This window comes from Pongo abelii, chromosome 11 (assembly GCF_028885655.2).
Source record: "Pongo abelii isolate AG06213 chromosome 11, NHGRI_mPonAbe1-v2.0_pri, whole genome shotgun sequence".
NCBI classification, from domain to species: Eukaryota; Metazoa; Chordata; class Mammalia; order Primates; family Hominidae; genus Pongo; species Pongo abelii.
Genome location: NC_071996.2, coordinates 102977507 through 103049595, shown reverse-complemented (window position 1 = coordinate 103049595; position 72089 = coordinate 102977507). Strand labels below are relative to the sequence as shown.

The following is a 72089-nucleotide window of genomic DNA, read 5'->3' as shown; positions in this document are numbered from 1 at the left end:
AGAATACTATGTGTCAGCAGAATAAACATTTAATATTAACTATCTGTGACTTATGTATTATCTAAGTGTTAAGCCCTTTTCTAATGTATCTTATATTTTGTCACAGGAACTCATATAAGACAATGGACTGTGAACTACTCCCAGGCAGTAGAACCATATCCTAATCAAGAACATTTGCTGCCTTCTGACAAGGGGGTCTTGGCAACATGTGCCTAGTTAAATCTCAGAATTGCTATGACCCAGTGACTTCTCTTTGCCTCCTCTCTATAAATGAGAGTGTTGGTTTGGCTCTTCCTTTCCCTGTATCACATCGAAGGAAGGTATTTATAAGTAGGGAGAGGGGATGGCAATAACTTGTCTTTTTAGTTTATAGGTTTCCAGATCAAGAGGAGTTGCTCTTGAAGAGTGAAACCTCATCTGCAGTTGGACCTGATTTGGAGAATAAAATCATGGCCATCAAGTCTGCTGCCGTAATAAGATGAGATTTTTGATGGACCTGAAAAGACTGTAGTAGATTTGCAAGGGGGAAAAAAAAAGAAAAGAAAAGCCACAATTTCTTTGAATTTCCTCCCATTGCCATTTGGTCCTGTGACCTGCATTTGTCAATCGGACATTAGCAAATGTGATGCAAAGAGACATTTGAAACACATGCATATCGGGGTTCAGAACTGTTGCTTGGAAACTATGCAAGCAAGCTTGAAGTAGCCTCTTAGAGAAAAAGAAGATGTGGAAGCAGGCCACGGCCACCCATCCTGCCCACAAGCGGACTGCAACCACATGAGTAAGCCTGGGTCAGACCAGCAGAACTGCCCGTATGAGTACAGCCCAAAGGGCCAACTTACAGAATCATGAGCCAATCAATGATTGTTTTAATCAGTACATTTTGGGGATTGGTTTGTTATACAGCATAAATTAACTGCTACCATAACTCTACAGCACTTTAGGGATAGGAACCTCAGCACCATGAATAGTCAGAGGGAAGTTCCTGGTGAGTCCTACAAAGACTTCATTATCTGACTCACTGGAGATATCAAAGATACCAGCTTATGAGAAGGAACACTGGCAACTCTGATTACTGACTTATTTTATACATCCAACATTTGCACATAAAGTTTCCAATCTTGCTAAGTTATCAGTTTCTGAAACTGCCTGAGAAAAAAGTAACTGCATGGTCCACTACACCTACCTGACATTTTTAGGCAGTTTCTCTCACTTTAATTTTACTTTTGCCTTATGAAATCTTATATAATGGATCAGTTGTGCTCCATAAAAGCCTTGGAATTTTATCAAATTGCATGTTGTTAGTTGACCCCTGTGCATCTCTCTCCATTATCCTGGCCCACTGCAAGGAAAGTGTGATTAAATGTCATTAACCAACCAGAACTAAAGAAGCTTCATAAATAGACATGCTAACCTTTGACCAAATGCAGTTCATAAACTCTTTCAGGAAAGAAATGCTAGAGATTTCTTACAGCATTTCTGTTTCTGAGTTAAATTGGGACTATGTGGAGTGGAAAGGGTACTAAACTCGGAGTTAAAAGGCCTAGCTTCTTGTTTAGATCCTTCTTTCTCTTTAGTGGGAGATCTTGGAGTTATTTAACCTCACTAAGCCTTGGTTTTCTCATCTACTAATGGAAATGATGAAGCCTTCCCTGCCTACCCTCACAGGGTAGATGTGATGAATACATAAAATAAATCCTTTGTTTGCACATGTCAGCATCAGGTGCTGACTGGCCCACAGAGACCTTGCTTTTAAATATATATATATATATATAGATATATAGATTTTTTTTTTTTGCTCCTGGTCAACTTTTTTATTTTTATTTTTTATTTTATTTTATTTTATTATTATTATACTTTAAGTTTTAGGGTACATGTGCACAATGTGCAGGTTAGTTACATGTGTATACATGTGCCATGCTGGTGTGCTGCACCCATTAACTCGTCATTTAGCATTAGGTATATCTCCTAAAGTTATCCCTCCCCCCCGCCACCCCACAACAGTCCCCAGAGTGTGATGTTCCCCTTCCTGTGTCCATGTGTTCTCATTGTTCAATTCCCACCTATGAGTGAGAATACGGGGTGTTTAGTTTTTTGTTTTTGCGATAGTTTACTGGGAATGATGATTTCCAGTTTCATCCATGTCTCTACAAAGGACATGAGCTCATCATTTTTTATGGCTGCATAGTATTCCATGGTGTATATGTGCCACATTTTCTTAATCCAGTCTATCATTGTTGGACATTTGGCTTGGTTCCAAGTCTTTGCTATTGTGAATAGTGCCGCAATAAACATATGTGTGCATGTGTCTTTATAGCAGCATGATCTATAGTCCTTTGGGTATATACCCAGTAATGGAATGGCTGGGTCAAATGGTATTTCTAGTTCTAGATCCCTGAGGAATCGCCACACTGACTTCCACAATGGTTGAACTAGTTTACAGTCCCACCAACAGTGTAAAAGTGTTCCTATTTCTCCACATCCTCTTCAGCACCTGTTGTTTCCTGACTTTTTAATGATTGCCATTCTAACTGGTGTGAGATGGTATCTCATTGTGATTTTGATTTGCATTTCTCTGATAGCCAATGATGGTGAGCATTTTTTCATGTGTTTTTTGGCTGCATAAATGTCTTCTTTTGAGAAGTGTCTGTTCATGTCCTTCACCCACTTTTGGTGGAGTTGTTTGTTTTTTTCTTGTAAATTTGTTTGAGTTCATTGTAGATTCTGTATATTAGCCCTTTGTCAGATGAGTAGGTTGCAAAAATTTTCTCCCATTTTGTAGGTTGCCTGTTCACTCTGATGGTAGTTTCTTTTGCTGTGCAGAAGCTCTTTAGTTTAATTAGAATGAGGCCAGTATCATCCTGATACCAAAGCCGGGCAGAGACACAACCAAAAAAGAGAATTTTAGACCAATATCTTTGATGAACATTGATGCAAAAATCCTCAATAAAATACTGGCAAACTGAATCCAGCAGCACATCAAAAAGCTTATCCACCATGATCAAGTGGACTTCATCCCTGGGATGCAAGGCTGGTTCAATATATGCAAATCAATAAATGTAATCCAGCATATAAACAGAACGAAAGACAAAAACCACATGATTATCTCAATAGATGCAGAAAAGGCCTTTGACAAAATTCAACAACCGTTCATGCTAAAAACTCTCAATAAATTAGGTATTGATGGGACGTATCTCAAAATAATAAGAGCTATCTATGACAAACCCACAGCCAATATCATACTGAATGGGCAAAAACTGGAAGCATTCCCTTTGAAAACTGGCACAAGACAGGGATGCCCTCTCTCACCACTCCTATTCAACATAGTGTTGGAAGTTCTGGCCAGGGCAATTAGGCAGGAGAAGGAAATAAAGGGTATTCAGTTAGGAAAAGAGGAATTCAAATTGTTCCTGTTTGCAGATGACATGATTGTATATCTAGAAAACCCCATTGTCTCAGCCCAAAATCTTCTTAAGCTGATAAGCAACTTCAGCAAAGTCTCAGGATACAAAATCAATGTACAAAAATCACAAGCATTCTTATACACCAATAACAGACAGAGAGCCAAATCATAAGTGAACTCCCATTCACAATTGCTTCAAAGAGAATAAAATACCTAGGAATCCAACTTACAAGGGACATGAAGGACCTCTTCAAGGAGAACTACAAACCACTGCTCAATGAAATAAAAGAGGATACAAACAAATGGAAGAGCATTCCATGCTCTTGGGTAGGAAGAATCAATATCGTGAAAATGGCCATACTGCCCAAGGTAATTTATAGATTCAATGCCATCCCCATCAAGCTACCAATGACTTTCTTCACAGAATTGGAAAAAACTACTATAAAGTTCATATGGAACCAAAAAAGAGCCTGCATCGCCAAGTCAATCTTAAGCCAAAAGAACAAAGCTAGAGGCATCACGCTACCTGACTTCAAACTATACTACAAGGCTACAGTAACCAAAACAGCATGGTACTGGTACCAAAACAGAGATATAGATCAATGGAACAGAACAGAGCCCGCAGAAATAACGCCGCATATCTACAACTATCAGATCTTTGACAAACCTGAGAAAAACAAGCAATGGGGAAAGGATTCCCTATTTAATAAATGGTGCTGGGAAAATTGGCTAGCCATATGTAGAAAGCTGAAACTGGATCCCTTCCTTACACCTTATACAAAAATTAATTCAAGATGGATTAAAGACTTAAACGTTAGACCTGAAACCATAAAAACCCTAGAAGAAAACCTAGGCATTACCATTCAGGACATAGGCATGGGCAAGGACTTCATGTCTAAAACACCAAAAGCAATGGCAACAAAAGCCAAAATTGACAAATAAATATTTTTAATGATACTATTTCACCTATACACAGTACCGTAGGAGTAAAGTCACAGTGGCAGTGCTTACTGGAGAGAAGAGAACCCAGTGTGAAATGCTGTCGATGCAAAGCCCTCCAGTTCTTTGTGCTGACTGTTAAGAAGAGGCCTGGACCCTCCTGGTGTCTGGCCTCTGACCGTGCTGTGGAAGCCCTTTCTAGCATGTGTGGCATTGACTCATTAAATCAGGACTGAAATCCCCATTGCTATGTCTGCAAGATGCACCTCTGCCAGAACGATCCCTGTGCTTCTTGCATACACACCTCTAACATTTGTGGGAGCCACAGGACAAATGAAAATCCATATGCCTGATATCTAAATATTTAAAAGATCAAGGAATCTAACAGATCACTTAAATAAAATATATTATATCCTCATATCTTGACAAATACACTTCACACTGACCTTGAAGGCTAGTTTTGAATTTAGAACTCCTCAGACTTCTCAGAGTCCCTTTCCAGGATATGGCGGGCCTTTCTTTTCCATCCCACAGTATGAGGCCTTTAGATCTCACGTGTGGATACCCCTGTCTCCATGTCCAAGCTCCATCCACACTCCCCACAAGTGTCTGTTGTTTTGGCCACCGATTAAGGAGTACGTTGGGGGAGCCTGTCCACACTCAGAAGGACAGACCTGTGCAGAGGCTCATGCAAGCCCTGAAAATTGGCTCAGGACATTTGGGCAGAGACTTCCAGGGTCTTGGCTACTGGAGCATGGCCTGGAAGGGGAGGCGTCCAGTGGCCAGGTTCCCTTGGTCCTGCAGATTCCTCAGCTGTTACTGGAAATCCTGAGGCCTCTAGTTTTCAGGTCCACTACTCCTCTCTGTCCAACTTCAAAAGCAAGCCATGACCTGAGAAGAGAATGGGCTGGCAACCAAGGGTGACATTAAAAGATATTTTTAACCAGCATGGCATGAGTACCATCCAATCATCCAACCATTATACCAGCAAAAATAGACACGGATGATGAGAAATTGCTATGGCCATAGTTCTACTTAGAACTGGCATTGCTTTATATCTGACATTTATCCTTGGCCTTCTCCCTTTCCCTGCTACCTTGGCAAGGTCCACACAACTGATATTCTGCTTCGGTTGACTTCCTGGGCTGGAACCCTTTCCTGATCCGTAGTATATTTGACTGGGGCAGGCTCTGATACTCTTCCAAGTTCTTCCCATCTCCTTTCACCAGGATGCTAAATCAAGAAGATGATCTTGATGCATAGTATCATTACCTGCCTATGATAAAACTGCTGCCTGGATCCCACTGCTACCCCCTACCCACTAGCAGGGGGACCATAGAATGCTGGGGTTATTCCTCCCCTTCACCCTATGGGCACTGGACAGCTGTTGAGCCATACAGATTGAGTTTGACAAGATGCAAACACAGAACAATAGGGAACAAGGGTGTGGCTTAAGCAGGATCCTATACTTCTGGTATCTGCCCTATTTCCAGCCTTGCTGATCCCTGGCTTCAGGTTCTGTGACCAGAGGCTCTTCTTCATCCCATGCCTCCAGCCTGGAATTTCTGCATCTGGCATCTCCTGCTCCACTCTCTTTCCACCCCAGTTGTCTCACCTGGTTTGCTCTTTCCACTCTTCACTTCTAGCAGAAGCTCTCTCCTGACTTCCTTTTGGCCTGTGCTCCAGCACTGTCTCTCTCGGAGTACCCGGCTAGTCGTCTCCCATCCCAAGCTTAGCTGGCATTCCTGATACCCTCCATGGGGCAAACAGGCCCTTTTGTCCCAGGAAGTGTCACATAGACACCCTGGCCCTGGGTAGAAGTACAAACAGAGGCCCACATACCATATGTCTAAATATTTTAAAGTTATACATTAAGCCAACCAACTGTTAAATAAAACATGTCCTATTCTCCTACTTTGACAAATATACCTTCACAGTGTCCTTGAGGTCCAGATGGAAATTTTAATTTCTGGGACTCCTCAGAGTTTTACGCCAGAACATAGAGACAGTGAGAACCAGCCCCCAGTCTTTGGCCCCACCCTGCTGCACAACTTCCTTTTCTTTCTGACCTGGCTTTGCCCCACATGGTGAGGGGCCTTGCAAGGACAAGTGTGCACTTCCCAGCCTTCACAGCCAAATTCCACCCACATTCCCTGAAGAGAGCTGCTCCTGGCCCACCCTGTCCTCAGAGTGACCAGCCCTAGAAGTGGGCCTGAGGCTATCAGGATAGGGAATTCTGGGGTCTTGGGTACCTGGAATATGGTTTCAAGAGGAGGATGTGGGCTTTGGGGTGGGGATGCTCCCTCAAGCTTCAGGCCCAGGGCAGGAGCTCCTCTTTCCCTGGCCTAAGGGCTGTTCTGAGAGAGAGAATGAAGAAATTTGGGTTTAGATGAGTCAAGTTGGAGGAGCTGGTGAGAAACCTGTGTGGAGATGTCCTGCAGGCCTTTGGAAATGTCCATGTAAAGTTTGACCAAAGAACTACACACAGTAGAAACCTGAACATCACTGAGCTGGAGAAATGGGATTGTGTGGGCTTTCCCACACCAGCTGATGATGGTATAGAGTTGTTTAAAGGCAGCACAGCTTCTCGGTGCCCCAAATCAGTGCTCCTCACAATGCAAAGGTTGTTGCCTCTCCCTGTCTTGCTAAGGATGTTTTAGTGAGACATGTGGCTTTCCAGGGGTCATTAGGGACATGTGGAGGTGCCTAAGATAGAGGTTGTATATAAGATAGATTAGAGTTGACAGTGAGTGCCAAAAGATATAAATGGCTTATAGTGGCAGTGCAGGCCACAATCATGATGGTATAATCTCTAAGGATCCAGGCTCCCTGTATCTGAATAGTATTTTCCATCTATTCTGAATAATAATTTCCACCTCACTGTTCAAGGTAGTTGCTGAAGCTCCAGTCATCACTTCCACATTCCAGCCAGCAGGAAAGAAGAGCGAAGTATACACCTTGTGAAAAGAAAAACTTTAGCCAAATTAAATTTAGAAGAATTTAATTGAGCAAAGAACAGTTCCTGAATTGGGCAGACTCCTGAGCCAGAGTAGGCTCAGAGACTCCAGTGCAGTGCAGCCACATGGTGGGAGAAGATTGATGGACAGAAAAAGGAAAGTGATTTACAGAAAATAGAAGTACAGAAACAGCCAGATTGGTTACAGCTCAGAGTTTGCCTTATTTGAACATGGTTTGAACAGCTGGCTACCTTTGATTGGCCAAAACTTGGTGATTGGCACAAGAGTAGGTTACGTTCTGTTTACAGCTTCATTTAGAGTACAGTTCACGATGTACAGAGAAACTTTTAGGCTGAACTTAAAATATGTAAGGAGGCACCTTTAGGCTAACCTTGATTTAATATCTCTTAAGGCTATTTCTCAGAAATTTTACATGGCAGTCCTATTTTCATCTCATTGTCTAGAACTTAGATACATGACCACATCCAACTGGAAGAGGCTGGGAAATACAGTTTATTTCAGCCAACGAGAATCCGCCCCCCCACCCACATTCCTAGCTAAAAATTAGGGTTTCTATTACTAAAGAAGTAGATAATGGGAACTTAGGGACAATTATCTGGCTTTGCCACAGGTTGGAAGAGCAGAGATGACAGAAAGAATTGCCTTAGCAACATGCTGTTTCGCTTCTGATGCTCTGAAATCCTTGGTGGTATGGCCATCTTTAGGTCCTGGTCCTTCTACTGCTATTAGGAGGGTGTGGTCGAAGCCTCCCAGCTCCCCTAGTCCCATTTCTTTTTGGGTAAAGTCTGGAACAGCAGGCTACCATCTAGATGCTGGGTGAGAGTCACGTCTTAATTTGTCCTTGCACAGCTCATCAAAGGCTATTTCTCTCTTTGAATAAGCTGTAGCTGTAGCCGTTATTATGCCCGGAAAGGCTGTGAAGTTTCCACGGATCAGCAGTTTTGGTAGTTGACTCTGCCTGATCAGATGTAGAGCAAATCATAAACTATTCAACATGTAAACACTGGAGGATGTGCTCTGCATGGGTAATGCACATGAAGTTTGGTTTGGCTCAGTGGCTCCTGTGAGGGCTTTAACCCAGCCCAGCTGGGTGGAAGTGTGGTTTTAAAGCCTCTCAGCCCAATATGGCAAAGTTGGGGAGGGAGAGGATGTTGAAATAATGGGGGAAAGCAGACAAATAAAGAGAAAGGGGTCTGTTTTTCATAGAGGAGTCTTCTCTATGAGATTCTGTTCTCTTCCTTCCTGAAGCCCCTCAAACTCAAGGACTTCTGTGGAGTCCATTGAGGAAAGTCTTTGGAATGCTGTTACACAACAGTCTAGGGAAGAAAAGGTGGCATTATGAATTCCTTGAAAAGGCAGCAAAGCCATCACTCCAGCCAAATCCTAGCACTAACTTGCCTCACCCACTATTTTACCAGAAGAACTTTCTAGTTGATCTGTCTTTTTGAACTGTTACCACTCACCAGAGGCCCAGGAAGGGAGAACACCATTCTGGCCAGTCCATGGGATTTGGAGTCAGGTAGATCCAGGCTAAAATTCTGCGTCTGCTATTTACTAGTTATGTAGTTTTAAACACATTAACTTTCTGAGCCTCAATTTGCCTACCTGTAAAATTAAAGGGGGAGAAAACTACCTCACAGGATTGCTGTGAGGCTTAAGTAAGATCATATGCATAAAATCCTAGTTCAGTTCCAGCCCTTCAGGCACACAAGCTATAATTTCCTTCCATCTCTGCTGGGAACACTGAATCACAAGTAGGATGTGCCATTAAAACCTTATATCTAAGAATCCTTGCCCACCCCCAGTCCCCTTCTCTACTTTCCCTTCTCTTGCTGTTCCTGACTCTGGTAGAACCCTACCCTTATCCAATTCTGTTCTCAGCAGTTACAGGATGTCCTTTAACAGCTGCCTGACCCTCGTCAATTTCCCCCTTCCCCAGAGAGACTTATGGAGGAAGTCTTTAATTTCTCTTACCACAAAAAAATTGCTTGCTAGCTAAATACTACCTCAGCCCAGACGACCTGGGCTTGGCCAGTCCAGGGTGTCAGTCTATCCACAGTTGTAGATACATGCTGTCCTCGAGCCTCATTGTCCTCTGAGCCTGAGGGCCCTCTGGACCACTCCATGAAAGTCTAAACTACTGAATTGAAAATGACCAAAATCTTCTGGATCAGAACAGGATGGGGGAGTTAAATGGAGAGACCTGAACTTTCCTTCTTGGCTGTGGCTTCTGTGTACAGCTCAAACCCTCTCATTCCCTTCTCATCAGTCTCTTGGCCAATAACATCAGCAGGGACAGAGTAGCCCAGCCACACTGAGTTCAGTTAACATTGGAAGCCTTGCAGTGGCAGAAAGAAATCTTGCTTCCTCAGTAAGACAAATGCGGTAAGACCTACATCTGCCTATCTTTTTCTTCCTCCCACCAGAGCAGGAGGTGCCCCCAAAGGCAACTCTGCTTGGGCTCAAGTCTCAGTCCTTCATGCTGTCTCCCTAGTTATACCTTCTCCTTTTTCATTGCTTCCCTCTGGGCTGAATCATTCCTGACATCATATGCAAACATACTTTATTATTTCCCATTTAGGAAAACACCAAAACAAAAATAAAGACCCTCTCCTGACCCCACATTACCCTCCAACCACTATCCCATTTCTCAAAACCTCTTAGAAGGATTGTGAGCACACTGTCTCCACCTTCTCACTCCTGTTCACTCCACAGCACAATCCAATCCGGCTTCCATTCCCTTTGCTCTGCTGAAACTATTCTAGCCAAGACCTCCAACCATCTCCATACTGACAATCCAGGGAATTCTTTCTGTCTTCATATTGCTTGACGTGGCACCGGCTCTCAGTGAAATTGGCTACCCTGTCCTTCTTTCAACCTTTCCCTCTCATAGCTTCCATGGCTTCACTGTCTCCTGGTTTTCTTCCTACTCACTATTACCCTCTCTCCAGCTCCTTTGACAGCAGACCCACTTCTATCCAGCCCCTAAAAATTGGAGCTGCTCACTGTTCAGCTCAGAGCCTTATTTTCTTCTTTTTCACACTCATTCAGGGGCCAGATATGTCTCATCCATTCTCTTGGGTTTAGAAATCTTAGAATATTATGTATATGTTGATTATTTCTCAATTCATAAGTAATCCTTAAACTCCTCGTCTGAGATTCAGACTCATCTGCCACTAGAATTCTCCACTGGATGGCTCACAGGTATTTTCAAATGGCCAAAATGGAACTTTAGATGTCCTTGAGCCATGCTTCTTCCTCACTCTTCCTCAACCAAGGAAAAGGCATCCCAATTCTACCCAGTTAGTTGCTCAAGCCAATAATCCCTGATGAATGCAAGTGCCACCGGGAAGAGATCTTTGTCAGTATTCACTGTTGATATATCCCCAACAACTAGAACAGCGACTAACACATAGCAGGCACTCAATATTTATTTGTTGAACAGATGATTCCCTTAATTTTCATCCAGTCCCACATCTATTCCATCAGCGAGTGATTGTACACTGCCAGCTACCCACACTCTTCATCTCCATGGCTGTCATGCTGATCATCTCACCTGAATGTCTGAAATAGCCTTTCTTTTTGTCCTGTTGCTTCCACTTTTGCTCCTTGCCAACCAGTTCTTTTTAGAGCATCGTTTTAAGCAAACGAATGACATCAGATGATGTCATTGGTTTGCTTAAAATTCTTTAGTCTTCCCATTGGGCTTAAAAGGACATCCAAACTTCATTTCTTGGCCTTCAGAGCCTTTACTGGCCATGGTCTAACCCTTAAACCTCATCTCATGACCCTTCCCAACCTTCTCATGAAGTTTTAGTCTTTAGTCATTGGCCTTCCATGGATTCCAGAGATTTTCCAGTCTCTTTCTGCCTCAGGGCCTTTGTGCCTGGTATGGCTTCTGCTCAGAGTGTTTTTCCCTTTGCTTGCTGTGTGGAGGATTCTTTTTAAGTCTTTAGGCCTTAAGAGTCACTTCCTCAAGAGACCTCAGTGACTACCTAAAATGACCCACCTTGGTATTTTTTATTACATCACCCCATTTTTAATATTGCATAAAATCTATCATTATTCTGACCATTTATGTATTTAAATGTTTATCATCTCTCCCCATTTTTCTCCCTACTCCCCCCTCACTAATGTAAACTCCATGAAGTCAGGGACTGTGGCCATCTTGTTTGCCATCATATCTTGCTAGGTCTGGTATGTAGAAGTGGCTTTAAACTTATTGAATAATGAATGAATGGCTCAAATGTTCTCCACATATGAAGTAGCATGTGGATTCTTGAGATGTCTGGGCCTACCTTCACAGTCATTTGAATGTTAAGCAACTCAGATTATCAGCAGAGGTACCCGTTCTTTGCTATTTACATATAGTTAAGAAGAACTCCCTTTCCTGCAAAAGTGCAATACCCTCAGGATGTTTGTGAATGCCTGGTGTCTTAAATTCTCATGAGCACTTGTGGTTTTAATTTGCTGCCCCTGTAAATTTTCAATCTCATTCACATCTCATCTCATGCAGCTGTTCTTAGCTTTCTGCTCCAACATGACCCAGATGAGTCTTTCTCTTTTTTATTGGCCCCAGATATCACCGATCAGACATTTGAGTATAGACCAGTCTTTCTTCAAGTGTTGGAGCATTGGTGGGGACAAAGAGGCAGCCAGGGGCCATAGTGTCTATACCACAACACTAGGAAATAAACAACTTTAAATTTTAATATCAAATATCTTAACAGTCCTTTTGGGCTGGGCTCAGTGGCTCACACCTGTAATCCCAACACTTTGGGACGCCAAGGCAGGGTAATCACTTGAGGCTGGAATCTGAAACCAGCCTGGGCAACAAAGTGAGACCCCATCTCTACAAAAAATTTTTTAAGAAATGAACTGGGCATGGTGTCATGAACCTGTGGTCCCAGCTACTTGGGAGGCTGAAGCAGGAGGATCTCTGGAACCCAGGAGTTTGAGGCTGCAGTGAGCCATGATCACAACACTGCACTCCAGCCTGGGTGACAGTGTGAGACCCTGTCTCAAAAAAAAAAAAAAAAAAAAAAATTCCTTTAGTTACCACCCCCACTGCCCTCCCACTGGTGACTTTTTGCTGGTGACATTTCTCAGCCCCTCTTCAGTCCTTTTCACTTGCTCTTCATTATTTCTTTTGGAGAGCAGTTTAATTCTCTGTTCCTGTTCTTTCAAATGAGAGGGGGTGATGAGATGGGAACAGGGAATAAGAGAAGAAAAGGAATATTCGCCTTTCAAATAACAGAAGGCAATCTACTCCTAGAGAAATAGTCCAGTCCCTTAGAAACAGAGCAGCTTCAGGCTGCTGTGATTTTAAAGAGCACTTTTTAAAACTCCACTTTACCAACACATTCTATGCCCCAAGTGAGGGAAGTACATTTATTGCTATACGTTGCTATATTTTCCTACGTTAACAGTCACACACACATACACACACACAGATGCACAATCATGTGTTGCTTAATGATGGGGATAGGATCTGAGGAATGTGTTGGTAGGTGATTTTGTCATCATGTGGACATCATAGAGTGTACTTATGCAAACCTAGATGATATAGCCTACTACATACCTGGGCTATATGGGACGACAGTCTATTGCTCCTAAGCCACACACCTGTACAGCATGTTACTGTACTGAATACTGTAGGCAGTTGTAGCACAATGGTGAGTATTTGTGTATCTAAACCTATCTAAACAGAAAAGGTATGTTAAAACAGTATTAGAATCCTACGGGACCGCCATCATATCTGTGGTCCATCTGAAATGACTGAAAGGTCATTATGCAGCACACGACTGTGTGTATGTATGTGTATGTGTGTTTATGTGTGTCTGTGTGTATGTGTGTGTCTATGTGTGTGTGTAATTTTGGTGGTTTTCCAAAAAAGCTCCTGTATAGGCCAGAACCTAGTGAACCCAATTCTCAGTCAGCCATACCTTCAGAGTCTGAGTCAAAATTCTTGATTGGGTCTGCCAGCCTCCCCACCCTCACCCCTTCATGCTGAGACCTGTTACACCTTGACTCAGGTAGACCAAATAAAAAGCCTAGTAGGGTGAACTGGGGAAGGGATTTAAAGACACCAACACATATTCCAGTTAAGATCAGCCACAGAAGGTAAGAACATTTTTGTTTGGATTTAACGTATGGAACACCAATAAGAATGGTCTGAATTGATTTCCAAAGAACAACTTTGAGCACCTAGAAAACCTCATACATCTTAGAAACGATAAAGACAATAATAAAAGGACTATGCTACTCTGGTGAAAGAGATTGAAACCACTCTCTCTAGATAAAAACATTTGGGAAAGTCATGTTTAGATTACCCAAGGGCCATAATAGCTGACTCCCCAGGGCTCAGAGCAAAGTACACTCTCGGACTCCAAGATTCTCTTTTGCTCTAAGTACAATTTGATATGTTCTAGACCTTTCAGACCAAAAAAACTTGGTCTCTGAATACCGATGAATTTATGCTTTAGAGAGAGCTCTGACCCATGCCAGCTTGCTTAAATTATGGAGAATGGAGTATAAATGGAAGCACCTAGCAGTCCCCAGCACCTAACTTAATGCCTGTTGTTAACAAACACTCACAAAATAAATGAATACATGAATTAAATATACACTGGCTGGCTCGACTCTTTCTTTTCTGGTCCAAAGAAGTAGGTTTAAGTAAATTAAGAAGGAAGCAAGGATTAATAGCAAATTTGAGCTCTGCACGTGCAAACTCAGCCATTCAGATGCATAATCCTAAGGAAACAGAGTTGAAAATATAGCTGTGTTCTCAAAGGATAATCTTTGATCATGCCCTGGACCCAGAGAAGAGATATCAGGGATCTGAGGGTATAGATGTATTCTTACTACATTTAAGTACATCTAGAATCATTTGATGGAGTACAAGGAGTTCTCAACTTTGGCGCTACTGAAATTTTGGGCTAAATTATTTTTTTGTTGTGAGAGACTGTCATGTGCATTGTAGAATGTTTAACAGCATCTCTGGCCTCTTCCTACTAAATGCCAGTAGCACCCCTCCCCCAGCTGTAAACAACCAAAAATGTCTCCAGAAATTGCCAAATTTCTCCTGGGGGCAAAATAGTCCCAGTTGAGAACCACTGGTCCATGTTCAGATGGATCATATGATCTGAAAAGTCTTAGGTGCCATGAAAGAAAGAAAACTACATTGGTAATAGGTTGCTTTATATTCCTGGCATGAGGAATAGCACAAAGTATTCAAAGGCCAGAATGTGTAATCAATCTAGCTTTAGCTTCAGAAATAGACAAAAGATCTACAGGATGAAGCCTGAAGCTCACTAGAGATTTCCAAAAGAAGAAGGAGGTGAATTAAATATGATTAGATAAAATAATTCATGCAACTGTGACAGGATTTAATTATGGGTGACTGCAGTCTATGAATGTGAATCCAAAAAGTGCCAAAGGCACATCGCGCAATGATGACTGAAATGATGCTCATCATAAATGACTGGCTCGTAAACTAGGGCTTGCTGGATGGAGCATGTGGACCAAGCTGCATCTGGTAGCAGCCTCAATCAATAGGCAAGTCTAGGTAAGCAGTTCAGGAGTTGCTAAACTGATGGTATCACTGGCCCATGGCACTGGGATGAGAGTGCTTTATAAATCATCTTGACATCCATCCAAGCGCTAGAAAACCGAAACTGAGGTTTCAGATCTTAGGTTTAGAAGAATGTGGCAAGTGTTTAGATAAATGGAGTAAAGAGAAATGATAGGGATGAGACAGAAGTGGAACGTGCTCTGCCCATGTGAAATAAACCCCAACATTGTATCGCCAACATGCAAATTTAGACACAGTGAAGGAATCAAAACAGTTAAGGAAATCAGCCTAGAAGGATCTTGGAGTGGAAAAATGATTACAATACACAGCCCTCCCAAGGAAAACAGGAAACACACTGCACTGGGGAAATAGCACAAAACCTTTCTCAGACAATCTTACACGCAAGTGGAAACTTGAAAGGAGACACAGAGCCACACACTCTCACACAAACACTCGGTAACCACATAACAGCTGTCTGATGCAGAGCAGGGTTTGTGAATATGTCTTTGAAATTATCAGTGGCAACAGCTGAAGAAGACAGACGCTGCGAAGGCTTCTTCTCTGTTAAGAGAGACTTTTAGAAAAGATCTGGGAGACCACGGACCTCATGATTTCAACAGCAGGGGGAAAGTGTTTTGAAGCTGTAAGCCACAGCTTGAACGTAAGAATCCTTAAGAAAGTTATGTTTAATGACAAAGAAATCAGCACAAATTTTCAGTGGTGAAACTGTCCTGCAAACCTGTGAGGTTAAACTGCAAAAGAAAACATTAATGGATGAAGCACCCTATCCAAATAATTTAAACACCCTTCCGGAAAGCATTTGACACCATTTTTCATTAAAAAACCTAATCTGCAAAAATACATTCTGGCATTTACAAGGCAAGCTATTTTAACCACAATGAGAAAAAGAATCCCCCCAAACCAATTTTGAGATAGGCTATCGTATTACAGTCAATACTGTGGCCTGGCAGGAAGAACACTGAAGCTCATTTGAAATACTGTGTGCAGCTCTGATAAGGACATAAATATGGAGAAGGTGGAGCAGAGAGCAACCAAGTGATAAAGAGACTCAAAGGAGACATACTTTACATTAGCACATATCTTGCAAAATCAGCAACTGCACAGCACTTGGTCAGCAAAGAAGGGGATTTATGAGAGAATTTCATTGAGATGTTAAGAAAAAATCTGAAGGGATCACAAATGATAAAGCAACAGGGCTGCTTGACTTTGAATGTAAAATCAGGGTCTGCAAATTCAGGTGAATTGAAAAAAGGTTTTTAATGTTTTTTGTTTGTTTGTTGAGGAAGAGCTTGGAGTTGTTGACATGGGGAAAGGAGCCTTGAGCAGTGCTGAATGGGAAAGAGGGACAGCGGAATAATTGTCAGAACCGTGGAAAGGTTAAAGGAAGAAGAAAATAAATGTTATAGCATCTTTGACATGGCAGCATAGAATCATCCCACCTTAGACTGGAGAAATAGATGCTTTCCTTCGCAGATCCACCTCTGAGTTTTATAGAGAGAGATGTTGCTCTTCTTGGGTCCAGCTCATACTGGTTTTGCGTAATTCTGATATATGATGCAGAAAGTAACTTGTTTCATTGTGATGGAAAATCTAGATCCCATAGATCAACTTCTTAAGGCTCTTTCTGGCTTTTCTCTTCCATTATTTCAAGTCCAAGCCACCATTCAAGGTTCAGTTCAAATTCCATCTTCTCTGTGACATCTTTGCTGATCTCCCCAGTGGAAGTGAACTCTTCCAGCATGTACACCTTTCATATTCATTTGGCACTTTTTAACTGCCAGGGAGGGTCCCCTACCTAGATTATAAGAAATTTAAGGGCAGGGACAATATCTTATTTGCTTGTATGTTTTCCCTTCATACTTCTCACTGCACTTTTTGGTAAGGGGCTCAAAAATGAGTTAGGGCTTGGTTAGTAAAGGACATAGAATCATCTTATTACTTATTAATAAGCATGCTTATTACTTATTAGCTCATTACACCTTATTATCCTAGGTCTTGGTTTTCAAAGACAGCCAGGCAGTGAGGATCGGTGTGATAATAATAATGGCTACCATTTATTGTGCACCTACTGTGTACCTAGCATCAGTTATATCGAGAGAGAGAAAAAAAAACAAGAATTGCAGGGAAAACATGCCCTTTTGAATGGTGAAAAGAAGCAAGAATAGAGAGCTGAGATCCAATTTAAGATGTGAAAATGGAAGAAATCGGTTTTCTTAGAAAAGAGAAAAATATTTTAAAGTGCTAACTTATAGTTACATTTATTTTAAATTATTTCATTATGTTTCTATTATGTGATCATACTCTACCATATATGTGTGTGTGTATATATATGTATGTGTATATATATGTGTCTGTGTATATATACATATATATCCATGTAAATGTATTTTTTAAAGTTCTAGAGGGACAGACACCTGCTGATAGCTGTGGTTTCCTCTAGGGAGTGGAGTAACTAAGTGATAGATACTCATAGGAGACATAACTTACATGATCGCGTTCAGTGTGCAGCAAGAAAAGGGGGTAATATTATTGAGGACTTTCTATTGGCCTCTATTTATGTATTATTTTTATAAATGTATATTCATGTGTATACCAGTAAGAAGAAATACACCACTTCGATTATTTTACCAGTGAGAATTAGAATTAAATATAAAGAATTTTTAGCTAGGGATTAAAGAATTGACAAGGCAAAAAGGGGGCCACTGAAATGTAACAGAAATAATAACTGCAGAAAGTAGTCACCACTTCAGGCTGGGGAACAAAGGGAGAAGGTTGGGCTTGTTAGGATCTCAGAGGACAGATTCTGATCTCTGATAAGCAGGTGTCCGCAGAGGCTGGGAAAACTGCACACTGGAATCAACTGCCTTTGCTGGGGTGAAGGGCTATGGCTGGGAAACCCTAAAAGGAACAGGAAGCAACTAGTTCTTTCTCTTCCTTCCACCATGCTGTCTCCCCTTGGCGCCCTCTAATGGAGACAAATGGCTGAGCTTCCTTCTAAGTCCCACGGGCATGTGTGTGGCTTATTGATGAACTTCCCAATTAAGCTGTGCTGCGAACTCTACCGATCTAAGTGGATGACATGAACAATTCAGCTCTATCATAGTCATAGGAGTCAGAAGTAGCCCTAAAGAAGTTAGAAATGAACCTGGCGCTTATGTATATAACTAGGTACATTGGTTTGGTAGAGAATACACACAAGACCCCAATTTTTTAAATTCTATTTGTGGCCCTCTCCACGAATTAACTGGACAATTCTATAGAAACCACATCATGTCTTTCAAAATAACCATAGTAAGAATTAATTCCAGTATAGCACTTAACGATGTGCCAGACACTAAGTGTTTTATATATGTTAACTAATTTAATCCTTGTGACAACTCTACAAGGAGCAGGACTGTTAAGTAACTCATCCAAGGTCACTAATAGTAAGGGGCAGTCCGGGAAGTGGGCCCGACCATCTGATACAGAGATTGTCTCTTTATTACCAAGCTTTGCTGCCTCTCACTTACATTGGGCTTATCATATGCCAGGTATGGCTCTACTCCCTTAAAATGTAGAACAATCCTCTAAGGTAAGAACCGTCATCCCCATTTTACAGATGAGGAAAACAAAGCCTGAAGGGCTATGAAACCCTCTGGACTCCATTTCTCTGGCTGTCAAGTAAGGAGGCTGGACCAGCAGAAGTAAAAAGCTGGTTCTGTAAGACACTAGGAAAGAGCCCAAGTGTCCTGGCTCAAACACAACTAGAAAGAAAGACTCCCTTTATGTCTTTATAGACCCCCTGACCTCAGAGGATTGATAATAAAACAGTCTTGTATATGAGTACTAAAACTGCCAACTCAACAGAGGTTTTTATTCCCCACTGTCTATTCTCCTGCCAGGAATTAGATGGGAAATAAAAGAAAGGGAATTAACAGCTTTAAAAAAAATCATTTAGGAAAATCTGTTTCTTGCTGTTGGCAAGTAGCTCTCTGGTCATAGATGCATCTGAGTGTATTCAGACTCCCTTAATATTAAACGGGAGTGTGGGGGTGAGGGATAACACACCCTTTTTATTGCTTTGCTTTTTCCCATTTTTATTTTCTGCTTGACTTTAATAGTTTCAGTCTAACACCAGCCTTTGAAATGGGTTAGTATTGTCACAGTGGAAAGGCGCAGAGCCCAGGGAAGCTCAAGACCTTGCCTGAGGACACCCACCTGGTGAGAATTGAGCTGGGATTCGAACTTGTGATGAGTTTTACCTAAAGTGACAGTATCAGGACTGCCAAGACTAAAATTGATCTTGTGTTAGAAATTCTGTTTTTTTAAATAAAAACTTTCCTATCACTGTGTAAGCTTATAACTCTTGACAAGCCAAGGATAGGGACATTGTTATACTGCCAGACCCTCAGCCAAGTGAGCAGACATCATTGCATCTCTGACAGACTCATGATAGCAAGTCACAGGCCATCCACGCATCATGTTGATGCCATTTGAGGTCCATAGGTGTTTAACATCCCCAGGACCTATACACCACGTGAGGGAACGGGCATGTGGAATATGGCAGTACCTGCAAGAGCCACAGGAATGGAGTGATTTTATAAGGATGGACACCTGTTTTCTTCGAAATGTTCCTATGTGGGGTGGGGGGGGAGTCCTCCTGGGCAAAAGCAAGTCCTCTCTGTTCTCCACCAACAGATAACTTTACCACACTTTTATAGTGCCATTTTGGGCTTATAAAAATGTTCCTAATATAATCTGCTGGGAAATTGATGGCTTATGGTAATAACAAGAAGCCTGCCTCAGAGAATGATCTTAATTCATCATTTTGAACATCTGTAGAACCCCCTAAAGTAGCCTGGAGAGGAATGAAAGTGAAGGGAGGAGAGCAAACCTTCCCGGGGAATGGGACTGGTATGATGTAGATTCCTGCTAATTTACTCTAAGAGTTGTTAAGCAGAAACGGGGGAGAGCTGCTCCTGTTTCAACCCTTCCCTTCTTCAGATAAGCCAGAAGGTCTTAGTGAATTCTACACTCCTCTACAACACAGCTACAAAGGGTATTATTCAATACCCCCTCAAACTTGAATATGAATTACTTTAATCAACAAAGTCAACAGTTAATTGAATCCAACACTGTTGAAGTGAGATTGGAAGGAGATGGGGTTACTTAGATCAGGGTTCCAATCCCACAGCCCTCACTGGATATGCAAATCTTTGCAGGTATTACACATTTTGTCTGGGTTTCTTCATTGAACAAACAGGGGTAATAATGCCCATCTTATTGGCTGATGAAACTATTAGCCATGATGCTTGGCATTGTGCAGTTTACAACATCTGGATAAAATTTTAGTGTATTCAGAATTATGTTGACTGACTAAATTTTAGTGCATCCAGGAGGCATGGCTATTAGTTTCCTATGGATGTCTTAACAAAGTTCCACAAACGTAAAACAATAAAAGTTCTTTAAAGCAACAGGAACTTTTTCTCTCATCTGGAGGTCAGAAGTCTGAAATCAAAGTATCAGCATGGCCATGTTCCCCCTAAAGGATCTAAGGAAGAATCCTTCTTTGTCTGTTACAAGGAGGCTCCAGGCACTCCTTGGCTTATGGGTACTTAACTTCAATCTCTGCCTCTGTCTTCACATGGTCTTCTCTCTGTGTCTCTGTGCTGTATCCTCTGCTTAAAACATCACCAGTCATTGGATTTAGGGCCCACCCTACTCCACAATGATTTCTTCTTGATCCTTAAGTAATTACTTCTGCAAAGGCCCAAATAAGGTCAAATTCTGAGGTTCCAGGTGAACATGAATCTTGGCAGACACCATCAACCCACAAGAGCTGATTAAGGGGGTTAAATGAGAAGGTGCAGTTGAAGTGCCACACATATTACCTGCACATTAGGGGTTTTTAATAAATAAAGGGAGTGGCTTTTGTTTTGTTATTATTGCTGCTGCAGGGATCATGATTGTTTTTCCAGGGAATGGAAGGAGAAGGTTGGATTTGGGAGTGGAAAGGCAGGCCTGAGGAGTAGATGAGGAGAGAGCAGCATAAAGACCCAGCGGAGAGAAAGGAGGAGCCTGAGAAAGGGGGGAAGAAAGGGCTAAGAGGATAGTCCTTGCCTGGGCTTGCCCGGCTCCTGTGCCCTCAGATGCCAAGGCCTGGATAAGCAAGCAGGGTTGGTCAGGAACCCTGGACACCTCACCCTGGCGCAGTCTGGCACAGTCTGGTCCTGTCCCCATAGTGTGGTCCCACTTCCCTAAGAGAAAAGAAAAAGGAATATGCAGAAAGAAATTGTGTGTAAGTTTCCAATTCTTCCTCTCTGTCTATAGGTATTTCAGAGTTTTTCTTAAGGGAGTGGGAGAAGAGTAGATTCTAGAAGTAACACTCTCAGAATGCTAGACCTTCTTGCTGAAAAGCAATGAATCTCAGTGCTGAGCCTGGACAGAAATTCCTAGGCTTTCAGAAGATTCCCGAGCCCTGGAAGTCAATCAAGCATAACAAAAATGTAAAAGCAACTGGAAACGCTGGGCCCCTCCTTCCCAAGGCCAGGATGACAGGTGTCCTGGATGTGCTAAAATTTAGTCAGTCAACATAATTCTGAATACACCAAAATTCTACCCTGATGTTGTAAATTGCACACTGCCAAGCATCATGGCTAATAGCTTTTGAAAATTTTTTATTTTTTGATTTCAGTAGGTTTGGGGGGAACAGGGAGTATTTGGTTCCATGAATAAATTCTTTAGTGGTGATTTCTGAGATTTTGGTGCACTCATCACCCCAGCAGTGTACACTGTATCCAGTGTGTAGTCTTTTATTCTTCACCATCCCTCATCCTTTCCCCAGAGTCCCCAAAGTCCAAGGTATCATTCTTATGCCTTTGAGTCCTCATAGCTTAGCTCCCACATATGAGTGAGAACATACGATGTTTGGTTTTCCGTTCCTGAGTTACTTCACTTAGAATATTAGTCTCCAATTCCATCCAGGTTGCTGCAAATGCCATTATTTCATTCCTTTTTATAGCTGAGTAGTATTCCATCATATGTGTGTGTGTGTGTATATATATATATATATATATATATATATATCTCATAGTGTCTTTATTTACTCATTGATTGATGGGCACTTGGGCTGGTTCCATATTTTGCAATTGCAAATTGAACTTCTGTAAACGTGTGTGCAAGTATCTTTTTATATAATGACTTATTTTCCTCTGGGTAGATACCCAGTAGTGGGATTGCTGAATTAAATGGTAGATCTACTTTTAATTCTTTACAGAATCTCCACACTGTTTTCCATGGTGGTTGTACTAGTTTACAATCCCACCAACAGTGTAAAACTGTTCCCTTTTCACCACATCCATGCTAACATCTATTATTTTTTAATTATGGCCATTCTTGCAGAAGTAAAGTGGTATCACATTGTAGTTTCGATTTACATTTCCCTGATAATTAGTGATGTTGAGCATTTTTCCATATGCTTGCCGGCCATTTGTATATCTTCTTTTGAGAATTGTCTGTTTATGTCTTTATCCCACTTTTTGATGGGATTGTTTGGCTTTTTTCTTACTGATTTGTTTGAACTATTTGTAGATTCTGGATACTAGACCTTTGTCAGATATATAGATTGTGAATATTTTCTCCCACTCTATGGGTTGTCTGTGAACTCTGCTGATTATTTATTTTGCTGTGCGGAAGTCTTTTTGCTTAACTAAGTTCCATTTATCTTTGTTTTTGTTACATTTGCTTTTGGGCTCTTGGTCGTGAAGTCTTTGCTTACGCCAAAGTCTACGAGGGGTTAATAGTTTTAATATAAGTGTGGGACATGTTTATGTCACTGGAAAAGATGGAAGGGCAAGAACTGAGTCATGACTAAAATTATTGAGCACAAAGATTCCCTTTAAGACTGACTTATTTTCTCCAGAAACTATCCTATTGGCCTCTCAGCCAGGTGTTAATTTTTTTTTTTTTTGGTACCATGAGCCCTTTTGCCAGTCTGGGGAAATCCATGGGCTCCTTCTCAAAATAATGTCTTAAACTTAATAAAACTAAATACATAAGATTACAAGGCAAACCAATGATATCAAAAGACAGTTATTAAAATATCAACAAAAACAACAAATTTGTGATATAATTCTGTATGTGCTTTTTTATTAATACATTAAATGACAAGATCCAGCAGTAGTCCTATAGCTACTGTAATTTTGAAGTCATGAGATGTAAATGGTATTTCAAGATATCTGCAACAACCGTAGTGGAATCTGTAAATATCTGTAATTTGTTGCCTATATTCATAATTGAAGAAAATGCTAAATTTCAGTTGGAGCTCAGCGAAAATAAACATATAGCGTTTTTCCCATCCAAGTTCACAGAATTTTATCCACGGAGATTTGTGCGCACCAAATTTAGAACCCCTGCTCTAAGCAAACTTTTCAAACGCAACCAATTTTTGGTGGGGATCTACCAGCTAGCCTGAGCACCAACACAGTTATGTTTGCAAAGGACGCCCCCTGCAGGCCAAAAGGCTTGGGCTATTCACTCGAAAATTCATTTAATTTGCCGTGTTAGAAAACAATAGGTCAGGCAATTAATTCACTGACTCACATTAAGAAATGGAGAAAGGAAGACTACTTGTCAGCGAGGCCCAGGGGCATCTAATCAGCATAGATTTAAAAGCCCCTTTTGGCTTAACGGGAAAGTGCTGATGACTTGTGCTGTTGGTTATTAGCACAGGAGAACAAGATTGCTAACGCCGCAGGCGGTTGCTGAGGGGGCTGCTTCCCCTGCTTCTGGTCAACTGCAGGGCGGCTCTGCAGATTGCTGAAAGGTTAGATTTCCCAATGCGCTGTCTGACCAAGGACTTTAGAATCTGCTTTCCCAATGCGCTGTCTGACCAAGGACTTTAGAATCTGCTTTCAGTGCTTGGAGCTTGGAGCCAAGAGAAAAGGAAGGAGAAAGAAAATGAATTCAGAACTTACTATGTGCCAGAAACCTGCTGTTTTCGCTTAGGCTATTGCACTGAGTCCCTAAAGCAACTCTATATGGAATGTATTATTATTGTTACTACTATTTACAGAGGTAACTGAGGCTCAGAGAGGAAAGTCGTCACTTGCCCATGGTCACTCTGAATAAACAACTGTGTGGGTTTGAGTGGGTAGGGAGCCCATTTGCTGTCCAGTCTCTGCCACCAGGGGCACGGCAGTGAGAATCCCACAGCACTGACCACTCCTGTTAGCATAGAGTTCTGGAGCCTGGTTTGAATTCCGGACTTCCCCACTTACGGTGTGAACTTAAGCAAGTAGTCTTGTGCCTCAGTTTCCCAATCTGTAAAATGAGGATAATAATAGTAAAGACTAAATGTTTACTATTACTTTACTAAAGTTACTATTACTTTATTAAATAGTAAAGACTAAATGTTAAGCCTGTAGAACAGTGCTCAATACCTGTAGGCATTCAACAAATGATAGCTATTACTATTCTAAGATAATGTTGTCTCCTGACAACCAAAGCAGCTACACAGCAGCTAACAGCCTGAACCAGTACTTCTCAACCACATGCAATTTTCTTTCCCAGGGAACTTTGACAGTATCTGGAGACATTTTGGTTGTCACCACTAAAAAGGCATCTAATGAATAGAGGCCAGAGATATTGTTAAACATCCTAGAATGCATAGCATAGCCCTCTACAATGGTTTGTGTGGTCCCAAATGTCAGTAATCCAAGACAGAGAAAGCCTGCCCAAAACTGAACACCAGTGAAGTAGAGACTATTTTGCCAAACATAAGGAGGTGCTAAATTGAAACTCTAATTGGGGAGAAGGTGCAGACAATAAAAAATAAAAAATGAACTATTAGATGATAATAAATGCTGTAGTAAAAATAAAACAGGGTGGCAGGAGAGAGTAATGGATGTGGTTGCTTTGGATGGAATGGTCAGGAAAGTCTTCTTAGAGGAGGTGGCATTTAAACTATAACCTGACTGTCAGAAAGCAATCAGCCATTGAAGATCTGAGCAAAGAGCACAGCTGGCAGAGGGAGCAGTTCCTGCAAAAGTGTCAAGGGAAGGGCAACTTTGATATGACTGAGGAACAGAAAGAATGGGAAATTAGAGAGTAGTGGGAGGGAGGGAGAGAGTCAAATAAAATTCCAGTAAGGCCTCAAAGAATGGCTTCCTTTGGACGAGGCTGCTTCTTGGTGTACTCCCTCAGGAAAAAAAAAAAAAAAAAAAAAAGTCTCAAAGTAATTGACTATAACTAAAATATGTGATTTTTTAAATGTGGTATAATTTTACATTGGTTTTAAAGTTGTTTACTTTTTGTTTTGGTTTTGCTTTAAGGACTAAAAACAAGAAGCCTCTTTCCCAGCACTGAGTTAGTTAATATGGTCAATTATTGATTTGCTTACTTCTGGTTTGAGATAAAACCACACTGTGTCTTTCTTTTCTCTGGAGTATAGGGGATTATTCAGATGTGGTATCATAAGAAGGGAGACAGAGCAGTTTCATTTTGCACTGTTGAAGCATTTCAGCTGCCCTGAGTCAAATGTAAGATTGCAATGCACATTTTGAAAACCAGTAACGCCAGGATGGGGGTGGTGGGAAGGGCAGGCAGGATGTTCTCTTAAACCCATACACTTTGTCCATAGCTACTCTGCACTTAAAAAGTGCTAGGGGATGAGTCATAAAAGGAAATCACCATCTAATTCTTGCACTGGTCTTGGTGAATTTCTTTACATGAAGGTAAAAAGTATCACAGGATTCTTTGCCTACATCTCGTCTAAGATATTACTAGTGAGAGAGTAGAATAGTAGTCACAGGATAACCATGCCTACATCTCACATAAAAGTGAGCCAGAGTTGCAATTTATTAAGCAAGTAAATTTTGATAGAATGTCCAATAAACTGATAGGTTTATAATAGGGAAGGAAGTGGGGAGGAGGTTACTTTTGAAGATGGGATAAACTGTATCCAGGGTCCTCTAGGCAGGAACCTGTATGTGGTATAAACAACACGATGTGAGGGTCAGAGATCTGCACCTATCATTTGGAGTAACCCTTCAATGGTTCTAAAATCAGAAAGTTTTCTCTGGGTGCTCTACTTCATTTAAGTTTTGTAAATTACCTGGGAACAGACACATAGAGCAGTGAAACAGAATAGAGAACCCAGAGGTATGTCCACACATCTACAGTGAACTCATTTTTTGACAAAGGTGCCACGAACATACATTGAAGAAATGACAATTTCTTCAATAAATGATGCTGGAAAAGCAGATACCCATATGCAAAAGGGTGAAACCAGACCCCTATCTCTCGCCACATACAAAAATCAAATCAAAATCAACTAAAGACTGAAACCCAAGACCTCAAACTATGAAACTACTACAATAAAACATTGGGGAAGCTCTCCAGGATACTGGTCTGGGCAAAGATTTCTTATGTAATACCCCACAAGCACTGGCAACCAAAGCAAACATGGATAAATGAGATCACTTCAAGTTAAATAACTTCTGCACAGCAATACAATCAACAAAGCAAAGAACAACCCACAGAATGGGAGAAAATGTTTGCAAACTACCTATCTAACAAGGAATTAATAACCAGAATATATTATATAAGGAGCCCAAACAACCCTGTAGGAAAAAAAAAACCAAATAATCTGATTAAAAATGGGCAAAAGACCTGAATAGACATTTCTCAAAAGAAGACACACAAATGGCCAACAGGCATATGAAAAGGTGCTCAACATCATTAATCATCAGAGAAATGCAAATCAAAACTACAATTAGATACCATCTCACCCCAGTTAAAATGGCGTTTATCCAAAAGTCAGGCAATAACAATTGCTAGCAAGGATGTGGAGAAAAGAGAACCCTTATACACTGTTGGTGGGACTGTATATTAGTACAACCACTATGGAGGACAGTTTGGAAGTTTTTCAAAAAACTAAAAATCCTACCATAGGATCCAGCAATCCCACCCATAGGTATATACCCAAAAGAAAGGAAATCAGTATATCAAAGAGATATCTGCACTCCCATATTTATTGCAGCACTATTCACAATAGCCAAGATTTGGAAGCAACCTGTATCCACCAGCAGATGAATAGTTAAAGAAAATGTGGTACATATATACAATGGAGTACTATTCAGCCATAAAAAAGAATGAGATCCTGTCATTTGTAACAATATGGATGGAACTAGAGATCATTATGTGAAGTGAAATAAGCCAGGCACAGAGAGGTAAGTTTTGCATGTTCTCACTTATTTGTGGGAGCTAAAAATTAAAATAATTGAACTCATGGAGATAGAGAGTAGAAGGATGGTTACCAGAGTCTATGAAGGGGGAGATAGGAAAGTGGGGATGTGATAGGAAAGTGGGGATGGTTGGTGGGTACAAAGAAAATAGTTAGAAAGAATGAATAAGATCTAGTATTTGCTAGCACAACAAAATGACTAAAGTAAAAAATAATTTAATTGTACATTTGAAAAAACTAAGAGTATAATTGGATTATTTGTAACACAAAGGATAAATGCTTGAGATGATTGATACCTCATTTAGCCTGATGTGATTATTATGCATTGCATGCCTGTGTCAAAATGTCTCATGTAATCCATATATTCACCTGCTATGTACCCACAAAAATTAAAAATAAAATAAAAACTTTATTTAAGAATTAGCTTAGCAAGGCCAGGCATGTTGGCTCACACCTGTAATCCCAACATTTTGGGAGGCCAAGGTGGGCGGATTGCTTCAGTCCAGGAGTTACAGATTAGCCTGGGCAAAATGGTGAAATCCCATCTCTACAAAACAAAACAAAACAAAACAAAATGCAAACAATTAGCCAGGTGTGGTGGTGTGTGCCTGTAGTCCCAGCTACTCAGGAGGCTGAGGTGGGAGGATCACCTGAACCTGGGAGTTCGAGGTTGGTGAGCTGTGATTGCACCACTGTACTCCAGCCTCGGTGACAGAGCGAGACCCTATCTCAAAGGAAAAAAAAAGTAGCTAGGCAATATTTAGGGCTATTTCCAGACCGCAGTTAGGAGCCACCATGGTCTGTCAGTGAAGCTGGGGAAAGCAAGTCTGTCAGCTATTTGGCAGGGTCTGTGTGGCTTCATGACTCAAGTAACCCAATTAGGGCAAATTGCTAGAAGCCCACAGCCAACATTCATTCTCCCCCTCCTCCTCAGTTTTAGGACCTCTAGTTTTATTTGAGGCAACAAAATGTACCTAGCTAAACAACTATATTTCTCAGCCTCACCTTCCCAATTACATGTGACCATATGACTAATTCCTGGCTGGTGAAATTAAGTGGAAATGTTTTTTGTGCCTTCTGGGAAAGCATCTTAAAAGACAGCTGATATATATACCCCTTGCCTGTTCTTTTCTTTCCTCCGTTCTGCTCCATGGAATATGGATATGAGAGCTGGAGCTCTATCAGCCATTTTTTAATATAAGGACACATATCATGCCCTGAAGAAGATAGTTGTGACTAGAAGGAGCCTAGATCTCTGAGGACTTTGTGGAGTTGGCATACAAGCCCCAAAGCATCATATCTCTGAAACTCTGTTAGTGTAAGAGGAAACAACTACTTCTATATTATTTAAGCCATAATATTTAAAAGTTTTTGTTTCATGCAATTATTTAATAGAAGTAATCCTAAACAGTATGCCAATCATTTGCATAATCTGCCCACATTATGAAATTAAAATGGCCAATATCAATTACTCTCATAAGGTCTTATTTTATGTAAGTTTCTTAAAATTTACTTTGAGATAATGAACAATTTACAATAATATTGACATGACCAATTTTGTTGTTGTTGTTGTTTTAGAAACAAGGTCTCACTATGTTGCCCAGACTACTGCTAACCTCAAACTCCCACACTCAGGCAATCCTCCTGCCTCAGCCTTCAGAGTAGCTGGGATTACAGGTGTAAGCCACTGCTTCCTCCTAGGTGACCCCATTAATCTAATGAGTGTGTTAGTACACCTTGGCAGATCTCATCAAATGGAGATAATGGAATTCAAGGGCTCTATAGCCTTTCTCACTTAAACTGGTTTAGACATCTGCAATCATTGTTACACTAAATGAGTGATTCTCATCTTCAGACCCTCATAGCAGAGTAGTCAATAATGCTCAGTTAATAATGTGTAACTAAAACACCTGGAAAGTCTCTCTCTTGATCTCTGTGATGTAATACTGTGTGCTTTTTCTGCATGTGGTAATCATTATTGCATCTCACCAAATACTTCTTACCCTCTGCCTTCTAGGAACATGGCAGAATTGTACCTCCTGGGTCCCTATGGTTGAGTGAGACCATGTTCTGGCAAAATAATTGTATCACTTCCAGGTTCACCCTTCAGAGTTGTCTTTTCCATTTGCTATCATAGCTGGTAGTGGCTTCCCATCAGCCTGTGTCCAGGGAAGAAGATGAGCTGGCACTGAGCAGAGTCCCCAGGTGTCTCTTACTGAACATACAGTATGAACAAGAAACAAACCTTTTTGTTTTGTTTTGTTTTGTTTCAATCCACTGAGATTGAGAAGCTGTTTGTTAATGCAGCATAATCTACATTATCCTGACTGATACACCACACAATCTTCCCAGGATGGGCATAATTACAGAGGCACTGAATGATATAATCTGTGGTTCCAGCAGGGATATGGGTAAAATTTCCCTCCAATTTGACCCATGCAATTAACCACTTTTACATCAACAAATTATATTCATAAAATATTTTTGTGGAGCAATTTCCTAAAACACATCTATGTAGAAAAATCTGTCAATAAGCAAAGCAATCTTCCCCTTCCTTAGCGGCTTCATACCCTACCAAACTTACAGCCAATCCTGGCATTTAGATTCCATATACGGTGAGCTCCATCGTGTGGAATTTAGAAAGAATGACATTTGTTACAGGACCATGAAAGTGAGGTCAAACATCCAATAATACCACATACTCCTTGAGAGGGGTACTGTACATGATTTTAAAAATCACATCCAGCTTGCTAGGGTATCAAATCAAAAGCAAGAGGGAAAAAGTTCCTGCCATGTGAACTAGGAAGTTCAACAGAAGTGAGGCTCACTCTTATTTATCCAGTCAACTAATATTTACTGAGCTCCACTTTGTATGAGATATTGTTTCAGGGCCTGGGGATTCAGCAGTGAACAAGATAGGTAAAGTTCTTGCCTTAGTTCCAAAGACAATGGGAGAAATAAACAAACACATCCTACAATGTCTGATCGTGATAAGTGCTATAAGCCAAAATAAATCAGGGTTAGGGCATAGAGAGTGATGGGGAAAGAATTATTTTAAATAAGGTTGACAGAAATAAAGGCAAACAATCCACATTTAGCTTTCCCAAAGTTATTGTAGGTAAATGATCCAAAATCTCAAACATGTATAAACATTCTCTTACAGACATAAAATGAGAAAACACCTCAAAATGCTCAAATCTTGGTTTTCAAATTCATCGCCCTAAAAAAAAAAAAAAAAAGACTCCTTGGAGAAATGGCTGATTCCAGCTCTGAGGCAGGAAATGGACAAGAAGATCCTGAAATGTATTGTTACATTGGAAAACACAGGCGCACTCAAAGACTAACAACGGAGTCATGTTCATCTTTAATCTTTCACACAGACAGATTACCAGGACTCCTGCTGGCAAAACTGGGGCATATTTAGGCATCAACAAGAATAATAACTATAATTGATACTACATTGGATGAATAAAAATCCATGAGTTTAGGCTGGGTGTGGTGGCTCATGTCTGTAATACCAGCACTTTGGAAGGCTGAGGTGGAAAGATCATTTGAACACAGGGGTTCAAGGCTGCAGTGAGTATGATTCTGCCACTGTACTCCAGCCTAGGTGACAGAATGAGACTTCATCTAAAAAATGAAGGAATTCGTGAGTTTCTAGTGATATTTAAGAAAAATGAAGGGATAGGGCTCTGTTGTATCAAAGAATGCCAATAGCAGGTATTATAGAATTAAAGAATAATCATTTGGCAAATTATAAGGTAACACTGATTCATATAAGGTTCATCTTCTGTATTAATTTCTTGTTGCTTATGTAACAAACTACCACAATGTAGTGGCTTAAAACAACATAGATTTATTATTTTGCAGTTCTGGAGATCAAATGTCTAAAATGGGTCCGTGTGGCTGCGTTCCTTCTAGAGGCTCTGGGAAGAATCTGTTTCTTGCCATTTCTTGCCCCTAGATGCTGTCCACATTCTGTGGCTGTCATGGCCCCTCATAGTTCCAACCTCTGCTTCCATCATCACGTGTCCTTCTCTCTGACTCTGACCCGCCTGCCTCCCTCTTATAAGGACATCTGTGATAACATTGGGTCCACCCACATAATCCAGCATAACCTCCCATCACAAAATCCTGAATTTAATCATACCTGCAAAGTCCTATTTTGCCAACTAACCCCTGGAACACATTTTCACGTGTTCCAGGGGTTAGTATGTGGGCATCTTGTGAGCAGAATATTTACCAGGTATCAAAGTATCATCTCACAGATTACTTATTAACTATAAAGAGAAAAAAATGACTTTTACAACTAAGGGTTCTCATAATCACCACTCTAAACAATGGGACAATAAGAAATTAGGTACTGCCTGATGTTATATAATATGAGGTCCACAAATCACTTATATATTCTTGCCAAAAATGTTTCACCTGAATCTAATCAACTCTTTCGCCCTAACTTCCAGCTTACAGAAATGATGCCATAGAAAAACAAGCACATTCTAGATATGGGACATGCTGTGTGTCTACCACTCTAGACTTCTCCAAATTGCAGTGCCATAAATGAGGATGGGGATATTCTAAATTTTGAAAAAAGGACTAAAGAGACATAATCAAATGCAACAGGTAAACCTTGACTGGATCTTGAATTAAAAAGTCATTTTAAAGACAACCGGTGAAATTTTAAATTTAAATATTAGCTGATACTATGGAATTATTGCTAATGTACATGTGGTTATATAGGATAGTGTCCTTATCCTTTGGAAACACATATTGAAATATTTAGGGTTGAAATACTAATACATGATGTCTGAAACTTACTTTGAAATGCTTTCAATAAAAATGTTTGGTCAAACACTATTCTAGATGTTTCTGTGAAAGTAGTTTTTGATGAGATTAACATTTAAACCACTATACGAATGTTAAATTTCTCTATATAATATATGTTTCCATAGATATCTATGTTTCTGTCTGTCTCCATAGATATGAGATAGATAAATATAAGTTTTGTTTCTCTGGGGAACTCTAACACAATACCCTTCTTTCAACTTTTCAGTATGTTTGAAATTTTTTCTAGTGAAAAGTTAGGGAAAAAATTAAATTCAGATAATTTTTTAAAACATTCAGGAGTTTTTAAAAACATTTTCCTGATCTAGCCAATGCTGACATTCAGGAGTTAAGTGCGTTATTTTGTAGCTCATAGCTATTCTTCTAGGAGAGAAAATTAGTCTTTATGGAGAATAGTCTGAGGAGCCTAGCCAACTAAAAATAAGCATCACCTGTCAGTTTGCAAATATTTTTGAGAATTTATTGTCTTAGTGGCTATGCTCAGTCCTGGGACAAGAATGGTAAGCCACCCAGAAGTAGTCCTTTCTAACTTCTTCCTGTGTCACTGTGTGTCCCATACTTGGCAAGCCAAGTTCATTTGGGTCAAAGTAGAACACATCTAACTAGTTCTTGATTTTAAGAGAATCTACAGGTTTTCTGATCAGGGAGCCTGTATTGATGATATAGCCACTTCAGTGAAAGCCAACAGTGACAGCTTCATATTTCAAAAGTCAGACAACTCCAGTGAACATGATATAAACTCTTTTCTTCCTCTGTAACCAACACAGAACACATTTAGAAAGCTTATTTAAAAACATGTCAAGTTCTCAGAGAGAGAAGAAGAATGGTTACCAGAGGCTGGGAAGGGAAATGGAGGTGGGGTGGGGGAGTGGGGATGGGGATGGTTAATGAGTACAAAAAAAATAGTTGGAAAGAATTAATAAGACTTACTATTTGATAGCACAACAGGGTGACTATAGTCAATAATAACTTAATTGTACATTTTAAATAACAAAAAGCACATGATTGGATTGTTTGTAACACAAAGAATAAATGCTTGAGGGGATGGGTACCCCATTCTCCATGATGTGCTTATTACACATTGCATACTTATTTCAAAACATCCCATGTATGTGCACCCCATAAATATATAAACCTACTATGTACCCACAAAAATTTAAAAAAAAAAAATTTAAAAATAAGAAAATAAGTTCTGCTTTGGCCATAATAAACATTTATCCTGATGCCTTAAACATGAGACAACTCAACAGATTACATGAAACTACTGTGCTCAAACATTGGACAGTAGGAAGCACAGTATTTTTATCTATGAAAGAAGAGAAACAAACAAGGCAGATCCTATGATAACCCAAATTTCTGTGTGGGGCATTTTCTAGACCACCCAGCCAGGGAAAAAAATCCCCAGCAGAACATGATAAACTTGCTGAATTGAGGAGACAGACATGGAAGGCCATGGAGTCTGAAGAGGCCAGAGGTGTAAGGCAAATGTTCAGACAGGAGCAAGCTATGCGGAACAGAACTTCAGAAGTTTGTATAGTAAATTCCTTGAGTTTTTAGTGAACTCTAAGCTATGAACACAAAGGGTGAGGCTCTATAAAGTCAAGCAAAGAGTGACTAGAAGCTGTGAAGTGAACAGTTCCCAGACAGCCTATAGTGCTGGGAATTCATTTGAGTTCTCTAAGCCGGCATAGAGAGTGCTGTCCTGTTTGGTAACTCAGGGCATCCAGTAGAGACCCCATAAATTACTCCACACAAATGGGGCTACACTCTTGGTAGAGGAAAAACTAGTCTAGAAAAACCCTAACAAAGCTTAACAATAGCCTCAAAAAAATCAACCTGAACCCCAAATGACCTAACTGGCTACCTAAGAGAACACAGTTCAACATTCTTCTCAAGGCAAATAATACCCAATGGTATCCAGATATTCAATGACAGAAAATTCATAAATTCAGTGTCCAATCAAAAATTACTAGACCAGGCCAGGCCTGGTGGCTCACACCTGTAATCCCAGCACTTTGGGAGGCCAAGGCAGGAGGATTGCTTGGTCCAAGAGTTCAAGACCAGTCTGGGCAAAATAGTGAGACCTTGTCCCTATTTATTTTATTTTTTAAAAATTACTAGACCAGCCAAAAGCAGGAAAATGTGGCCCATAACCAAAAGAAAAATCAGTTACTAGAAAGAGATTTTAAAGAAAGACAACTTTAAAACAACTGTTGGGCCAGGCAGAGTGACTCATACCTGTAATCCCAGCACTTTGGGAGGCAGAGGCAGGCAGATCACTTTAGCTAGGAGTTTGAGGCCAGCCTGGGCAATATAACGAGACCCCATCTCTACAAAATCTACAATAATTAGCTGGACATGGTGGCATGCACCTTAGTCCCAGCTACTTGGGAGGCTGAGGTAGGAGGATCACTTGAGCCTGGGAAGCAGAGGTTGCAGTGAGCCAACATCACACCACTGCACTCCAGCCTAGGCAACAGAATGAAACCCTGTCTCAAAACAAACAAAAAGCTGTTATAACTATGCCCAGCAAGTTAAAGGAGAACATGAACATAGAGAAGCTATGAGAAAGAATCAAATGGAACATGTAGACATGAAAACTAACACATCTGAAATAAAGCTGACATAATTCCACTCCCACCTTTCACTAACACAACACATTCTTCCTCAAAAATCCCTGTAAGATCAATGGTTTGCTCTGCTCGACAAGACTCCTCCCTTACTTAGGTAATAAATCAATTCAAATTTGGGGTTTTATATTGATTTTGAGTGGTGGTCTCATATTTTGACAATTACAAGGTTCCACCAAGGTTATTTTGATGACTCTAACTTAAAAATAAATAAAGGTGTGCTCACCAGGTGCCTTTGTGTCCAGATTTCATTTATCCTTTGGATTTGTTCCAAGTATTTTTGTCTCAATATTGATCTGTACTCTGACTCTCAGTGAGCATGTATTGTTGAGTTTATTTTGTTAAATGAGGATTCCTATCAAAATAGTTCTTTGCAGATGGCATTGTCAATATTTTGGCCATTAATTTCATTATTCTTCAAGCGTGTGCTTGTTTTGCTTTAGTGCATCTATTAGTACAAAGTCTTGGCTCAGGACTTTTTTTTTCCTGTTGCTTTGTCTTTCATAGTCATTTTATTTCTTGGATATATAAGGGGGTTCTACATAGGGAATGAACAAAGGAATAAGTCCATCCAGCCTCCAATTCAATCCAAGTTGAATCCAAGGACTATGAATTAGAGGTCCAGTAGACAATGACAAATTCATGATCAAACTTTGCCTTTTGTCCCCTAAACACCTTCATAGGGACACTTCCTCTTTTATCAATTAATGAAAAGCCATTTTGTTTAGCCCATATGCCAGGGTAAAAAATTGTCACGTCATTCATTGCATAGTCCCTTCTTAGCCCCAGTTGGTAGGTAACCCAAGATGCTATTCTTTAGCATATATTTTTGTTTGACTATAATGGCTTCTTTCTTGTTAGTCACGAATTTTTCTAAATTAAAGTCATAACTTCTTACTGGCAGAACTACTTTTTATATGAACTCTCACTAAAATAATAACTCACGTGCTCACCCTAGTACAGCAAAAATATTTTTAACTCAAAGTAGCAATGATTACCTTGGGGGACATTCTGATAGTCAAAATTAATACATTTAAGCAGAGCTCTAGAAAAATGAGGAAAACTAATAATAGTCACGATTCAGTAGTCAACTTCTTTGGTGTGTCGAGACCTCAAAACAAACAATTGATGACAAGATAGTCTCTTTCAAAGACTCTCTAATTTCCTATCATTCAAGCCTTCTGAAACTATGCTCCGTATATAGATGATATAAAATTCTCATCACTCAGTCATATTCTTTCAATTCCTTCTACTCCTGGCCTCCTAAATGTCTAAATGTGATACCCTTTCCTCAGGACTTTTCTCAGAAAAGGTCATTGTATAGTATCTCCTTAGACTTGCTAGAACAGAAAGCAGGATCAATAGAAGCTGAATTTAAACCTTGGTCTAGAGCATCAGTAAGACTAACACAAATTCGCTGCAGAATTTGGAATTTTGTTAGATAGACATTATTTTGGACTATTTAATTTATATAGCTTGCTTAATTGCTAGTCTCTCAAAAGGGAAAAATGGTTAAAAGCAGCAGGATGGGAAACACCAGGAGGAGATTTTCATCACTTAGCTGTGTATAAGTGAAGAAAATGGCTTTGAGAGGGAAAATAGATGTATATATAGTACACTATATAGGGACATGCAGTTTTTCCTTTATGGATATGAACAGATTCAACATTGTAAGCAAAGTGAAGATGAATTAATACAAGACTTTAAAGATGGATTTCAGGAAAGTTTCAGTTTGAGTAGACAGTTGGAATAGCCCCAATATATGAAATGAAGGGAACCTTATCTGTCATTGTAATGGGCTGAGACTCAAAAAAGGGGTCTTAAACAGCAATTGTACAATGGAATGGAAAATTGCCAGTTTAGGAGAGTTCCAACATGTAGCTGAACATTTTCAATGAGCTTTAAAAAGGAAACTAGCTGAAAATTAAACCAAACTTATCATCCTTTAGATAAAGTAACTGGCTCCAAGTTAAAAATAATACCAAAAGTCCTCTGTCCTTTAAAAATAAAGAGCCTATGGCTAGGAACACCTGTAGGTGTAAGCAGAAAAGCCAGTGAAGGAAACAACAAGTGATATTTTGAACAAAATATGAAAGAAACAAAAAGATAGTTATCCAAGATTTGTCCAATTATGCTGCTCTAAGAGAAAACTCAGCACCCAGCAATTTTCTGTCATTCCTCTAAAGTCCCAAGGGGAATTGTCTATAAATACAGATGGACAACAATGCAGCTTTTATGTTACTAAACATGCCACCTATCTATCATTAATTCTACTTCTGTAGAATATCAGATTGCTCAGAAAAACATTTTAAAGTTGAAGAGCCAGACGAAAGATGAATTGACTTGTAATACAAGTTCAGAAGAGGGGAAAGGGAGAGTTTTGTCTTAAAGTGAAAATGTTTGGTTGTGCAATAATGTGAAAGAAAATAGTAACAAGCAAACTTAAGGGTGTATATAAATTTTAGAAGGCTTGATGAAAAGTGGACTTTACTTGCCTTGTTTTACTAAAGCAATTCAGAAGTGGGAATTTTTATCAATCCCAAATCTTTTCACCAGACTCAATATTTAAATGTTACTTTGGGACTACTATGAGAACATTCCTTTCTTCTTTGTGACATAAGTCCTATCTTACATGGAATTTCCAGATAAAATAAAGCAGAAGGGTTATTTTTAAGGCTCCCTAAAATTTTCCCTCATATATACACTTACTAACTGGTCTATGCATTGGAAAACTTTCACTATATAAAATTCAAGAAATAACTACAGAATTATCTATGGTCCACAGATGAGGTCAGAATATTTGCAATAAAGGCCATAAGAATCCATTGACTCTTTCAAGGTTATCATAAAAGTTCAGTTATATAGGTGTGTGAAAAGATAAAGCTCTTCTCCTCTAGGGGCCATAACTCAACAGCATGAAAACTGTCAAAGAGCCATTGCGTGTTCTCCTTGTTTCAAAGATATTGTAGTCTCAGCTAATTTTGTTAAAACCTTTTCAGATCATCTTTCCCAATCTGTGAACTGCCTTTTAATTATCTTACTGATGTCTTTCAAAAAGTTTTAATTTTAATAAAGTTCAAGTTATAAATTTTTTTCTTTCATGGTTCATGCATTCTATATCCTAAGAAAATCTTCGCTAATCCCAAGACAGCAAATGTCTCCTATTTGTTTTTTTTTTTTTCTAGAATTTCTAGGTTTAGCTTTTGTTTAGGTCTATCATCCATTTTAAAATCTAAATTTTGCACTAAAATTATGTATGTGATGTAAAAGTTGAGGTTCATTTCTCATATGAATATATACTTATTCCATTTGTTGAAAAGATGCTTTTCCTCTTTGCTTTGGTGCCTTTTTGTTTTCTTTTTAGACAGGGTCTCACCCTTTTGCCCAGACTGGAGTGCAATCATAGCTCAGTGCAGCCTCAACCTCCCCAGGCTCAGGTGATCCTCCCATCTCAGTCTCCCAAGCATGTGGGACTACAGGCACACACCACCACACACAGCTAATTGTGCCTTTGTCAAAAATCAATTGTCCATATATGCATGGGTCCATTTTTGAACTCTATTCTGTCCATTGGTCCTTAACATTTCTTATAAAACATGTCCATCGGCAATAAATTCTCTCATCTTTTCTCTGAGTCTTCTCACTTTTTGAAGATTTTTGCTGAATATCAAATTCTAGGTAAACCGGTTCTTTTTTCAGCACTTTTAAGATGGCATGCCAAGGTCTCTAACTTGCTGTTTAAGAAAAATAGGTAGTTCTTCTTATCTTGGCTTCTCTGCATGAATATACCTTTTTTTTTCCTCCAGCTGCTTTTACAATTTTCTCTGGTTTTCAACAATTTCATTATGATGTACCTTGATCAGATTTTTTTTCTCTGTGTTACCTTGTTTGTTGAATTTCTTGTGATCTGTGGGTTTATAGTTTTCATCAACTAGGACACTTTTCAGCCATTATTTCTTAACATACTATTTTTCTTTCCACTACTCCAACTTCTAGGACACAAAATACAAGTATATTAGAATAGTTGACATTATCCCATAGGTGGCTAAGACACTGTCCTACTTTTTTTTCTTTGTATTTTAGCATGCTTTTAAATTCACTGATTTTCGATCTGTAGAGACCAATCTGCTATAATTTCATCTATTCCTTCTTACCTAGCTAGTGACCAAAGAGGACAAATAGCAGCAGTGATTAAAAAATAAATGAATAAATCTTACACATACTTAAAATAAAGGTATAAGGCCAGGCACAGTGGCTCACGCCTGTAATCCCAGCACTTTGGGAGGCTGAGACAGGCGGATTGCCTGAGGTCAGGAGTTCAAGACCAGCCTGGCTAACATGGTGAAACCCTGTCTCTACTAAAAATACAAAAAAAAATTAGCTGGGCATGGTGGTGCACACCTGTAGTCCCAGCTACAAGGGAGGCTGAGGCAGGAGAATCGCTTCAACCCGGGAGGTGGAGGTTGCAGTGAACTGATATCATACCACTATACTCCAGCCCGGGCAACAGAGGGAGACTCCGTCAAAAAAAAAAAAAAAAAAAAAAAAAAAAAGTGTAAATGTATTAGCCACAAATAAAATATTTAAGAACTATTAATTAAGAAATGTGTAAGTAGGCCGGGTGCAGTGGCTCATGCCTATAATCCTAGCTCTTTGGAGGCCGAGGCAGAACCACTTGAGGAGTTCAAGACCAGCTGGGCAACATAGCGAAATCTCTATAAAAATTTTTTAAAATTAGCCAGCCATGCTGGTGGATGCCTGTAGTCCCAGCTACTCTGAAGGCTGAGGCAGGGGGATTGCTCAAGCCCAGGAGCTCGAGGTTGCAGTGGACTATGATCATGCCACTGGACTTCATCCAGGGAGACAGAGCAAGACTCTGTTTCTCAAACAATTTAAAAAATATATAAAGAAATGTGTAAGTCGTTTTTTCAATACCTTCTTTATTATGTCTATAAAATTATATGTAGCATTGGAAATGTTATTGAATGTGACACCAACAACGTGCTATTGTATTTTTTTAATTTTGACTTCTTTTAAAGAAGGTGATAACAATCTGTGGAAAATGCTTTTACTGTATCATGCCAATATACTGCAAGGAGTATTTCAAAATAATATAAAAGTAATTCACAGACTTAGATTAAGTGAAGATCAAATGACCCAAAAATTTTTCTTCCTTAGTTTTTCACAGCAACTGCTAAAGTCCATAAGCTAATTTTTCCAAGAAAATTATTCTAGTAATTTTGAGTGTTCAATCCGTGCAATGGTCCAGTCAGGCTTTACTCCTTGTGTGAACTCCCTCTGAAACCTAGGAAAGACATTGCAAATAATGTAAATCTTACATCAGTCCAAGTATGTGTTAGATAACTATGTAATTTGCAAGTGTATATTTAGAAGAATTTTTGGCAACAAGCTAATGGTTAATATTAAATCAAAATCAAAACCAAAAAAAGTTTAACCTACCCATTCAATCACAATAAATATACCCACAAAATTGAAGTACATTCTCAAGTAATGTGAGTATTTTTAATGGACTAATCTATATTCAACATCTGCCAGCCCCTAAGAGAAACTTGGATATTATTCTGTTTAAATACTAGCTATAACACATGCCTAATATGAGGACAGCTAAACTGGACTCTGGTGATGCAAACAGCACTTTAAATACATAACCTAGGATACAGGAAAAAAGCTATTTTTCAAATAGCACTGTTACCAATTTAGGAATAAATAGTGGCATTTAGTTTACATACATTAAATCAACCTTGAAAATAACAATGTTTATGAAGTACCCATAGTCTTAGTAAGAAACATCAGAAAAGATAAAGTTTAGTATGATGACAGTGCTCTTTAAAAATGATTTCTTAACAGACAATTCAGTAGATTTAAATTAAGTATTTAAATATATAGAATATTTTGGGTAATTACAAATAAAGCAAAATTTAAAAAAAATCATTTCTTTCAAGAAGAGCAAAAAAAAAAAAATGAGGATATAATTCTCTTTTACCTTAGTAAAACAGAATACATTTTATTTCTTAGGTCATTTTTAGGGTTTGTTATTTTGAAGCAGATTTGTGTAACTCTGGCAACATAATCATATTTTTTTAATAAATGTTAAATTATATCTTCACTGACTTGCTCCAGCAATTCACTGTTCTAGATTTTATTCGCATAAAAATACAATATAATGTCTCTTTTACGTAACTTGCTAACTTCCTACTATACAGTAGGTGCTTAAGGGTAGCATCCCTTCAACTTTGTATCTGAACCTCTACCAGAGCATGTGGGCACACAGATGACCAACAGATGTCTAGTGAATAAATGGTTCATGTACCAATTATGGCAGATTTTATTTTCCAAAAATGGCCACAACCATATCTCCCCTCCCATGTGCTCTTCTGCTATGTGGCCTTGCTGTTTTTTGCCCCAAGAAGGTGGGGGAGTCTTTCTACACCCTTTAAACTATACAGATCCTTTGACTGCTTTGACAAGTAGACTATGGCAGAACTGATGTTCTAATTCTGGGCATAGCCCTTTACTGGTTTAGCAGCTTCCATTTTCTGCCTCCTAGAATTCAGCCACTATGTGAAAGACATGACTAGTCTGAAACTACCACAAGTCCAAGCCACAAAGAGTGGCCCTGGAGAATACAGAGTCATGCAGAAGCCAAGGAGTACCAAGGTGCCACACATGTGAGTTGAGAAGTCACTGTGGAAATGAATCCTCCAGCTCCTGCCACCTGTGTTGATGCCACGTGAAGCAGAGAAAACCCCCTAACTGAGCCTATCCAAAATTTCTGAGCAGTGAAATAGCAGGCAAAATCAATGGCTGCTTAAAGCCAGTGAATTTGGGGGTAGTTTGTTAAGCAGCAATAGACAGCTAAAACATTTAATTAAATTCAGCAACATTACCTCTTTCTAATTTCTTAACTCTCCTGTTTCATATCCAGTGTGTCTTTCTGACCTTTTCTCCTCATAAATAACTTGTCAAATTTCAATTGTTTTCTTCCTAAAGATCTCTTAGTTTTCATACCTTCAAACTACCTTCCATTTTCTGAAGAAAGGAAACAATGAAATCTGATTAAACTTACTCATAGCTTGCACTAAGAAGTTGTTTAGTTTCCACATTCTGATTCCCCAACTTAACCTGGAATACACTGGCTCCTCTTAAAGTTTCACTGGGGATGTTGGCACTGGTTAGATACCAAAAGCACATCAGGATGTTAACAAACTTCCTTCCTTAGAGAAAAAACATATACACACACATACGAATACAAATCAAAATAATCTATCATCCACATATACAAAATGAAATCAGAAATTGGCAGCAGTTATAACAGTTGTTACAGGTCAAATTTTGTGCTTATTTTGATGTGACTTAAAATACTCATATTGATACTATTTTATTTTTAGAAAATTGTCTTAGGGTTTATGGCATACTTGCCCTCTTCTCTGTATCTCAGTAATAAAACTACTACTTAACTGAGCATGTACTTTACTAAGTATACCACATGGATTATTTTCAATTAGTGGCATTTTCTTTTTCTTTCTCTTTTTTTTGACACAGAGTCTCACTCTGTCACCCGGGCTGGGGTACAGTGGCGCAGTATCGGCTCACTGCAACCTCCGCCTCCGAGGCTCAAGCGATCCTCCCACCTCAGCCTCCTGAGTAGCTGGGACCACAGGCACGTACCACCATGCCCAGCTATTTTTTCATATTTTCAGTAGAGACTGGGTCTTGCCATGTTGCCCAGGCTGGTCTTGAACTTTTGAGCTCAAGTGATCCACCTGCCTCAGCCTCCCAAAGTGCTGGGATTACAAGTGTGAGCCACTGCATCTGGCCAGGCATTTTCTAAGATTATAATAACCTCCTGACAGATATCTGTTGTCAAACCAAAAATGAGGAGAAAAAAATACTTTTTGCTGCTCAGTAACTATCTTAACTTCAACTGCCAGAAAGAGTAAAGGCTTCCTATTCTACCCCTAATTCACCTTGCTGTGCCTGGTGATTCTGACAAACTCCTGATGCAAAAATTAGTTAGTGACCATGGTGCTGAGATGCAATTTGAAATATTAGGGAAGAATATTTATCACTAAAAATATCTTTACAAATGTTTCAAAATAATGTGTGCATGAAAAATTTTATCATCACTAAGAGTCTTTTTCTTCCACCTTGGGAAGTGTATAAGCAGAGGCTACATTTCCTGTGTGGCTGGCACATAATACATATGCAAATAGAGTCATCCCTCGAAATCCATGGAAGATTGGTTCCAGGACTCCCCTGTGGACACCAAAATCCACAGATGCTCAAGTCCTTTATATAAAATGGTGTAGTATTTGCATAACACACATCCTCCAGTATACTTTAAATCATCTCTAGATTATTTATAATACCTAACACAATGTAAATGCTAATGTAAATAGTTGTTATACTGTATTATTGAGGAATAATGACAAGAAAAAAACTGTACATGTTCAAATACAGATGCAACTATTTTTTTTTAATATTTTTTACCCTAGATTGGTTAAATCTATGGATGTGAAACCCCCAGATATAGAGGGCCAACTTTGTATGTATCAGGAACAAACAGTGAATTATCAGGAATGCATAGGGAAAATGTATGCCTCAAACAAGAAGAACCAGATAAATTTCCTCACAGCTTTTTTCATTATTCTCAAATAGATCCAATTTGGGAGTTCTGCAATTAATCTTTTCAAATCGTCTTTAGCTGATAATATCTAATTTGATTTTCTTTTACCCCTCATTCCTTCCATATAAGGTGCAGCTTTAAAATACACAATTGTTTCCTTCAAGTAGGAAATCTGAAACATAAATATTTTCTATTTGAGATGTGGGAGTCGCTCAAACTATTTTCATCAATGTAAGTGATGATGTTCTCTACTGTGAATAAAATAGTAGCAGAAAAAAAGTTCTAGATAGAAAGGCTTAAGAAATGATGACCATATCTCAACTCTTTCAGAAGTAGGTCTTTAAAGAATGGATATAACATTTTCTTTGAAGTTCTATAAATACTTGTCCTGACAAAACTCTACTATTTTGTGATTATCCACTAGTTTAGCTTATCTGGACAATTATGGATCATTTCAAGTTGACTATGCTCTGGCATTACCTTTCTCATCATAGTAAATGGAGATGTCTCCTGTTGATGTAAATACAATTTCTTCTATGTTAGCAGCAAGGGCATTTTTATGGTTGTCAGGTAGTGAAGTAACCTTTTCTTTCAATGCATGTAGCACCTAAGTTTGAAAAAAGCAAGCCATTAGTTCACCGATACAATTTTTGAAAACTTTCAAAAAGTGATCTTTATCATTGAATACATTTTTCCAAACCTATTTTTAAATTTACTACCATATTTACTCATTCTCAAAAGCAAGGCTGAAATGTATCTCATTATTCAACTAGGTAATTCCTAACAGAACATTCCATATAAGAGCAATTGAAAGACATCATGATTACTTCATTATGCCTTAAGTAGCAGGAGTTATTCCATGCTTTTATATGACCCAAAGTACCCATAAGAACAGATACACAGACTCTACTTTGGATGCTGGCACACACACTATTTTTAAGCATAAATAAGGAAAGTGTGTATCATTCTATTGCAAGAGAATAGCATTTATTTTTAAAGCAAAATGTAAAATGTACTTTACCTCTTTGGCCACAAGTTCTTCCAACAGATCAAATTTACACTGTGACAGCAACTTGGAGACATGAGCAAAAGCCTTGAAAAAAATATTAAGAGAAGTGTAGGGATTATTATTTCGAAAATACCATACCATGTTCATATTTAAATGGCTAAGTGTAATACAGACTATTTTATGGTAATAGTGATAAACAACATCAAATATTAACTTATCAAGGCATGACTCTGTTGACTTTTCGTATATGGCCTTCCCACATATATAGCAGTAAGTGACTTGACCTTTAATTCTGGATCCACTCTCAGGACTGGGAAATGATAGTGTGTGGTGTACAATCTAGATGGCTCAATAAAAATCCTCCTTTATATTTCTTCCTAAAATGATGAAGTAAACAATCATTTGGCAGTTATATGACCTACCTCTTAATCATGCATAGATAGCAGTTGGAAAGGAGAAGAGTCGAGACTGCACTGGGAGTCTGGAAATCTGGGCTGTAGTCTGAATCTCAGTATGGGAGATAATGTAGGTTTGGGAAAGTGGGAGAAAAGGTCATTAGTTTATATGGTCTAAAACAGTAGATCCTAACTTTGAAGTATGAAATTCCATTTTCAAGGAGGGAAAAACCCAACTGCAATTCTCCTCATTGCTAGCAATGAGAAAGCAAACCGTGAATTAAGATCCTACCTGTCTTCAGGGAACTTTCAGTCTACTTGGGAAAAGGACAAGTAAACTGACAAGTTTAAGAATTTTGACAGGGATAAGAACAGGATGACTTGGGAGCATACAGAAGAGCCTTCTAACCCAATCTGGGAGGATCAGAGAGGGCTTCCTAAAGGAAGAAACATCTAAGCTGAAATCTAGGCTGCCAGAGGATGCACAGGCATGTCAGATATGGCATGTCAGAGAATACTGCCTATTATAGGATGAATTGTGCTCTCCTTCCCCCAAAATTTATGTTGAAGCTCTAACCCCCAGAACCTTGGAATGTGACTATATTTGGAGATAAAGCCTTAAAGAGGTGATTAAGTTAAATGAGACCATCAGGGTGGGCCAAAATCCAATCTGACTGGCATCCTTATAAGAGGAGCAAATGTGGAGTAAGAGCCACCAGGAGCACGCATGCACAGGGAGGACCATGCAAGGACACAGCAAGAAGACGGCCATCTGTAAGCTGAGAGAGGCCTCAAGAGAAAACAACCCCTCCGACACCTTGATACTGAAATTCTGGTTGTTTGCTTTATATAAGCAACAATGCATACAGACTGGCTGATGAATGGGGTGTAAATACTGCTTAATAGCAAGGAAGGAGGTGAAAATAGCTAACAGCTGGAGGACCACTAGGACTGGAGTGACCCCAAAAATGCTGCATGCTCCTCTGTGTGTTCAGAGGAAACAAGTACTGAGGCCTGATGCCTGCCAGTGGTGGGGAGATGATTTCCATTCCTTGCCGAAACATAAATGAACTGGTACCATCATATGTGTTATGAGGTGGACAAGCTCATATATCATCAGTGGGCATTGTAAAGAACAGTAGGATCAATACAACTTATCACTGCATGGACAAAAGATTTTGAGAACTGACAAGAGCAGAGGTTTATCCCTTAATTATAATGCTGAGTTAAGCATCTTAATCAAGTTTGTTCTTTGACTTTTTTTATATAAATATATATAGTAGTCAAGAGTTGACTCAGAGAAGCAGGCAGCAGGAGTTAATACTGACACTTATTACACAAAGTTGAAAACATTTGATTTACAACTGATAGGTCTCATAAATACAAATGGCCATGATTATGGAAAGAATCTGAAATAAATTTGGAGTAAAATATCAATACCAGTATACAACCAATACTGTAAAATAATTATGCCAATGGCATGGTTCTAAGGCATATGGAGGTATGAAGCGGGAAATAAACTTTATGACTTCTATTGTGATTTTTTTGTTTTTGTTTTTTGAGACGGAGTCTCGCTCTGTCACCCAGGCTGGAGTGCAGTGGTGCAATCTTGGTTCACTGCAACCTCCACCTCCTGGGTTCATGCAATTCTCCTGCCTCAGCCTCCAGAGTAGGTGGGACTACAGGGGCTCGCCACGGCTAATTTTTGTATTTTTAGAAGAGACACTGTTTCACCATATTGGCCAGGCTGGTCTCGAACTCCTGACCTTGTGATCCACCTGCCTCGGCCTCCCAAAGTACTGGGATTACAGGCGTGAGCCGCCATGCCTGGCCGACTTCTATTGTTACCAGTAGTTCTGCAATGTTTGGGAACGATACAATCTGTAAAGGAGTCAAAAGAAAAAAAAAAAAAAAAGCACGTACCTACAAAATCTACAAATAATCTCAGGACCCAAGTGACCATATGTCACAAGGGTAAGGCAAGGTATAATCAGCCATTCAGAAACAGGTACGTAACTAACAAAGTCAGGGATAAGAATCTCTAAAGGCTAAATATTTTCTGTGTGCAGGGTGCTGTGCACTTAGCCACCAGGCAGTCTCAGCAAATCCTTTGAAAGGGTAAAATTGCTCATCTCCAGTTTAATCTTTACAGAGTATGGGGTGGTGTATTGGTCGGCCCTGTCAAATAGCTGGCAGGAAGTTCTGCTCTTCTACCCAAGGTGACATTACAGCACTTTGGAAATGTTATCTCAATTATTCTTCAATCTTACCCATTTATTAATGTATTCAACAAACATTCATGGAGTGCCTACTATGTGCCAGGAATTGTCTTGCCCACTTTGTAAATTTGAAAATTATGTTCAGACAAGATGCGACCATATAGCTTTTTCTTTCTATGAGACAGGGCCTGGCTCTCTATCCCAGGCTGGAGTGCAATGATGGCACGATCACAGCTCACTACAACGTCCAACTCCTGGGTTCAAGCGATCCTCCCCTTCAGCCTCCCAAGTAGCTGAGACTACAGGCGTGTACCACCATTCCCGGCCCAGAAGCTTACTTTAAGTCAAGCAATGGCTGGAAGGCTCTATGTCTGGGCCACTAATCACGTTTGATCACTTGTATCCCAGTGAAGAAAACTCACTGCTAAGCACTTCTGCGAGCAATAGTTGAACTCATTAGAGACGGATAGGTCAATCAGGGAAATAAACAAACCTGCTTCGCTCCCTCGGAGAACTCTGCGATGCTGAACTCTTTGTCGAAATAGGCCCAGATAAGGAAGGCCTTAATTCGAGTCCTAACCCAGTTGATGGGGTTGGAGAATCCCAGGACGATCATCTTGGTTTTCTGGTGCTGCTGGGGCTTCTCCTCCGTGCTGTAGCTGCGCTGAGGGCAGGCAGGGAAAGAAGCGAAGGCTGCGGGGAGTCCCGGGCTGCTGAGCACTGGCCGCCGGGAGCCCTGGGCAGGTAGCGCCGAGGCCGCCAAGGCCCTAGCGCTTCGGGGAAATAACGCCGCTCCCGAGCCGAGGCGACAGCGGCAGAGGTAGCAAAGTCTGGCCGACGGCAGCCTCACCTCGGCCACAGCGGGAGTCCGGAGTCGGACGGCCCCGCAGGGCAGCGACCGAGAGTGCAGGAACTGGGGTAGCAGACGAGCGGCCAGCGCCATTTTTATGACCCTTCACCCCGGTGCCTGCAGGTGCTGTATGGAAAGGAAGTCGGTGGGAAACCGCCTCAGCGGTGTCGGAGAAAGAGACTGGAGAGCAAAGTGGACCTGTTGCTGCAGCCACTGGTGAGTCGGCCTCGTCCCCGCTCTCCAGCACGCAGCCCAGGCCGAGGCCCTTCGGCAACCCGCCCCGCGCTCGGACCCAGCCACTCTGGAGTCTGCCGGCCTCGCGGACCTTTTCTCTGTCGCTCGTGTTTCCGGGCGGGTGGCGCTGAGGAACGCTTTAGAAGCGAAGTTCCGAGGACCTGGAAGAGGGCAGGCGTGAGCAACCATGGCCGGGCAGCAACTCCTGGTACCCCGGCTGGAGGGCGTTTCTCGGGAGCAGTTCATGCAGCACCTCTACCCACAGGTGAGGCCCGCGCGCGGGGCAGAACCCCGAGAAATCAGCGGGAGACGCGTCTTTACCATTCGGACGGCTGGGAACTGGTTTTTAGAGACCCAGGGTGTGGGAAAGAGGCGCAGGACGGCAGCAGATGACTGGTTGGTCCTTAGGCCAAGGGAAAGGTGCACGGGGGACGCCGACTGGCTCCTCTATTGAAATTTCCGGAGAAAGCCCCATGTTTCTGGGGAGCAAGATGATGGCGGAGAGCTGAGTGCGAGAGGTATTTTGCCTAAACTCTTTACTTCGCATCTGTCAGTCTGCTCCGAATTAATGGATTTGAAGGCACAACTTTTCACTCCACTGAGCCAAAAAAGGAAAGCAATGGGATTCCCCCGGAAAACTCCTACTTGTCTTGAATTCTAACTTACTTAGGTTCTAGTTCCGTCGCTACTTAGGTTCTAGTTCCGACGTTGGAGTCTTTTATACCTGTAGTTAGAACCTTAGGTCTTTAAAAGAAAACTCATAGAGAAATATTAGGGAAACAAAAAGTGCTTTTACTTGCAGTGCTTTACAAGGGAGTCCAGACCTAAGAAAAACAGAAGGTATTAAAAGGAAAAAATCCACAGGATTACAGTAAGTCAGTTTATGGTAGGAAAAATACCCAGCAATTTTCTTACCTGGTATTTACACTTATGAGGGTGGTCATAGAATTACAGTTCTGGGGCCGGGCGCGGTAATCCCAGCACTTTGGGAGGCCGAGGCGGGCGGATCACCGGAGGTCAGGAGTTCAAGACCAGCCAGTAGAAATCCCATCTCTACTAAAAATACAAAATTAGCCGGGCGTGGTGGTGGCCCATACCTGTAATCCCAGCTACTCGGGAGGCTGAGGCAGGAGAATCGCTTGAACCCGGGAGGCGGAAGTTGCAGTGAGCCGAGATCGCGCCACTGCACTCCAGCCTGGGCAACAAGAGCTAAACTCTGTCTCAAACAAACAAACAAAACTGCGGTTCTGAGTGTTACAAAAGTCGGATGGGCTGGGCGCCGTGGTTCATGCCGGTAATCCTAACATTTTGGGAGGCCCAGGTAGGTGGATCACTTGAGGTCAGGCGTTCAAGACCAGCCTGGCCAATATCGTGAAACCCCGTCTGTACAAAAAATACAAAAATTAGCCGGGCGTGGTGGCGCACGCCTGTATTCCAAGCTACTCTGGAGGCTGAGGTCGGAGGATCTGCTTGAGCCTGGGAGGTCGAGGCTGCAGTGATCCATGATCCTGCCACTGCTCCAGCATGGGCGAGAGGGTGAGACCCTAGCTTAAAAAAAAAAAAAAGGCGGGGGTGGGGGGGATGCGGGAGGAATGAAATTTTTCTTTTGATAGCAACCTACGGGAGAGGATTCAAGCCTTTATTAGTTTGGAAACTTGTACTAGATGGGTTGTTCTTGCTCTCCCTGTCCTTAGACGCCCCCATCTCAGAATATGCTAGACGTAAGTTGTCTAAAGGGCAGTGTTGTGAAGATTAGGGTATGTGGAAATGCTTTGTAAGATTCATATCAAAAGGTATTTTGTAATTTTTTTCTTCAGACAAGACATACAGCACAAAGCATCATTACATTTTAAAAAGTCGAAAATTACAAACAACTTTCTCTGGCCATAGGGCAGTAAAACTAGAAATTAATAACAAAATTGGAAAAAAAGACCTTTCTATCTGGAAACATTAAAAAGTATGAGGGGGCATAGTGCTATGAGTTTTTTGTTAAACATTTTGTAATAACTTCATAATTAACACTGTATATTGTACAGGTACATGAATAGATAGACCAAGGAAATAGAATAGAAAGTGCAGAAATACCTATTCCTATGGAAATTTAGTGTATAATAGGCATGACATTTCAAAAATCAATAGGGCACAAAATGACTTTTTAAAAAATAGACTGTTTTTTCGAGGCTTTTTAGGTTCACAGCACAATTGACCAAAGATACAGAGATTTCTCATGTCCTTTCTGCCCTGACACATGGATAACCTCCTCCATGATCAACATCCCCTCATTAGAGTGGTATATTTAGAGTGGTATATTTATCAATTATATTACAATTGATAAACCTACGTTGGCACATCATTTTCTTTTTCTTTTTTTTTGAAATGGAGTTTTGCTCTTATCGCCAAGGCTAGAGTACAGTGGCACAGTCTCGGCTCACGGTAACCTCTGCCTTCAGGGTTCAAGCGATTCTCCTGCCTCAGCCTCCTGAGTAGCCAGTACTACAGGCACTCGCCCCCACGCCCGGCTAATGTTTGTATTTTTTAGTAGAGGCGGGGTTTCGCCATGTTGGCCATGCTGGTCTCAAACTCCTGACCTCAGGTGATCCGCCCATCTCAGCCTCCCAAAGTGCTGGGATTACAGGCGTGAGCCACCGTTCCCAGCCTGGCACATCATTTTCACCCAAAATTCATAGTTTATATTAGGGTATACTATTGAGATTGTACATTCTATGGGTTTGGTCAAATTTATAATGAAGTGAATCCAGCATTATGGTATTATACAGAGGAGTTTCACTTAGAAAATGATAAAATTCAGTTTATATCTCACACTGTACACAAGAATAAACTCCAAGTGGATCAGAAAAATGTGAAGAAATGAAACTACACAAGTTGTGAGTACACTCGGCAATACAAAAAAAAATGAAGCTACACAAGTGCTGGAAGAAAATATGGGTAAATTCCCCTATAATCTAGGTCTATGGAAGGCATTTCTAGCTATGACTCAAAATTCAGGTGTAATATTAGATTAAAATTTGACTACATGAAACATTTGTATGCCAGAAATACTGTAAGCAAATTTGAAAGACAAATACAAAGTGGGAGAAAATATTTGCAACATTCATCTCATATAAAGGACAGTAAAAGCCCTTGTATGGAAAGAACTTTTAAAGGGAGGTAAAAAGCTAAAAATCTGGTAGAAAAATGAGCAAACGATTGAGGGGGGAAAAACAACATTAAAATGGCCTTTAAACTAGGAAGTTTAAGTTTACTCATAAGAGAAATAAAGCTACACTGAGATACAACTTCTTACATATCATATTGGCAAAAATTTAAAAAGCTCTGGTAATACTGTCTTGGTGAGGCCCTGAAGAAACTGGCACACTCAAATTTTATACCAAATGGTACAACTCTTTTGGCATATCTAACTATGTTTACTTTATGACCCAGTAATTCCTCATTTAGGAATTTATTATGGAGATATACCTCCAAAAATGTGTAAATATTTACGTAGTGTTACTGTACTTGCAAATTATTGGAAATAACCTAAATGCTTATGCAGGCAAGAATAATTGAATAAATTATGGCTCATTTACACTGAGGTATACTAAGATGTAAAAAAGAATAAAGGTGATATCTGAACTGATAAGTGGTGATTTCTAGGATATATTTATGATTTTTTTTTTTTTTTGAGACGGAGTCTTGCTCTGTCACCCAGGCTGGAGTGCAGTGGCGCCATCTCGGCTCACTGCAAGCTCCACCTCCCGGGTTCACGCCATTCTCCTGCCTCAGCCTCCTGAGTAGCTGGGACTACAGGCGCCCACCACCGCGCCCGGGTAATTTTTTTGTATTTTTAGTAGAGATGGGGTTTCACTGTGTTAGCCAGGATGGTCTTGATCTCCTGACTTTGTGATCCGCCCACCTTGGCCTCCCAAAGTGCTGGGATTACAGGCGTGAGCCCCGCGCCCAGCCATATATTTATGAATTTTTTAAAGAGCACATAACAAAAGAAAATATATAGTAAGCTACTATTTATGTAAAAAACAAAGGGAAGAGATAATGAAATATATGTTTTTGATCACTTTGCAAAAAAGAAAGGAATAAACCAAAAATTAACGAGATCGGTTATGCATAGGGGATGTGTGAGTATGAGATGGAAGAATGTGGATGGGGTGACTTTTGTATAGTTTTGATTTGGGGAATCACATGGACGTTTTACATTCTAACGTCATAATAATAAAATCAACAAGGATGAAAAATTATTTTTTAAAAGACCCTAATATAGACTATAAAAAGTAACACATGAACCCGTTTAAGTGGGAGAGGGAGAAGTTACCCAAGTCACTATTTTAAACACAATACTTTAATTATATGTCCTCAATCTAAGACACAATGAACGAAAACAAACTGAATTCTAGTTAGTACAGTAAGTCCTCATTTAACGTTCTCAGTAGGTTCTTGGAAGCTGCAACTTTAAGGGAAATGACCTATAATGAAACCAGTTTTACCACAGGCTAATTGATATAAACAAGAGTTAAGTTCCAGTGGCATATTTCTGGTCACAAAAACATCACCAAACTTGTAAATAAAGACCCAAAACATTTCTAATCTTAAACATTGAAATAAACATGAGCTACGTGTACATTTAAGAAGGATTAATAAAAGTAAATAATTACTCAATTTTTGGTGAATTGTTATGTGACAGTGGTCATAGTAGTGGTGGGTTAAATCAACGAATAAATGTTTACAAACGGAAAATTGTAAGGAGCGCCTCCTACCACTGAACAGTTCAAAACAAGTGTGGCAGGTTTGCTGATTGCTTTCATACCCCCTTGTTTATTGTGCACTTGTATGATTATCATATGCTTTACAAATTTTTGTTTTACATACTTTGTATTCACTCCTTTCTTCATTTTCCAACCTGCTTATTTCAGTTCAGGGTCACAGGTGGCCAGAGTCTATCCTGGCAGCTCAGGGCACAAGGTAGGAACCAACCCTGGACAAGATACCATCCCATCTCAGGGCACGCGCACGTGCACGCACACACACACATATACACACACACCCCCACATGCACTCACTCATACTGGGACCATTTAGACATGCCAGTGAACCTAATGTGCACATCTTGGGGTTGTGGGAGGAAACCAGAGTACCTAGGGAAGACCCACAGAGATGTGAGGAGAATGCAAAAACTCTACTCAGACAGGGGCCGTGGCTAGGAATTGATTTTTTTTTTCTCATCTGTGTTATAACTTTATTTGAGGACCCATTGTAGACATATTTTTTTTTACAGTGGTGTGACCTAACAGTGGCAAAAGCAAATTCTGTGAATTCTTTACTTCCTGTGAATTGTGGGATTTTGCAAGTGATTAAACATTGAGGATAATGGGAACTAGGTTTCCCACTGCTGAAAATGGGAGTTACAAATTCAGTAGATTATAATGAACCTTGAAATGTTTATGGTTCATACGTACACCTGTTAGGTATATGTGTGTGTACATATATTATATATATGGACATATATGGAGAGAGAGCTGAATAGAATAGGTATATGCATATATGGGGTGTACGTGTACATATATTTGTGGGATATACATAGACCCTCACATATATCCTGACTCTGTCTACTGAGAAGAAACCAGAACTACTTTAAGAAATGACTGATCACAGGGCTGGGCAGAGAAAGTATAAAAGATGTCGGGTTCTGTTATTTTGCCATAATGTAAGGAAGTGCCCCAGTTAAAAAGTCACAAGAAGCATCTTGAAGGGGCTTACTGGCCAAATCTGGGATAATTTGGGTATCAAAATTATACCACTAGATTATTACCCAGTAAATAAAATAATTCAATGGAGAATTTAGAGCTCATTTCGATATTAGGATGCCAACTAATAAATGTAGAAGAAATGATGGAGTTTAGAAAAATCACTGTTTTTTGCACTCATCATAGCAAAACATAGTGTGCTACCTGATGTGGCATGCTGAGAAGGCAACACCATTCCTTTTGTGGTACATTCCTTCTCCAAAATGTGTAACTTGAGTCTAATTATGAAGAAACTTCAGATAAACCCAAATTGAAGGGTTTTCTACAAAATAGCTGGCCTATACTCTTCCAAAATGTCAAGGTCATAGACGATAAAGAGGCTGATGATTAAACATTTCAGATTAAAAGAGACATAGCAACTGAATGCAGTGTGACATCTCAGATTGAATTCTGGGTTAGGAAAAAATAACGCTAAAGGAAATCATTGGGACAATTAGCAAAATTTGAGTATGGACTGTAGATTAGATAATAGTATTATGTTGATGTTTTGTTTTTTGTTTTTTTGTGTGTGATGGAGTTTCACTCTGTCGCCCAGGCTGGAATACAATGGCGCGATCTCAGCTCACTGCAACCTCTGCCTCCTAGGTTCAAGCAATTCTTCCACCTCAGCCTCCTGAGTAGCTGGGATTACAGACATGCACCACACTTCAAATTTTCTTTTTCTTATTTTTTTTTATTTTTAGTAGAGATGGGGTTTCGCCATGTTGCCCAAGCTGGTCTCAAACTCCTGACCTCAAGTGATCCACCCTCGGCCTCCCAAAGTGTTGGGATTACAGGCGTGAGCCACTGCGCCCAGCCTACGTCAGTGTTAAATATAATTTTGGTAATTATTCTGTGGTTATATAAGAGAATGTCTTTGTTCTCAGAAAATATACTTAAGTTTTTAGAGATAAGGACCATGGTGTCAGCAATTTAACCTTGAAATGGTTCCAAAAAAATTAAATTATGCTTAATTTAATTTCAATTAATAATAATATGTCCTTCTCTTGAAAGTAAGAACAAATCATAAAGCAAATGTGCAAAATGTTAACAGTTGGTGAATCGGGGTAAAGCATTTACGAAAATTCTTTGTAGTGTTCTTAAAACTTTTTTATAAGTTTGAAATGACATCAAAATTAAAAGTTATAAAAATATTTGACTATAAAATACAGATTTTAGTCATTATATATTGATGGTCTTGCAGTTTTGTTTTGTTTTTCTAATCTTAAAATTTTGTTCTAGATATTTCACATGGCCCCTCTTCTTGTTTTAGTGACAGCATGAACTGTCAAAAGCTTTGAGTTCAAGCATCTTGGGAGCAAGAGTCAGATCTTACTTGTTTTTGTCTCCCTGTTGCCAAATACAGCTCTTGATGTGTTGTTGGTTTTCATGAATTTTGTTGTATTTCTTTCCCCACTTACAGAGAAAACCTCTTGTGTTGGAAGGGGTTGATTTGGGGCCATGTACAAGCAAATGGACAGTGGATTACCTAAGCCAAGTTGGTGGGAAGAAAGAAGTAAAGATTCATGTTGCTGCAGTTGCACAGATGGACTTCATTAGTAAGAACTTTGTATATAGGTATTTTCTTCTGAGGTTTACTCTGGGGATACAAATAACTTTTTAAAAACTTTTAAAATATTTTTGCATTATTATACAAAGACCATATGGCATTTCATCTTTTGGCTGGTTTGATGTAATCATGGAATAGCTTACTGATTTTTAAAGAGTGGTTTTTAAAAGACAAGAGTTCTGAGTTTACATAATTATACAATGACAATTTTTTATTTTTTTTTATTTTATTTTTGAGACAGAGTTTTACCGGGCCACCCAGGCTGGAGTGCAGGTGTGTGATTTCGGCTCACTGCAACCTCTGCCTCCTGGATTTGAGTGATACTCCTGCCTCAGCCTCCCAAGTAGCTGGGATTACAGGCATGTGCCACTATGCCTAGCTAACTTTTGTATTTTTAGTAGAGACAGGGTTTCATCATGTTGGCCGGGCTGGTCTCAAACTCTTGGCCTCAAGTCATCCACCTGCCTCAGCCTCCCAAAGTGCTGGGATTACAGGCATGAGCCACCATGCCTGGCCAACAATTTTTTAAATAGGGTATATACCCAATACCTTCTGCAGTCATGGAAGGAAGATAAAATTTCTGTAACTAGGGTTAGATTTCATACGAAGTTGGATGTGCCATACTCATTCAATGCTTGATTAATTAGTTGATCCTACCACATTAGTAACTGTTATCTAGAATAGGAAATTCTAAAAGGCTCATGTTTTCTTTTTCTGTCCTCCCCAGAAAACCAGGACAAGCTATGTTTGGTATAATCTTTCATCATCTTAGATAACTTTTAAAAATCATACTTAATTTTCCCTTTTGATAAAATAGTCTTAAATACCTTTAATTTCTCCCATGATTGTTATTTTATGCTGTGGAATTTCTTAAAAGTAAATAAGAAATAGTCAAAAGCTGCTGATTGTCTAAACATGAAAGTTTTAAATGCTGTCATCTTGCAGATTTCATTTGCTATTTATTCCCATGAGTTTCATTTAAATTGTTAAATTAAAAACAAACAGCTTTCAAACTCTGAGCATGTGAAGTTCCCAGCAAATTCAGTCTATTGAAAAACCATGTAGTTTACAAGACTTCAATTTAGAGATGAGTTAAACAGAGCTTCTAATGTCCACAGCCATTCCTTTCTCATTAGAGTTTTCCAAGTTCATATAGCAGCTGCCAAAGCATTGCTCAGTTTTTAATCCTTTGAATATTCACCATAATGGTTTTAGTTATTAATAGTCCATGAATTGAATTTAATTGCCTTAAGTTTTTCCAAGTATAGGAACTTTTCATTTTTTATCAAATTAAAAATGCCAGAATGATGAGTGTTTTTCAGCCGGCAGTTAATGATGTTTATTTTCCAGGGAGTCCAATGCCATAACAAATGAGTACTGAAACTTCATCTTGAATTGCCTTGATGTTTTGTCATGTCTTTTTAAACTTTTCAAAACTTGTTTTTGAAGCACATACATTATGTAATAGTTCCTATCGCAACTTCCTCCAAGCCTTTCACTAGAGCTACTAAAAAGTTGCAAGATTATTTTTTTTAGTGCAACCAAAAAAATAGGTTTAGTCATTTTTAGCATTTACCAGGCAGTAAGAAAGAAGGAATGCATCCAGGCCAAAGAGAGACTAGAAAGTAAGAAACCCTGCACACACATGTATATTATTATTATCACTTCAAATTGAGGTTGCTTTTATGCTTTATCAAACATTGGAAGATTGATACATTAACAGGTATGAACTTTTACTTCTTTCTTCTTGGTAGCGCTCATTGTTCAGAGTCAGGAGAGTCTGGACAAAAGAACCTTGTGTGGTGAAAGGATATTGTTGGCATTCTTCTGATCATAGATTTTTTTTAAAAGTCTCATCATGTAAGGTTTGCCACATCTTCCTGTCACATCCTGTAATTCCTGTCATCATCTTGCTCTTGTTTATTGTACTCTCATCAGTTCTGATCTTGATTTTATAAAGCAGCCTTTTCCAAATGGGGAACAAGACAGTGAAGGGCTTTTTTCTTCTTTTTTAAAATGTTGATGACTACTTGCATGCTGCAAAAAAGGGTACATTATCATTGTTGTTAACCCCACCATCTGTCCTTTACTGAGCACTTATTATATATCAGCTACTGTGCCAAGCAATCTAGGTTATATTACTCATTTAAACTTCAGAACAATCTGTGAGGTAGATATTTTTAATAATAATTTCACAGATGAGGAAAGAGAGGTTTAAAAATATTAAGTAACTTCTCCAGGATCACATAGCTTGAAGTGATGGAACCCAAGGTGTTTACTCTAATTTCCCTGACTCCACGGAGCTCATGATTAAGCCTTCTTTGACATTACCCTCCTTACTGGTGCTGCCAGTCCAGACAAATGGCACTTTAATAACCAATGCCTTTGTTTTTGAAACATGGATAGGATAGATTTTTAAAAAGCCAAAGAACTTCCCAATTTACATACCTAATTTCTCCCCTATCTGGGCTTAGTAGAAGCTATGACAGGTACCATTACCTAAGAGAAAAGGTTGCTGGTGGCACCCCAGTTCTGCTTATCTGGGCTGAGCTACTCTGTCTGCTCTTTCAGGGTCACTGTTCTGTTCTGTTTTTCTAAAGGTCTTGAAACACTTTTGTGTTATCCCTAGTAAGAGAGCTAAGCCTGGTTAAATACTGCAATTACAGTAGTGGCTATGGTCCAGATAAACTTCCCCACTGGCCCAGACTCTTCAAAGATGCTTTGAAGAATGAAAGCAAGAAGGAATGAAGGGTATATGGTGAGGTCAGAGATGGGAAACATTGAGTAGGAGAATGCCAAGTAAATTTGTTGATATTAGTTAGTCAGACACTATTTATAGTCAAAGAAATAGTACTCTGCATTGGTCTGAGTAGATGGCAGACCCCTCTTTTCTCTCCTGCACTGCTCACTCTACATAATTACCAGCAGTGGCCTCAAGTTCAGATTGACATACAGAGCGCCCACCAATCCATAACCTGGCTTCAGATTCCCTTAGCTTTTTGCAGGAGGATATAAGGCAGGAAACGGCATTCTAGCAGGATAGTATCAATGGAGTCTTTATACAACTCCAGAGAATATTTTTTGACTCATCAAGTTACAGCTCAGTTGTAAGGGAATGAGACAATGGAGGTAGTATAGAAACACCTGAGCTTAGGTAAGACATATGGTCCATAGAAACCGGTAGCTTGAAACACCCCATGAACTTAGCTTCTGCATTCCTCCGAGGGCCATACTCAGTTAGGAGAGTTGCACTACACACAGGAAAGCCAAATCATCTGCTTCTGAACAAGTATTTGTAGTCCACTTATAGGCCACCTAGTGCAAACATAATTCATCTGTTGGGTTATTTTTACGATAAACAGTGTTACCTGATATCACAACTGACATTCCACATTTATCTTTAATTTTTTTTTATTCAACATAATTCATGGGTTCACACCATATTTGCATTATTTACCCAGTATATTTCTGGAAAAACAGTGCAAGGAGAAAGTAAGCTGGCCCAAGGTCATCTTCTCATAGAGAAGGAGAAAGTATTTAACCTTTTCTTTTGACTTTCTCAGTACAGAGTTCAAGTGGGAAGATATTTAGTAGTAAGACTGAAAAGATTACAGCTTTTAATCAGAAGTTTGGAGGCAGGAGTGTAGTGGGGGTAGCAGAGGAGAGGATTTTGAGGACTTCATTGTCTTGTTACCTATACAGTATCACTTTCATTTATAGAGCAGTACTTTTGATTCTAGAGAGTAAAGGAATAGATGCAATCTGGAGTAAGAATATCCTTCTAGCTCAAGAGTGTGATGTAAAAGAAACAAATTTTATTTCCACAGTGTTCAGCCTTGTTCATCAGGATGGAAGGAGACAGGCATTTGGGCAGAAATTTTGAAGAATAAAAATTGGTCACTTTACTGGAATTCTCCTTGAGCTATTCCTCAGAAGCCTTAAAATGATAGAGGTGGTGCAGCAGGATGAGGGCAGTGTTACTGGCTTCTGTGTTCTGTGATACGCCAAAAGGCAGGAATATGGGGGGTGGTTATCTTCATGGGACCATTTGTGTACTGTCTCTTCCAAAGTAGCACTAGTAGTTTGCCCCACTCTTCACAAGATTTGTTTTGCCATGACACTTAAAAACAGGTAGCAATCAGAACCTGAAAGTCTGTGTATTTACAAAGGTAGTCAGATACCGTAGAAACATTTTTCTGTCATAACTTGGAATAGAATATTGACCTATTGAAAGATCCATCTGTATCATAGATTTTGAAATCTTTAATTCCAAAGTTTCAGACAACTTAGATCAAGTAAATATACTGCTCAATGAGTTTTGAAAAGTTAGAATTTCACATAATAGGTTATAATAAAAATTACAGATATTATAAAACAGGAGATTATATCCAACTCCAACAAGCCTTTATGTATAGTGATTAGATTCTTACTAGTTGATCTGTTATTATTAAGTCCAAGGATTCCTTTGTGTTTATTTCAGAACTTTACCTTTTGACCAATTGGTCCAGAGGGCAGCTGAAGAGAAGCATAAAGAATTCTTTGTTTCAGAGGTAATTGCTTTTAACATTTTTACAAGAAGGCATTAATATCTATATACTAAATGGATTTTCTTATGAAAGAATAGTAGATACACAAGAGCAATAGCCATCTCTGATAGACATTCGTAAAATTTGGTTGGATGCACCATAGACTGTAGCTCTGCTATTTATTAGCTCTCAAACTTTGGCCAAATGATTTTTCTGTACTTCAGTATACTCATCTGTGAAATGGGGATGATAATAGTACCTATTTTGTAAAGTGTTTTTGAGGATTAACTAAATAAAATCAGTAAAATATTTAGCAGTGTGCCTGATGTATAGAAATTACTCATTAAATGTTAGCTATTAATGTTACGTCCTTTTAAAATGCTTTGGTCTGATATGCCGACTTCAAATGCTAATGGAAAACTTCATTTTCATATCTATTGACTATTAGACTGTTTATGTATCTTGTTGTTATCAATGTGATTTCTATTGTGTATATTTGCTGTAATATTTGTTCAAGATTAAATACGGAAGAATTCTACTTAATTATAGTCTAGCTTTAAATAATTCAATTTAAATACCTTGAGATAAGGCATCAAGGCCTTGTACATAAATATGTTTTTAAAAATTTCCTGTGTTGGTTGGGTGCAATGGCTCACGCCTGTAATCCCAGCACTTTGGGAGACCGAGGCGGGTGGATCACCTGAGATCGGGAGTTCAAAACCAGCCTCATCAACATGGAGAAACATGGAGAAACCTCAAAATTAGCTGGGCATGGTGGCGCATGCCTGTAATCCCAGCTGCTCAGGAGGCTGAGGCAGGCGAATCACTTGAACCCTGGTAGCAGAGGTTGTGGTGAGCTAGATTGCGCCATTGCACTCTAGTCTGGGCAACAAGAGCGTAACTGTCTAAAAAAAAAAAAAATTCACTATGTTATTCAAAAGCACATTTTAGAAGCAAATTGCTTTTTAATCTTTGAATGAAGCTGTTTTCTGCATATGAGCCAGCTGGGCTGGGGGGTTTGGTTCTAAAAGGTGTTGCATTTTTACAGTCCTCTTGTCAGGTAATAGTTATACTAGATCACTGCCACAATCCCCACAAACTCTGTAGGTCTGTGATTCTGTAGTATAACCAAAATGTCTTTTTAAATTGATTCCATTAGCTGCACCTGAGAACTGTTTTATAACTTTATAGCCCTGCTTTGAACATGCATATTCAGTTGCCCTTTGGTACTTTCCTGTCTAAGGGTAATCAGTGGTATATATTTAAATAGCCATGAAATGTGAAGTAAAAGAAGTAGACACATGGTAAAAGATTAAAGTCTAAAAATCACGGAAACTATGTAAACAAGATCAACATGAACTGTCAGTTTGGTCCTCTAGGAAGCAGATGCTGAGATGGAATTAGGAGTGCAAAAGGCTGGCCGGGTGTGGTGGCTCATGCCTGTAATCCCAGCACACTGGGAGGCCGAGGTGGGTGGATCAGGAGGTCAGGAGATTGAGACCATCCTGGCTAACACGGTGAAACCCTGTCTCTACTAAAAATACAAAAAATTAGCTGGGCATGGTCGTGTACGCCTATAGTCCCAGCTACTTGGGAGGCTGAGGCAGGAGAATGGCGTGGACCCGGGAGGCGGAGCTTGCAGTGAGCCGAGATTGCGCCACTGCACTCCAGCCTGGGCTACAGAGCAAGACTCCGTCTCAAAAAAGAAAAAAAAGGAGTGCAAAAGTCTTGTTAAATAGGAGAAATAACTGTGAAAGGAAAGGGGAGGAAGCAGGATTGGATAGGGGAAGCCATGAGATGTAGATACAGATCTGACCGTCTCTGCCAACTCATCCTGGAACTCCTGAGCAGACTGCCTGTGAGAAAAGTCCTGCATTGGGTGGCAATGTCTAGGTCTTTTATCAGCTTAAGTCACTGGTTGTGACTACCCCAAGAAGAGCATGACCTAGGTTCCAATCCTGAGGTGGACCTGAAGAAGTTAACAGCTGGTAGCTCTAAGCTAATCACACTCCTTACAATTAAGCAGTGAGTTCTTTCTTGAAGGAATTTCTGAGCAGTGCACTTCTGCGTCTGGTGCATTAATTTTATTTTTTAAATCTTGAAATGTTGGAACTAGTAGAAAATCCTTAGAATTTCGAAGAACATATTTTGAAACTTATTAGCCAGTAATTTATAGAATCTATGTGATGTGGTGCTAGCTAAAAATAGAAAAACACTGAGAGTTCAGTTAAAATCTCAATCATCAATTTATGTCCTAAGATAAATATTATTATCTTTTGAAGTTTATTTATAATTCTCAGTGTTGTGTGAAAGAGGCAGAATTCTGAGTTTGGATTGCCCAAGTGCTTGACTTGGTATATCTCACTTCTCTAACAGTGAGTGTTTTATAATTCAAACAGTTCTCTATTTAGGTACTTGGTGAAGGATAAATAATAATTTTTGGCCTCACACAGTGGCTCATGCTTATAATCCCAGCACTCTGGGCGGCCAACGCAGGAGGATCACTTGAGTCCAGGAGTTTGAGACCAACTTGGACAACATAGCGAGTCTCCTTCTCTACAAATAGTAAAAATAATTAGCTGAACGTCCCAGCTACTCAGGAGGCTGAGGCAGGAGGATTGCCTGAGAGTAGGAGGTTGAGGCTGCAGTGGGCGTGATCGCATCACTGCACTCCAGCCTGGGTGATGGAATGAGACCCTGTCTCAAAACAATTAATTAATTTAAAAAATTTAAATAATGATTTTTTTAAATGATCAGTTTAAGTTTACTACAATGAAATTATATTTTTCTAATTCATACATGAGCTGAATCTTAAGCATTTGGCTTGAGAATTTATAGACAGGGATAGGCTTAGCTTGATTAAATGCAGTGTTCTCAAGTTTAAAAAAATATATTATTAAAAGCATAAGGTATTTATCTGTTACTGTACATTTGTATTATATTTACTAAGTATTAAGACACTATTAAAATAAGAGTCTAAATAATTTGGAATATAAAGACTAAATCATTGTAGTTTTAGAGATGGTATGTATATGTTGCCTTTAGAATTTATTTTACTTATTGTTTTATGGATCCAGTCACTATCATGAGCAACATATTAAAGACATTTCTTCATATGGCCACCAGAGAGCATTAGTAGAAAGGGTAAGAGAACTGAAGTTTTTTTTTTTTTCTTTTTTGAAAAGGTCTTGCTCTGTCACCCAAGCTGGAATGTAGTGTCACGATGATAGCTCACTGCAGCCTCAGCCTCCCAAGTAGCTGGGACTACAGGCACGCACCACCATGGCCAGCTAATTTTTTGTAGATGGTGTCTCACTCTGTTGCCCAGGCTGGTCTTGAGCTCTTGGACTTAAGCAGTCTTCCTGCCTGGCCTCCCAGGGTGCTAGGATTACAGTTGTGACCCACCACGCCCAGCGATAATTGAACTTTTTAGAAAACTACTTAACTGGGTCAGATTTTAAGACTTGTTTCCTAACTTTACTTCCTAATATTTTTGAAGTGAAGGTGTTTTATTTTTTTCCGTAGTTCTCAGTACATAATTCTTTTTTTACTTTTAATTATTATGAATACATGATAGCTATACAAATCCTAGTATTTTTACATTTAAAAAAGTAAAATATTGCTGATGTTATTTTTCTTTGGGGTGTTTAAGGATGAGAAATACTACTTACGGTCACTTGGAGAAGACCCTAGAAAGGTAAGAATTCTAAATGTAAAATAATTCCCTAAAATCCAAATGGATGTATATATGTTAACTGGCAACACTGTAATTTTTATACTTACTGCCTGACATATTCTCTGTTCTATCCTTTTCCATTCTTTTCTCAATGATTTGTGCCCCTGAATAAGAAGTTAAGATGATTAAAAAGTGATTACTTAGTATTCAGGTAGGCCTGTAGAATCTTAGTGTTTATAGTCATCTAATCTCTATACAATAAGAAATCTCTTCTACTGTATATTTTATAGGTGGTAACTCAGTTAACAAAATATTAATTTGAAATAATTGTTAGAATCCTGAATAGTTCATTGTATAAGTTTTGACATGTATTCAGAGTCAAATTAGTATGGCTGCCATATTAAGGAGTAGTCCCTAAAATGATCAAATAAGATTATTTTTTCCATTTATGTCACTGTTTAGTTGTTTACCCTCTCTTTTAGTCCCCTCCCTCGTAGAATTCACAGGTTTTATGTAGGTGATAGCTAGTAATGTTAGTTCAAGGTGTTGACTCCTGAATACTAGAGTGGATGACAATTGTGTAATTCTTGCTTAAAGTAGAAAGAACCTTTCTATCGATGAAGCATATTGAGCTTAACAGTAGTTAAGTATCTGAGCTTAACAGATAGTATCTGAGCTTAACAGATACTATTAAATCTGCAGTCTTGTTACACAGCCTGGTATTTCTTCATTTGAAAGATCATGTATCAGCCAGGCAAGGTGGCCCCATGCCTGTAATCCCAGCACTTTGGGAGGCTGAGGTGGGTGGATCACCTGAGGTCAGGAGTTCGAGACCAGCCTGGCCAACATAGGAAATCCTGTCTCCACTAAAAATACAAAAATTAACTGGGTGTGGTGGGAGGTGCCTATAATGTCAGCTACTTGGGGGAGAGAGAGAGAGACAGAGAGAGAGAGAGAGATCATGTATTGGCACATGGTCACATCATAGTATTTTAAAGCAGTGAACAAAGTTTTGCCCCAGTCTTCCTTAATATCATAGGGTCTAATCTAATTTTTTCTTTTTATGTTTCTGTAAATGCAGGATGTTGCAGATATCAGAAAGCAGTTTCCTTTGTTGAAAGGAGATATTAAGTTTCCAGAATTCTTCAAAGAGGAACAATTCTTTTCCAGTGTTTTTCGAATTAGTTCACCAGGATTACAACTATGGACTCATTATGATGTATGCTACATAAATGAGAAATTTAAAGCTATAATAGATCTTTAGCATTATAGATTTAACAGTCACAGTTTCAACTTCCTATAGGTTACCCTAAACATCTGTGTAATTTGCTGAAACGACTTTTGAAAATAGGTGCTGTGCATAGCAGTGATACAGGAATGAATTATTTTGCTAATGGCAAAGCCTAGTTGGTTCCTCACATTTGTATTTCCCTGTGGTCCTATTCTTGATTCATCATCATATATATACCAAGTTTTGTGAAGTGATTTTTTTTTTCCATGTGAGGAATGGCCACCAGATAATGGGGGAAATTGTATTGGAAAAAGCAATAAGCCTTTAGTATGAGGAGGTATAAATGATACACATGACTCTGGCTACCCAGAGATCCATAACTCTCTGGGTCATGCAGAGTTATGTTATTCAGGAAAAAGGCTGAAGCTTGTTGAGTCATTACCAATTGGAAGAATTTGGGGATATCTGAAGATCTTAGGATATATATGCCTTGAGAATGTCAAATATCTGCCGTATTTATAGGGCAGCAAAAATGTGTGCAATATTGATCTTGATCTGCTGGGCACGGTGGCTCATGCCTGTAATCCCAGCACTTTGGGAGGCCGAGGCGGGTGGATCACGAGGTAGGAGATCGAGAACATCCTGGCTAACACGGTGAAACCCCGTCTCTACTAAAAATACAAAAAATTAGCTGGGCGTGGTGGCGGGTGCCTGTAGTCCCAGCTACTCCGGAGGCTTAGGCAGGAGAATGGTGTGAATCCAGGAGGCAGAGCTTGCAGTGAGCCAAGATCGCACCGTTGCACTCCAGCCTGGGCAACAGAGCGAGACTCTGTCTCAAAAAAAAAAAAAAAAAATTGATCTTGATTATTTATGGTGTTATTTTGTTTGCTTAAATTTATGTGCACATCTATAAGCATTTTAAAAACATTAAAAATACTAGTATGGTATATGGTTTGGTGTTGGGAAATAGAGAAACTTAAGGAAGGTAAAGGAATATCTAACAAGTTTCCAAAGAAAAAAAAATTTTAAGTTCTAAATCACAGTATAACGTTTTATACATGTGTTTTATAATTCAGTTGAGACCCTCTTGGGAGGATTTTACCATAGTCAGTAAATCTGTAATTATGAAATAGACATAAACTCTTAGCATATTTTACAGTTTTATATGAATAACATGGTGAGAAAATCATGTGGTAATACATTTTAACTATATTCTATGATGATGATGATGATGATTGTTGTTTTTTGAGACAGAGTCTTGCTCTTTCACCCAGGCTGGAGTGCAGTGGCACGATCCTGGCTTACTGCAACCAGTCCCTCCCAGGTTCAAGCGATTCTCGTATCTCAGCTACCCAGATAGCTAGGATTACAGGCATGCACAACCACACCCGGCTAATTTTTTTTTTTTATTTTTAGTATACGTGGGGTTTTGCGATGTTGGCCAGGCTGATCTCAAACTCCTGGCTTCAAGTGATCCGCCCACCTCGACCTCCCAAAGTACTAGGATTACAAGCGTGAGCCACCATGCCTGGCCTCTATGATTATGTTTTAAATTTTGAGTAGTATCCCCTTTACCTTGAATTATAATAGAATGTAATATATAAAGCTTTTATTATAAAATTAAGTCAGAGGAACACTAGTTTGAATTGTATAGTTATGGTTTACGTAAGTAAAGGGTTAGTACTAAAAGGAAGAATGCTTAGGTAGAAGTAAAAAATCATGAATATATCTTGCTTAGTGTTTATCTTAAATCCTTAGCTGAGAATTATGTGGCTCTGCCTTTAACATTTTTTCACAATTTATACCAAGAAAGTATACCATTACATTCATGGGAAAAGATTGCTCCAATAATAAATATATATTAAGAAAATCTGTCATAAATCACCATACTGTTTGCAGAAAAGGAAAAAAAGAAAATCTGTGATTATATTCCTATAGAAATAACTTGAAAATCAAGGTACCTATAATGAAATTATGGTTGAACATATATTAAGAGTGTAGCAGCAGTTGCAGCAGTACCTTGTATTTTCCTAGCATCTGATTTTTCTAACTGCTTTTACTCTGTTGTCTAATTTTGGGCTTATAGCATTCCTTAACAGATAGTAAATATTAACCAAGGGGAGCCTTAAATAGGCTTAACTATACTGTCAGTTAATGGTGAGGCAAAGGCAAATAGTTTTCTGACTCCACATTTCTAATTTGCCAAGTCTTCCCATTTTAGGGCAGTACTGCAGATCCCATTTTAGGGCAGTACTGCAGAAATGTCTTGAAGGCCCAGTTGTATATGGAATACAAATGTTTTTATTGTTACGTAACTGTAAGAGTCTTAACTAAGTCAAGTCTCATTAAAGGATCAGGTTTGCAGTTAAAGTTTAGAATGCCATTGGTTCTATTTATTTGAATTTTAGATAATGATTACCCATAAGCTTTTATTGGTCTTCAGGTAATGGATAATTTGTTAATACAAGTGACAGGAAAAAAGCGTGTTGTACTCTTCAGTCCTCGAGATGCCCAGTATTTATATTTAAAAGGTATGGGATTTTTTTTAAGTTTATATTTCAAAAGTCTATTCAGTTACTCTTTTTGAGAAATCGCTTGATTCTTATAGGAAAAGAACACTTCAGTACTTAATCCTAATTCTATTTGTGTATATATGTAATAACAGGTTCAAATTTGAAATTATCTTAATTATATTACATGGGTATCAGTCATCAGAATTAAAGAGTGAGTCATTGAAAATTGTCTTAGGTGTCAGTAGCATAGTAATTCTCACAGTGTGGGTACAGTAAGTAACTGGATAGAAAAGAATACATTTTCAAATTTATATTTGTGATTACTTTTTTTAAAATGCTAACTTTGCTGAATCTATATTATCCCTTTTTGGAACTTTTTAGGTACTAAATCAGAAGTACTGAATATAGATAACCCAGACTTGGCTAAATATCCACTTTTTTCCAAGGCTAGAAGATATGAATGTTCCCTTGAAGCTGGTGATGTATTATTCATTCCTGGTAAGATTTCTAGACCTCACTAATGTGCTATTTATAAAATGTGTACTCTGTCACTCATCCTTCATGTGATTTTTTTTTTTAGTACAAATATATATTTGTTATATGTATCTGGTCCTATACAAGATGATTTTTAGACAAAACTCTGTGTGTGTGTGTGTGTGTGTGTGTTTAAAGCAGGCCTAGGCACACTTATTATAAGTTAACAACAGTCCTTGTACTTGTGGCCTATAAGTTAACAGGTCTTGCACTTTTGGCCTCAAACAATCCTCCCAACTTGAACTTTGGGAGGCCAACGTGGAAGGATTGCTTGAGGCCAAAAGTGCAAGACCAGCATGGGCAACATAGCAAGACCCTGTCTCGACAAAAATAAATAAATAAATTTAGTCAGGCATGGTGGTGTGCATCTGTAAGTCCCAGCTGCTCGGGAGGCTGAGACAGAAGGATCTCTTGGGCCCACGAGGTTGAGGTTGAGGTTGAGGAGGTTGATGCCATGGCATCGTGGAATCACTGTACTCCACCCTGAGCAACAGAGTAAGACCCTGTCTCTAAATAAACTAAATTAACAGTCTTGCTTTCAAGGGCAACCTATAAAAATAATATTATACTCTAAACTACTTTACTAGACATCAAGTAAGATACATTTTTTATAGCTTTTATTTATTTATTTTTTATTATTTTCCAAGTGAGACACTTTATATCTGGGAAAAGATTATACTGGTTGGTTTTTAAAATTATTTTTTAAAAATAATGTTATACTCTATTTTATTAAATGACATCAAGTAAGACACTTTATATCTGGGAAAAGATTATACTGATTGGTTTTGTAAATTATTTTATTTTAAAAATATTTCTGTATTTTAGAACTGTGTCACTTAAATATTTACCAGAAAAAAAATGATAAGTATCTTTCAAGGCCAAAACAGATGAAAGATTTCATTAAATATTAAAATGTTATAATCTCAACACCTGTAGTATCATTTGTGTACATTATTTTTCTATACAGTCTGGATTTGTGTCACTTAATTTCTTTGTTCAATTAATAGGCATTAGTTTGAAAGTCCATAAAGTTCAACACAGCAAGGTAATTAACATCTGTAATTAATACTTAAAAGTGAACTCTTGAAGATTATAAAAATCATAATTAAAATTAAAGGGATATATTAACAAATTCTATTTATAGTTGTAGTTCCATATTTAAATTAATATATTAAGAATCATTAATACTTTTCACTGATAAAAATAAGTAAATATTAATAAAGATAGATATTTGATGACTTGTTTTGCGACTAGATTATAAATTCCTTGAAGACAACTATGTTTTGTTCATCTTTGAATTCCCCAAAAGGGCCAGATATGATATAATGGCTTTCATATAATTGATCATTTATAAAAATTTGACTTTTTATTCTTATTTTCATTGAAAGCAACCAACGTATTAGTCTTCAAATCCATTGCCATCTTTTAAATTTACACTTTTGGTTTTTGTATCTTGGGAGCATGATTAAGGTCTATGTAGTTTTCCCTTATTCTTCATACAATTGTTTTAAGAAAAAAATAGAGAAATACTGAACATTTGCATATATTTTTAAACAAAAGCAAAATTCCTATCTTTGGGTTTAAATTCAACTGAATGGTTAGCATTTTCTTCCTATTATATTGAATAAGGGAAAAAAAAGATTCCGAAAGAAAGTGTAGTTAAGATTAAAACCATGTTTGAAAATTAGTTTTCCAAATCAAAATATGTTAAGCTTTTGTTTTTCCTTAAACACTCTTAGAATAAGTTTCTAAAATTTAAATCTCCCTTTCACAGGATTAAAAGGGTTTTTCCTGTGATTAGTGTTCCATCTTTGTTATATTGTTGTATTGCTTTAGTATTCCTCTAGCACCTATATTCTGAAAATGTTTAGATTCAATTGAAAATAAAGTAAATTTCCCAATAAAAGGAAAAAAATTAATCAGGTATATAATAAAGTTTACTCATCATTTCCACCACCAAAATATTTGCTGTAGTTTTTTATACTATTTATAAAGGAGCTGAAAGAAATATAAGATGATTATAATTGCATTCAAAATATAAAACAAGGAGGCTATAATGAATACGAATTTAAGCAAGTTAGAAAACCAAATTGCAGCTTGAACAGGAAGTCTTTAGGGACAAAAGTATTATAATGAATCAGAAAAGGTCAAAGATACTCCTCAAGTAATTGAAATGTTCTGTGTACCAAAAAATAAACACTTTGATGTGGTTGTATGACTCAGGAAGTATAAACAAGTAACACAAAACACAGCCCTAGATTAGAGAACTGCAAAACAAATATATCTTTATTATGTCTTTCAAGTTTAAAGGAAAAATTGCTATTTCTAAAGGTTTTAAAAGTAAGGGTTGTGCTATTGACACTTTAAATTTGTTGGCAATTCATAAAAGTTAAAATGATTCTGTTAAAAGCCTGGAGTGTGCTAACGAAGGGATCTGGTTACAAGAATTATTTCTTACATTGGCTATATGCAATTCGTGATATTTCACTGACATTTTGGGTTTTTTTTTAACTGTAGGTTTTATTTTTAACTTGTTTTTTAAACTTTCTCCAGCTTTATGGTTCCATAATGTAATTTCTGAAGAGTTTGGAGTGGGAGTGAATATCTTTTGGAAGCACCTTCCATCTGAATGCTATGATAAAACAGATACCTATGGAAACAAAGATCCTACAGCAGCATCAAGAGCTGCACAAATTCTGGACAGAGCCTTGAAAACACTGGCTGAATTACCAGAGGAATATAGGGACTTCTATGCACGACGAATGGTCCTACACATTCAAGACAAAGCCTACAGCAAGAACTCTGAGTAAATAATGAAGTGAATGCCATGCACATCAACCCTTTAGTAAGGTATAACGATATAAATTAAAGATTTTGTTAAAATAGGAAAGATACATCAGATTTACAGATTATGTAAGTACGAAGGGGTGTTTTTGTGGATTCTACTTGATACAGATTGTTATAATTAAAGAATGCTGTGCTGGGACCACTCTTTAACACTCAGATGCTGACCGCTAAAAGTCCAACTTAAAATGACTTAAAAACAGTAAGAAAATATGAAATCTATTGACAGAATGGGCTGCAGTGTTTCTGATCCAGTGATTCAGTAATGTCATCAAGAACCTTGGGAGCACGCCTCCACACCCCACCCCCTTTTCAACCACAACATTGGCATCATCCTAAGGCTGGCTACCCTCGTGGTCATGGGATGATTGCCAGTAGCAGTTGGAGCCTTGTGCATCTTCATTTACATGCAGCGGAAGAGTCAGGCTGGATTCTAGGGGCCCCGTCCTAATATGAGGAAGCCTTCCCAGAATTCACTTGCCATATCCTTAGGTCTCATTGCTCTAAAGTAACTTAGACCTGTCCATCCCTGAGCCAGTCACTGGCAAAGGGTCTAGAATAACCTTTAGGGCAGTCAGGTCCGCTGGAGCTGAGAGTAGAAGTCGAGGCCACATGAGGGATATATGGGGACAGAAAGGATAGTTTTAAATCATGGTTCTGATAGGAAAAACATGAGCAACCCACAGTATCTATTACATTTGCCTAGAAGCAGAATTTTTTGAGGAACTTTAAAAAATGTAGATACCTAGGTCCCAACTTTGTAGACTGATTCAAGAGTGTTTGGGATTTGGTATATGAACTTAATAGACCTCACAGGGTGTTTTGATGCATAATCAGAGCTGAGAGCAACTGGAGTTGATGATAGTGACTTGGATTATTAGTTTTGTGATTAGTCCAAAACAAATGTTTAATCTGATCTTGACTTTTCTTGCCACCCAGTGTGTCAGGTCTATCTTTTTTTTGTTTTTGAATGTTAGAAAATAAATGTTTTAATTTATACCTATGTCTAAACCTTAGCCTAGTTAAAGATTTCCCAACTTTTTTTTCTACCGATCCCTTTTTTAAAAGAAAAATTACTTAAAGAATGAATAAATGAGATCCTAAAAGTGTTGTCATTGAAGACAGTGAGCCATTGTGTGTGGATCTCTGCTTTTCTTTGTTTTGTACCTAGTAATTATATTGCAGTGTCATTGAAGACCAGATAATCTTCGCTGAACATAAATGTGTTCATCTAAAGCAATCTCTTAGTATATCAATTTGGTGCATTTTAATTAGAGAAAATCATTTTCTCTATCGAAGAGAATCCATTCACTCATGTCCTATAAATTATAGTAAATAAGGAAAAGCATATATATAACATTCTGAATTTCCTAGGTGTCTTTGGAAACAGGTAAGTTACTCAGGTGAATAAAGGTGAAAAAAGTCTTGTCAGAA

General features: G+C 39.0%; 2 protein-coding genes across 3 annotated transcripts; one reads left to right on the top strand and one right to left on the bottom strand.

The window, feature by feature from the left end:
* Nucleotides 1–39614: 39614 nt before the first annotated feature.
* Nucleotides 39615–47825, bottom strand: MAIP1 (matrix AAA peptidase interacting protein 1). 2 transcript variants are annotated; one of them, XM_009237957.4, is made up of 5 exons: nt 47376–47825; nt 44281–44352; nt 43740–43866; nt 41700–41847; nt 39615–39917 (listed from the first exon to the last, which is right to left on the bottom strand). In XM_009237957.4, exons 1-5 carry the CDS (start codon nt 47823–47825, stop codon nt 39839–39841), a joined length of 876 nt encoding a protein of 291 aa, XP_009236232.2. In that variant the 3' UTR covers nt 39615–39838. The 2 variants fall into 2 exon arrangements, with proteins under 2 accessions (XP_009236232.2, XP_054405612.1); XM_054549637.2 differs by lacking the exon at nt 41700–41847.
* A 322-nt stretch (nt 47826–48147) lies between these two features.
* Nucleotides 48148–71775, top strand: TYW5 (tRNA-yW synthesizing protein 5). The gene is made up of 8 exons (XM_024243363.3): nt 48148–48231; nt 55185–55339; nt 59812–59881; nt 63510–63554; nt 64615–64752; nt 67208–67295; nt 67659–67775; nt 70365–71775. The coding sequence occupies exons 1-8, from the start codon at nt 48154–48156 to the stop codon at nt 70619–70621; spliced, it is 948 nt and encodes a 315-aa protein (XP_024099131.2). The 5' UTR covers nt 48148–48153; the 3' UTR covers nt 70622–71775.
* The last annotated feature ends 314 nt before the right edge of the window (nt 71776–72089 follow it).

Coding starts and splice junctions, on each gene's coding strand:
- TYW5 (XM_024243363.3), top strand. CDS start 48,154: ATGGCCGGGCAGCAACTCCTGGTACCCCGGCTGGAGGGCGTTTCTCGG. Junction 48,232..55,184: donor TGCAGCACCTCTACCCACAG/GTGAGGCCCGCG, acceptor CCCCACTTACAG/AGAAAACCTCTTGTGTTGGA. Junction 63,555..64,614: donor TTGGAGAAGACCCTAGAAAG/GTAAGAATTCTA, acceptor CTGTAAATGCAG/GATGTTGCAGATATCAGAAA.
- MAIP1 (XM_009237957.4), bottom strand. CDS start 47,825: ATGGCGCTGGCCGCTCGTCTGCTACCCCAGTTCCTGCACTCTCGGTCG. Junction 44,353..47,375: donor TCTCCGAGGGAGCGAAGCAG/GTTTGTTTATTT, acceptor ATTTTTTTCAAG/GCTTTTGCTCATGTCTCCAA. Junction 43,867..44,280: donor AAGAACTTGTGGCCAAAGAG/GTAAAGTACATT, acceptor TTTCAAACTTAG/GTGCTACATGCATTGAAAGA.